The sequence below is a fragment of the Pimephales promelas genome, chromosome 4 (genome assembly GCF_988280905.1).
Source record: "Pimephales promelas chromosome 4, fPimPro1.hap1.1, whole genome shotgun sequence".
Taxonomy (NCBI): Eukaryota; Metazoa; Chordata; class Actinopteri; order Cypriniformes; family Leuciscidae; genus Pimephales; species Pimephales promelas.
In genome coordinates this window covers 4,365,831-4,437,919 of record NC_142772.1, presented here as the reverse complement: position 1 = coordinate 4,437,919, position 72,089 = coordinate 4,365,831, and the positions used below count along the sequence as shown (strand labels likewise).

General features: G+C 35.3%; 4 protein-coding genes across 9 annotated transcripts in view; 2 read left to right on the top strand and 2 right to left on the bottom strand.

Annotated features, from left to right (window-relative positions):
- Positions 1-7,039, bottom strand: part of mlxip (MLX interacting protein) — a 23,895-nt gene extending 16,856 nt beyond the window's left edge. For 2 of the 3 annotated variants that reach the window (XR_016168217.1, XM_039662085.2), the window contains exons 1-5: positions 6,507-7,038; positions 2,643-2,749; positions 2,461-2,546; positions 1,228-1,317; positions 1,045-1,086 (exon numbers count right to left, since the gene is read on the bottom strand). Coding sequence is in view for 2 of the 3 variants with exons in the window: in XM_039662085.2 (XP_039518019.2) it covers positions 1,045-1,086; positions 1,228-1,317; positions 2,461-2,546; positions 2,643-2,749; positions 6,507-6,811 (630 nt within the window). In the remaining variant the exon portion in view is untranslated. Of the gene's footprint in view, positions 1-1,044; positions 1,087-1,227; positions 1,318-2,460; positions 2,547-2,642; positions 2,750-6,506 lie in introns of all 3 variants that reach the window. The other variant, XM_039662086.2, reaches the window with a different exon arrangement.
- A 657-nt stretch (positions 7,040-7,696) lies between these two features.
- Positions 7,697-12,898, bottom strand: unga (uracil DNA glycosylase a). 3 transcript variants are annotated; one of them, XM_039661734.2, is made up of 7 exons: positions 12,706-12,898; positions 11,847-12,044; positions 11,670-11,765; positions 11,285-11,382; positions 8,783-8,871; positions 8,227-8,405; positions 7,697-8,110 (listed from the first exon to the last, which is right to left on the bottom strand). In XM_039661734.2, the coding sequence occupies exons 1-7, from the start codon at positions 12,790-12,792 to the stop codon at positions 7,970-7,972; spliced, it is 888 nt and encodes a 295-aa protein (XP_039517668.2). In that variant the 5' UTR covers positions 12,793-12,898; the 3' UTR covers positions 7,697-7,969. The 3 variants fall into 3 exon arrangements, with proteins under 3 accessions (XP_039517668.2, XP_039517669.2, XP_039517667.2); XM_039661735.2 differs by having other exon boundaries at positions 11,847-12,103; positions 12,738-12,889; XM_039661733.2 differs by lacking the exon at positions 12,706-12,898 and having other exon boundaries at positions 11,847-12,256.
- A 2,862-nt stretch (positions 12,899-15,760) lies between these two features.
- sebox (SEBOX homeobox) lies at positions 15,761-18,081 on the top strand. Its single transcript, XM_039662534.2, has 3 exons — positions 15,761-15,860; positions 17,006-17,208; positions 17,292-18,081. Exons 1-3 carry the CDS (start codon positions 15,761-15,763, stop codon positions 17,919-17,921), a joined length of 933 nt encoding a protein of 310 aa, XP_039518468.2. The 3' UTR covers positions 17,922-18,081.
- Positions 18,082-28,357: 10,276 nt separating this feature from the next.
- On the top strand, positions 28,358-66,945 carry ebf2 (EBF transcription factor 2). Of its 2 annotated transcripts, none has more exons than XM_039661717.2 (16): positions 28,358-28,941; positions 30,701-30,857; positions 31,743-31,806; positions 32,001-32,056; positions 32,150-32,223; positions 36,576-36,644; positions 52,386-52,467; positions 55,501-55,642; positions 55,776-55,906; positions 56,027-56,153; positions 59,918-60,006; positions 60,875-60,940; positions 63,473-63,650; positions 64,870-65,040; positions 65,144-65,311; positions 66,011-66,945. In XM_039661717.2, the coding sequence occupies exons 1-16, from the start codon at positions 28,808-28,810 to the stop codon at positions 66,040-66,042; spliced, it is 1,740 nt and encodes a 579-aa protein (XP_039517651.1). In that variant the 5' UTR covers positions 28,358-28,807; the 3' UTR covers positions 66,043-66,945. The 2 variants fall into 2 exon arrangements, with proteins under 2 accessions (XP_039517651.1, XP_039517652.1); XM_039661718.2 differs by having other exon boundaries at positions 28,362-28,941; positions 31,749-31,806; positions 66,011-66,944.
- Positions 66,946-72,089: the final 5,144 nt, after the last annotated feature.

Genomic DNA, 72,089 nt, shown 5'->3' with positions numbered 1-72,089 from the left:
CATTATATGGAGAAAAATCCTGGAATGTTTTCATCAAAAACCCCATCAAAAACTCGACTGAGGAAAGGAAGACGTGGACATCTTGGATTGATATGGGGCTGAGTAATTTATCAGCAAATTTTTTTTTTTAAAGTGAACTACTCCTGATAATATTTCAAGGTTTCATCCAGTTATTGGCAAATGTTAAGTTTTAAATGTTAAATGTTAAATGTTGACAGGCTTAAACAGATTTAGGTAACAGATAAAATGAAACCGACTTCATTCCAGTCATCAAAAGCCAGCCAACCCTCCATGTTCTTGCACTAAGACCTGAAGACACAGCCGACTTAACCAACTTTGCCTTCTCCCATATTATATACACATCTCCTCTCTAAATGTCTCTAAATACTACTATAAAACGTCTGTGCTCCACTGCTAAACTTCAGTCTTGACCACATTGACCACACTTGACCACAGGAATCCAACAAATTAACTTTGCTCACAAAACTTTTGTGATTGAAATAATATGACTTGGAAGCAAAACTGTTTTGCAAGACAATGCAAAGATTTTGTGAGTGAACACAAAAGCATTGAATTATAAATTTAGGCTCCCATCTCATATTTTATTTCAATCACCGTGTCCCATAAGTGGCTTCGGACTAAACTACACATATATATATATGTACATTCATATGTACATATACATTTATACAGTGTATATATATATATATATATATATATATATATATATATATATATATATATATATATATATATATACACACTGTATAAATGAATGTGAACTGCTGTGTTTCAACAAAAATGTATTTGATCTGTTTAAACCAAGATTCGTAACTGAAAATTAGTTTTAGCAAAAACTCTTAAAATGATGTTAAGACGGGCAGTGCTGATCTCTTTAGATCAATTAATTACAAATGAACGACAAAGTTTGTATAACAAATAACAGAAAACAACTGCATGCCACGTACACACTTTTTACTTGGATGCAAAATGACTTGAAAGCAAAGCTTTATCAAGAATAGTGGAGAACATTCAAGAAATTACCTTGAGAAGGCTGGACAGGTCTTCATCCTTGTGCTTCTGTAACTATAAACTCCAATGTGTGAGTGCTATTAAAGAAATCTTATTAATTGGTGTATTTATGTTGTAAATATAAGAGAATTATAAATAACATCCGAGTTACACAGTACTGTAAGTTAGACCAATGTAAGGGGGAAATAAACATACTCTTTTCTTAAAATATGTTCTCCATTTATGATATTCCCTGATGACGATTTCAATTCTCCTTTTCCAGTACTTGCCTTCTGTTGCTATTGCCTAGGAGGACAGAAGAACATGGTAACAAGAGAAAGTGATAAGGCAAGCCGTTTTAGCTTAAATTGTACCCAGCCTTACTCGTCGTAATTGCATTTTCACTAGTAACAATTGCAATTAGAGAGCTCTACAAATGAATTTTTACTAGTCATATGTCTCCATTGACTTCCATTCATTTTTAATTAGAGAGCTCTACAATTGAATTGTTACTAGTAATTACAATTAGAGAGCTCTACAATTGAATTGTTACTAGTAATTACAATTAGAGAGCTCTACATTGAATTGTTACTAGTAATTACAATTAGAGAGCTCTACAATTGAATTCTTACAAGTAATTACAATTAGAGAGCTCTACAACTGAATTGTTACTAGTAAGAATTACAATTAGAGAGCTCTCTAATCCAATTATTACTAGTAACAATTATAATTAGAGAGCTCTCTAATTCAGTTTTTACTAGTAAGAATGCAATTGCAGAGCTCTTTAATTGAATTTGTTACTAGTAAGAATTGAATTAGAGAGCTCTGAAATTGCATTTTCACTAGTACGAATTGAGTTAGAGAGCTCTCTAATTGTAACTGCTACTAGTAAGAATTGATTTGTAGAGCTCTCTAATTGAATTGTTACTGTAACAATTGCATTAAAGAGCTCTCTAAATCAGTTTTTACTAGTAATAATTGCATTAAAGAGCTCTCTAAATCAGTTTTTACTAGTAATAATTGCATTAAAGAGCTCTCTTAATGTAATTCTTACTAGTAAAAACTGATTTAGAGAGCTCTAATGTAATTCTTACTAGGAAGAATGCAATTGCAGAGCTCTGCAATTCAATTAAAGAGCTCTGCAATTACTAGTAAATATCGAATTAGAGAGCTCTCTAATCGTAATTGTTATTAGTAAGAATTTAATTAGAGAGCTCTATAATTGTACTTGCTACTAGTAGGCATTAAATTGTAAAGCTCTCTAATTGAATTCCTACTGGTAAAAATGCAATAATGACGAGTAAGGTTGGATACAATTTAAGCTAAAACGGCTTGCCATAAAGTGATCGAACTCAAGAAATGAACAGTGCAAATTCTTCAAGCGAAAAAAAAAAACAGGTTTTTAGGGTTTTTGTTTTTTTTTTAAAAAGACACTTCAAACATGCTCACCTCTGTTGGTCGATGTACTCCCGAATCCATATTGCCATCCAAAGGTGTGACAAAATGGCAAACAGGGTTCTGTCTCTTCTCTACATCTTCAGGAAAGACAAGCATTGCAGACAGAAATCAACAAACTCCTGTGTTTTCACAATTCTAAGCAGTATGCATGTTTAATTTATTATTAATCTTACATTGCATATACCAGGCTCTCCAGATAGCATTGTTGAGGCGAATCTTGTCCCTCCACAGCAGCTTGAGGCCTTTGAAGTTCTTCCATTTTGGTGACACCAACCTTCCACTGTGGACACAGAATAAATGTGTTTATTAGGACTATCAGATCATGACATTTTGGGTGGTGATTAATTGTGACACAAATAGTTGCAATGAACCATTTAATTGCCAGTTTTGTTCATGTCACTTACAGTCTAAGCTTGATATACATTGCACATTATAGATACCCAAATATTGCACGGTCAGGGATAGAATTAGACTAAATATTTAGCTTTTGTATCCACTTTACTCTACTATTCACACTTATTTCATTGGAACTATCACAGGGTTCCAGACTGACGCATATGCGACCATTTTTTGATAAAAAAATATGTGCGAGTGGACGCTCGCGAAACAGAACGCCGTCGTATCAGCGGCTGCAGTCCGTAACTTATGTTCAAAATGAACGAGTAGGCTACATCATGAATCCATTTTCCAAACCGTGTTTTTGACTTTTCCTGAATCACTGCGATACGCCTATAATAAGTGTTTATATTCGGACTATTTTATCCCTGGATCGACTCGGATGCGCAGTTGCCCAGTGCCTGCGTGACTCGCCATAGACAGTAATGGAGAGAAGTAGCTCCGGCTACAGTGTTCTTCCGCAAGATACGTACAGTTTATTTATTGACGAACGTAGACGTCACGCGCAATTACACACTGATGGTGGAACGCGCCAATTACGACTTCACAAATTAAAGGGTTAAAATTTAAAATTAAAATGTCTGACGAAACAGCATGCCCCTTCCTATGTCTTTTCAGCGGTTAGATGAATGATAATAGATAGATAGATAGATAGATACAGTCGAGTATTATTCAAATGTAAATAGATGGACTGTATACAATTCAAATGTAAAATGCTTAAAATTACAGATTAAAATTACTGTCCAAAATCCATCAAAATCCTGAAATTTGGCAATGATAATTAATATATTACAGGTATTTATGCTGCAACCCAGAAAGCCTTTGCTAGCTTTGGTCTATTAAAACCACTATTCATTGATTAATCCCATGGCATGTAGCAGCAAAAAAAATAAAAATAAAAGTGCGACCAACTGAGAAAGTTGGTAGCACCAGTTCAACCAGTGGAAAAGTTAGTCTGGAGCCCTGTCTCAACCTGAATTGTACAGTAATATTTATTATCAGGTGGCCTTAACTATTATTTACTAAGATTCAATGCCTTCAATACTATGAATTTACAGTGTAATTACATATTCTCAAAAAAATCCAATATTTTCTGCTAATGAGTCTGAGGTATGGTTAGGTTTAGGAGTAAAGGCAGGGTTGGGATGAGAGTTTGGGTTACGGTTAGGGGTAAAGTTAACTACAGATGTTAATCTGTACAGTACTTTAAATATCATTACAATGCACCAAAATATATGTACATAAGTAAATCGAGTCAAACGATATAAAGTGTGACCATTATTATATTGGTTGGTGTTGCTGTCATGCATACTACAATACTGTGGAAATATTAAAATATTTCTTCATGCAAAATGCCCAACATTTTGCCATTATGCTAATACATAAATAAAATAAATCCGGAGAGTTTTTCTCAATTTTCAATTGATTATCGTCATAATCAGCCTGTTGTATAGCTTCATTTCTTGTTGAGTATTTGTGCAAAGGCCTTTACATATAACTCGAATGTGACTAATCTGGTTAAAAGAAACACTTGCAGCTGGAGTAAATTTAAAGGTAATACCATAGACTGTAAAAAAAGGATAATACTCATGAGAGGATCGCATTGCATTGTGGTTATAATACCACCTAAGGGAGCTGTAATTTTAAATAATGAAATGATCTGTTGTCAATTATTCCTTATTAAACCAACAGATTACTTTGGAATATGGATGTACAGGCTAAATGTTTCATTCAAGTACATGTATAAAGCATTTAAAAGAAACTGATGATGGTTGTTTTGCCTTCTTTCTAGGCATAATTTATTCACAAGCACAATAATAATTATATATTCCATGCTTCCCATGTGAAGTTGTTTAGTCAATGTCTTGATTGAGCAATAAAGTCAATAAGGAAGTCTTGTTTTGGAAGTGTAGCATATAACCGGACCATGGTCCAGGGAACTACGCAAAGTAATTCAGACTAAACTAAACAAGAGCAAGATGTGAATAAGACAGCAGTGTCATATGATTTCCACAAAGCGGAACAAAATTGTGAAATACTTTGAAGACGGAAATCTGAAAAGATAACCACAGTTTAGGTCTCAATTTAAATGTGACCCTTTGACTTGTACGGATGCTAGTGAATGCAAAATTGAATGAAAACAAGCGTTTGTTGTTGGATTGAGATTGAACATGCCACTACCACAAATGCTAAAAAAAAAAGGGATATTTAGGACAGAACCATTCCTGAGGATTTGTAAAATGACTGTTAAAACTAGACTGTTTTTCTATCATACTAAATTCAATAGCACAACAAATACAGGCATGTCCACATAACATGAAAACCCCAAAAAGAAAAACAAGAACAAGTTTCCACTAACTTTCTAATCTTCAGTAGAAAGCATCATAAAACAGTGCTTTAATGTGTTTACTGTATTAAGCACATGTCAACTTTTTTGTTATTTTGTCTTGTGTATAAAACGTTTGTTATGTGAAAGGGCAGCACTAAAAAATGACAATGCAATGACATGCAATTTTTATGATTCCCCTGATAAAATAACAATCTGCAAGGTGTGTGTGTGTCTGTGCGTGTGCCAGCTAAAAATTACAATTCTGTAATCATTTACTCTCAACATTACTGTAGTACAATTCTTTGTTTATTATTTGAACACACGAAGGGATTTTGTCCAATTTTGCGATACAGTACCGGTCAAAAGTTTGGAAACATTACTATTTTTAATATATATATATATATATATATATATATATATATATTAAGGCTGTCAAACGATTAATCGCATCCAAAATAAAAGTTTAATATATTAGTTTAATACATATGTGGGTGCACTGTGTATAATTATTTGTGTGTGTGTATATATATTTATATATATATATAAATACACACACGTGCATGTATATTTAAGAAAAATATATTATTTATCTATAAAATATATATATATAATATAAATTATATATAAATCTAAATCTATTTATGGTGACATGAAAATATTTCTTAAATATAAACAAGCATGTGTGTATTTATATATATAAAATAATTACACAGGGTGCACCCACATATATGTAATCAAACTTTTATTTTGGATGCGATTAATCGTTTGACAGCTCTAATATATATATATATATATATATATATATATATATGTATATATATATATATATATATATATATATATGTGTGTGTGTGTGTGTGTGTGTATGTGTGTACCAAAAATAACACCAAAACACCAAAAATAATTTTAATTCAGAAATGAAGAACATGTTTATCTGTGTGTAGAAGGTTGCTAAGATTGGAAGGAGGAAAATATGCAACACTTCCTCACAAAAGTGGCGTCTAATTTTGTAAACAGGTTCACTTCTTAGAATTATAGTCTATATGTCATGCCTAAAGTCAATGTTGATGAGTTTTATCAAGACTAAAAGTACAGCCTAAACAGGCTAATACAATTTTCTTTGTGCCAGACAAAAAAGCTAGGAATTGTCGGTTGTTAAACACCCAGCTAAAACACAAAACAACACCTCGGGGAAATTAAATGTAAACTAGTTTCTCTACACAGGAATGATGGAATAACATTTAATGTGGCCCAACTAAAGTCTTCGCACAAACAGGTAGTAAATCGCTCTTTTGTTCACTAATAAACCCACCTGTATGCAAGGGTCATGCACTCGAAGAGCTTCGTCAGGGAGGCATCAATAGAGAGATGCGATGTGCTAGTCTTCCCGAAATGATACGTCTGGCAGGTTTGTTTATTCACAGTGTCGAAATCGTAACCTTTCTTTGGGGGGTGATCGGTATGAGGAGAAGACACCATAAAATGACCACTATGGATGATCTGTGACTCGCGTCCATCAGGTTTCTTTAAGGAAATAGTCGATTCCTCTGCGTCAGAGTCGTCGTCCTGCTCTTGCTTGGGAGCCCTCCGGTATTGCCGTGTATCTCGAGTAGCCATATTAAAATACTTTTTCTAGAATTGTTGCACTGGCGATAGTTCACATTATGTCACGGTTTTCGTCCATTGCTACTGTATTGCTTTAGCTATATAGTTGTAGAAGCTATTTAGATGCCCAAACTTTGTCGCCCGCCCCAAACATTAGCATATTAGCATGCATGCTATCACTTGTATCTTGAAAGGATTCGGTGGTGAACTGAACTCTACACGGTCGTTGCGTCGCGATTGGTTGACTAGAAAGCACACCCACTAACGGTGGGAAACACAATGCGGGCTGCAACTGTTCAAGTCAGTCAAAACATATTCCCTCGGTTTAAAGGGATAGTTCACTTTGAAATTAATTGTTTATATGTTTTAGCTTAACGTTACCTCAAGGGCATCCAAGATGTTGGTCTCTTTGTTTACACAGTATTTTCAATCTTTATATTTTTAGGTCAAACCGTTCTTGTCTGTCAGTCATATAATGGAGGTATATGGTCACCACCTCAAAGAGCATGCACAGAGAAGTCCAAATTAAACATGATTTAAGTACACATTGATGCCCTAAGAAATGAAACGAGCAGTTTGTGTGAGAAAACGAACAGTATTTATATCGTTTTTACCTCTTGTAATCACAGTCACGTCCAAGTGATCTGAAAGTTTCCCCAAGAACATATTAATATGCTAATTAGATATGGTATTGAATGGGAAAACCCATTTATGGCCATTTTACCCACACGATGCATGAAGTAAAATGGTATATCAGTTCTTTCCGTAATATATTTCAGAACACAGTTCTAAGAATCATCTTTACACAAAGTTTTGTTTTGAAACACCTGTATATACAGTAATCTATAGTCTATCCACACACACAGATTTAGACTGACAAAGCAAGTGCACGTAACATTCAGTAGAAAAATAGTTTATTGTATTAACAGGCATAAATGAAAACATTCACCATTGTTAGTGTTTTACATGACTACGTAAAAGGGATAAATGCAGAAAAGTAGATGAAAATGAACAATAATGAAGTAATTAAAATAAACTATATACATACTTTACGAGAAGGGGAAAAAAGAAACAAATATTCAGAACCAACACACTGACTTTAGCAGGAAATGAAAAATAAAGTAACTTTTAAAACAGGACAAACAGTATTCCACTTACACGAGGAAACCTTCACAAAGCGTTCCAGTCTATGGGCTTCTTTCCTGACTTCTTCAGCAGTTCATTGGTCTTTGAGAAATGTTTACATCCAAAGAAGCCACGGTGAGCAGACAGTGGCGAGGGGTGGACGGCTTGCAGAACATGGTGTCGATTCTACAAGTCAACAATCAGAAAACAGTGTACAACTGTCTGTAATATTTATCAGATCTACTGGCATCAGTTATGAACTGAAAGAATTACACACATCAAGTTCTAGGTTTCCAACATACCTTGTTAATGGCAGCCCCTTTCTTTTGAGCATACGAGCCCCAGAGAATAAAAACAAGACCCTGCATGTTAGTGCTGAGCCAGTGTACCACAGCATCTGTGAAAACCTCCCAGCCCTTGTCTTTATGAGAGTTGGCCTGGTGCGCGCGCACAGTCAGCACAGCATTCAGCAGCAGAACTCCTACAACAGACATTTAGAAACACATTTACATGTTCAAGGAAATTAGCTTACATGGCTATATGCAATATAATCACAGTAAACATGACTTTAGAATTAGCATAAAGGGGTCCCATTCTGCTCATTTCTTTACTTTCACCTTTCTGTAGTGTGTAATATTGCTGATCTATGCCTGTATCTATACAAATAGAGCTATTTAAATCATCTGGTGAAATTGTTTTCATAGCGCAATATACATATAGCAGAAAAACTAAATATTGCAATGTCAGTATTTTCCAATATCATCCAGCCCTACTCTTGACATGTCTTGTGGTGTCATCAGTTCTGTACTGAACCATTCAAGTGTATGCCATGAAAAGCAGAAAGCAGGGGAAACACACCTTGCGTTGCCCATCCTGTAAGATCTCCATGACCGGGTTGCTCAAAGCCTTCGATGTCTGAAGCCAGTTCTTTGAATATGTTCACCAAGCTGTGAACAGCAAAAGTGACATAATATAATTGCATCCAAAACAAAGAATCATATACAGCCCTCATAATAATAAAAATAACAGAGGTTGAAATTAAACATAAGCTGTCAGGATATAATTTAGCACAGTGTCTCGTTAAATTGTCTTTTACAGTTAAGAACCAACTGGAATTATGTTTGATTATTTTTTGATTGCCTTTCTTAACCTTGAGGTCGCTTATGAAGGGTCCGATTCTGGAATCCACTGCCATCCAATGTGCATATCTAATGAGTGATTTATAATCAATATTTATACTTCGAAATATTAAACGATTTGAATTACTTAATGCGTATGTTAAAGGATTTGTTATACTTTTTCTCTTCAATCTCTAGAGAATAATGATAAATACTGTCTGTCTGTACTGAGAGAAAGAACAAGCTATCAGGATGTTTTGGGAAAGTTTCCCATTTAGAGCAAGAGCTTGACCAACTCCAACCTTGAAGAAGCGGTGTATTGGTGTGTGTGCGCTAGTATTCTTTATCACAGGGGTCCTGTATTGGTGAGGTAAACATCTGGCACCCTGGGGAGATTGACTGACTTTAGAAACGCAGTTCTGCGACCTGGAAGGTCACAACGTGACTCAAATTAGGGTCCAGGCGTCAGCCTTTTTATACATTGTGATATGCTCCTGCATATCAGCCCATGTGTGGAAGATTTCTCTATTTCTTAGCCAATCAGAATCATCCAACCTGAAGTAATGACATAGTTGTGACCTTAGAGAAAGGTATAATTGCAATGAAATGTAAATGTATGGCAGAGCGGCCTAAGAATTCCTTGCTGAGTATTGAAGCTGAACAGTAACATACACTGCCATTTAAAAGCCTCTTATGCTCACCAAGGCTGCATTTATTTGATTTTAAAGAATACAAAAAAATATAATTTATTCCTGTGATCAAAGCTGAATTTTCAGCATCATTACTTCAGTCTCCAGTGTCACATTGATCCTTCAGAAATCACTCTAATATGCTGATTTGATGCTCAAAAAAATGTTGAAAACACTATGTACTATATTTTCCCAGGATTCTTTGATTAATAGAATTTTAAAAAGAACAGCATTTATCTGAAATAGAAGGCCATTTACACTTGGCCACATAAATATGTCTCCTCAAAACGTAATAAATCCGATCTTCAATTCCAGTGCTTTATGCAGATTTAAAGGGATACTCCACTTTTTTTTGGAAATAGGCTCATTTTACCACTCCCTCAGAATTAAAAAGTTGGGTTTTACCGTTTTCGAATGTATTCAGCCAATTTTTTTTTTTTATATTTAGAAGAATATCAGTAACCAGACAGTTTCTGGTCTCATTGACTTCCATAGTATATTTTTTGTCCTACTATGGAAGTCAATGAGACCAGAAACGGTCTGGTTACTGATATTCTTCTAAATATCAGAAAATCGGCTGAATGGATTTGAAAACGGTGAAACTCAACTGTTTAATTCTGCGAGAGTGGTAAAATGAGCCTATTTCCAAAAAAAAGTGGAGTATCCCTTTAACAGAGTTCACATCAACGAAAGCAACAGATATGAGCTGCGTTTTATTGATCATCAGCTAATTTCGAAATCAAAGCAGAGCAGCACTGGTACGATCATTTAGTTTCTTTACTTGTAATGAAGATGATTGTGTTTTTGAACGTCTGCGACTGACTTAGTTTTATTTGCGTTGGCTTGCTAAAGAGATACTTTACATACAGCCTATAACACACTCATTTATTTTTTAACATTTTGGGAGAAGTAAAATATATATGTGGTTTCACCCACCAGATGCATTTACACTTATTCAGTTTTGTCTGGTATGCGTCTCAGATCACCTCATGAAGTGGTTTGAGTGATCAGATTTAAATCTGTCTCGAATGCGTTTAGAGGGCATTTACCGGGTCTTTTCACGAGCGGATAGCTATCCGATCTGAGAAAACGCATGAAGTGACCAGGAGAAAACAGGCCCTTTGGTTAGAATAATTCAATCTAACATCATTAAATATTAAAGTGTCTGTATAATGTGTTATTTAATTCAATTATAGGGGTTGTTTTGTTTGTTTTATGGAGAGCTTAGATAATCAGGCCAATAAGAGGATTGTACACTTTTATTATACAGAAGTTTCATAAAAAAGGTCTACAAATTTATAGAGATCAGGTAAAACCATTTAGAAACTGGTTTATTGCTCACAGGAATTGCCCCCTAGCTGTAAACCATTAAAATGTTGAAATGGTTATGACAAAGCCATGTCACATGATCACGTGATGGAATCACTTGTTTAAAACAAATAGTTAAAAACAAATCAATTGCTAATTGATACATATCACATTATAGTAATCTGTAAAGCTGCTTTGAAATGATGTGTATTGCAGATAGTGTAATGACGACTGCCAGACAATACCTCGGTGGAGGTGGCACAGGTCTCTGTACGCTGAAGCAAAGCCCATGAGCCTGGTTCGGCCCGTGATAAGGGTCCTGGCCAAGTATCACAACTTTTACCTAGAATCACAAGAAAAATATCATTGTAAAGGTACCACACAGTGTTTTGTTTTTAGTTCTGCATGATGCCATTTCAAGCAACCCCTTTGGACCCTTTTAATTTCTTATACTTTCCATTCACCACCATAGAAGTTTATCTAAATTATTCATCAGGGCATATCTTTATATTATTATTATTATTATTATTAATGCGTCATTGCAATCTTTAATCTAAATACCTTCCCCTTCCTCGGGTCTATGACGGCTATTGCTTGCTGGGTACGAATATGACAATAAAAAAAACTCACATCTTGTATGTCACATGTTCGTGTCCAGGAGAAGACTTCATGTGCAGGTGGATAGATGGTGTGTTTTTTCCTCTCCTCAGCAACAAAAGACATCAACTGCGAAAGAGAAGCACTGCTGTATATTACTCTTCTTTTATTAAGGGTTAAAGTGAAAATTATTTTTTATGTTTTACTTACTGACTTAAAGTAGTTCTTCTCGAATTCTGCACTGAGAGCTTTCTTCCAGCTCTCTCCAATCCCGTCCGGAGCACTTTTGTGTTCAGAGAGCCTTTCCAGAGCCGCTTTTCTGCTTTTGTTGATCCGTTCAAGTTGCTCGGGACTCAGCGATGAAGATGAGCGCGTGACGTCATCGCCCTCCAACTTCAGCTTTTTCCCCTGAGGCGATATTTTAATGTATTTGGTTGACTTCCATGATCGTTTGGCAGCACGGTCGAGCATTTGTACATTTAAAAAACGAAGACAAGCTATACTTGAAAACATTGTCTAAGACTTAAGTTATTTGTTATGTCATAGAATGCCTTCTCAAAATGCATCATAGTTTTGATGCCAACACACAAATTATTTAACGTTAGTAAACATTTAACTTAGCGCACCACATTGTTTGCAGGCACGACCAGAATTCGTGAGTTTTGATTTATAAGCAACTAAATTATGTGCATGTAAGCTGTTTTGTTTAACATTTTCGAGCCAAGTGACTTCTTCTTCTGTATTATAACGGTGCATTACCGCCAACCACTGGACTGGAGTGTGGGCAGACAGAACCAAAATATTGAATAAATATACAATTATTATTTAATTCAATTATTTAATTATTGAATTAAATATTAAGTATCTTTCAGATAATTTATTAGGACGTAAAACTACTTCCGGAATTGAGTAAACTACATTTCGCAGGAAGGGGGTCGTGAATGACAATATGTTCAAAAGATAAATAAAGCACCACCACTTTCATTCACATTTCAAGCGAAACATGTCGACATATGGCTTCAAGTCCAGTCGCAGCAGACCAGAGTAAATAAAGTGTGTTTTTACTCACATCATCTTTTGCATCTCCTGAGCATGTAAGATTTCTTTTTTTGGAAGCTGGCGAAAAGAAGGACTTGATACTTTTCTGTCCAATCATTTCCGCAAATAAAATGAATATTTAAACGAAATAAACTTTAAAAGAGCAAAACTCGAGGTATGGATGCGTGCAGTTATAACTCCCGCCAGACGTCAGTGACGTGATATATGGCGTGATGACGTCACATGTCTGAGCGACAAAATAAGTTGAAGTTGTTACATTCATACTTTACACACGTTACCCATGTAAAAGCACAATTTATAAGTGTGTTATATTCAAAACTATCGGGAAAATGCTATTTTTGTTCCTTTTTTATTAGCTACAACACAAACTATTAAGGGTTGACATTGACAATATAGACAGTTCGTGTATATGGTCACAAAAAAAAATCTTTGAAATGTCAAAATTACTCTGTGTTTACTCTATAATAGCCTAAAACCTAAATGTTTTCTCTGTCTGTTTTGATTGTATTGATGTTGTTCTTGTAAGCTGCTTGGTATAATTTTCGCATGAATAAAAATCCTGTGTAGGCTATGCCATGGCTATAATGGTCTACATGTAACTCTGTTTTGCTCTGTAGTACTTAAAGCATTTTTTTTTTTACAATATAGGCTACGACTACTACGACGACTATAATAACCATACCCACTGTATGATAATAACTAGGGTTGAAAATAGACATGTCAATAAAACCACAACGACCCCGTGTGGTCACTGGTGAGGCAAACTGCAAATGATATTATTTCCAAAGTACATTTTCTCAACTGTGAATGATCATGATAGTAATATTTTGTGAAGATGACTGCACATAATGTGTTGCAATTTTGACAAAAAATAAGAAGCATTGTTATAATAAGTATTCTAGTTCTGTTCATACTCCTTATCTTTTGCCATGCACTGAAAGAAATAGTTTACCACTTAGAAGAAAGATTATACAAACAACCCTTCTCAAGCAAAACATTTCACAAAAAGTTAAAATGCTTCAAATTAAGATGAAAAGTATTCAGCAGTTCTGATTATCAAATATCATTGGAACGTAATATTCTATTGTTAATTTGATGACATAATTCTGAAAAATTAGATCAGCGTAATTTGATGTCAGATGTCACTTGGTTTGATACTATAGTAGAATGGGATTTGATGTTTACCGTAGGCTACATGATTTCAGGATACTATATATGATCTGAAATTTGTTTATCATTTTGAAGTGACGGCTTTGTCAAGTAAAAATTTATTTTCATGAATTGCAACCTTGTTTTCCTCGCTTTCTGTTAAGCTAAATTAAAAAATAAAAGACTAGGATAGGGAAAAAGAGAGATAATGCCTCGAGTTAATATGACGTATTAAACAATAACAACAACAATAGGCTGAAATTAACCACTTTGCATATTTTTTTTTAAATTATTCACTGATGCATTTCATTAGTGTTTTTTGTTTGTTTGTTTGTCATAACAACAAATCACTTTGTATTAATTAGCATATGGTGAGGTTCATTTTTTATGAATTAAACACGTAGGGCCTACAAGAAAATATTGTTGGTTTAAATTAAAAAATAAGTAACCTGTTGCTTTAAAATTTTAAGTTCAATGAAATGGAAAAATAAAATATTATGTTATCTGAACTACATAAATTCTCTAAATTGAATTGACAAAAGCGCAATGCGCAATCCAAGCGCATTTATCATCGTTGCAGGCAAAACCAGGAAAATACACATTTCCCCCCCATTATGCTGTTAGCGGTGAAAGATTTGGCTGGAGTGTTTGTGTTTCATCTCTTTAGCAGTTGATGTAGCCACTTGTCGCTATCAAGACCGTTCATATCAAAGCGCCTGCCCTGGAATGGCCTTTATGTGTATTCTAAGCACAATGTATTGGGATAAATGATGTCTAATACAACGGGTCAGTAAAAAAAAAGTCATTTTCACAAATCTATAGCCTATTAAATAGCGCAACACGACGCAAAGTCATCTTTTCCTAAAAGGTTGCACATATTCGGCTAAGTGTGCATTTGGTAAGACGGTAAAAAAGAAAGTTGTCATGATATTGACCTGAAAGAGATGGAGCCTCATGCCAACAAAGTTGAAAAACGCACAGATTACTGAAGTAATCTCGGGTTTAGATTACTGTTCATTCGTCGTACACCGCTCTTAATCCGTAATGTCATCCTTAGATAATAATATGTCCATGGATATTAGAAAAACGCATCCAGGGAATGGGTCTAAAATTATTACCTATAGGCATAACGGAACATGATGTTTAAATGCTGACTTGATTTTATTATTATTATTTTTTTACTTTGTGTATTGCACACGGATTGCTGTGACAAATCCTTTACAATTTTTCGATCATTTTGAATATAAGTTTTGATTTGATGAATACAATTTTAATGAATGAAACTCTCAAAACGCTTTTGTTTATTCCTCCTTTATCGTTTGGTCTCTTTATTGACTATTTATTTATTTGATAGCCTAGTAATTTATTTATAGCCTCTGTCTATATTGTTATCTAATAATTTATATTAATTGATTAAGGTTCATTTTATTTAATATAGTAGGCTTGATGATTTCGTAGAAAATTTGCATTGAAACATCTTAATCCAAATCCAACATTTTCTGTGGGGAAAACAAAAAGAGATGTTGCAGGCTACATCTGAGCCTTTGAGGAGAGCGTGTTTTGTGGTTATTTGCCTGATAAAGGATCTGACAGACACCAGACAGAAGCGGGATCTCTGCTTTCCTGTCGACACGGCAGTGCAGGACAGGAGATGGCCACGAAGTTGCCAGACATGCTATGGGATTACCTGTGGGGTGGGGTGGGGGGATCAAAGTTGAAAGCGTTTGTATCTCCTCTGATTCCGACTGTCGCTGTTCCTGCGACGACACCTCGAGGGCGATAGGAGTGTGTGGGTGTGAAAAGCAGCGAGTATAAAGGAGGTGGGTTCAAATGCGCTCGGACACATTTCGTCTTCGGACGCGAGCAGGACTGGAACCTCAGACCGAGAACTGAACTTTTACAGTGCAAACTGGACTATGGCATTGTTTTTTGACCAATCGTTCGATTTGGTTAAAAAAATAACCGTGGACACAGAAAGAGATTTTATTTTCAACACAAGCATGGTCCAGTTTACAGGTGAGCATGTTACTTTTGTTGGTTTACACACATTATTCTAAAGTGTCCTTGTTACATAGCTATATATGTTACATGTATATTTATAAAAACTGTAAAAAAAAATATTGTTGGTTTAACTTAAAAAAAAAGTAACCTGGTTGCCTTAAAATTTTAAGTTGATTCAAATGGAAAAAGTGAGTTAAGATAATGAAGGAGATTGATTTAATCATCAAAAACTCAAAATAATATGTTATCTGAACTAAATAAATTATTTAAGTTGATTTGACAAAAGAAAAAATGTTGTGATGACAAATCTTGAAAATATTTTTTTACAGTGAAGATTTATCACAACTTAAAATTCAACATTAAAATAAATAGTGAATGTGCTGTTTTAATTTAAAAAAGAACGTATTTTACTTAAAATATCAAGTTTTGTTAACTGTTTAGTTAATTTGCATATGTACATTTTTTTCTTTGTACATTCAATTCTGAATTGAATTGTACATTCAATTCTGCATAATTACATGCAACTGTAAAAAATGTATTGTTGGTATAACTTTAAAAAAATGAAGTAACCTGGTTGCCTTAAAATGTTAAGTTCATTGAAATGGAAAAATTGAGTTAATACAGTACAATGATGGAGATTAATTTAATCATCAGAAACTCTAAATATTATGTTATCTGAATCACATTAATTATTTAAGTTGATTTGACAAAAGAAAAAATGTTGTATTTACAAATCATGAACAATTTTTTACATGTTGTTAATTAATATTACTTATTACTTAAATATATAATTACATTGTCACAATGACATCTTAAAATAAATTTTAACCTTGGATTGTTAGAGACTACTTTGAGAAATTGAATAATCATTGTTCTTATTCTTTCTTTTGTGTTATTTTCGCTATAAATAGAAAGACCGTTGTTTATAAAAACATTTACTCTAAAAAAAACTTGTACCAGCACTCTTCGATTATTTATTTCCATTAATGGTTCCATGAAGAATCTTTAACATCCATTGAACTTTTCATTAGACAGGTTATTTGGATTATTAAAATGGTTCTTTCGTTATGAAACCCAGAAAGGGGGCATGCACTTTCCTTTAAGAATGAATCAAGATTCTTAGCCTACACTTTACTAAACAAGTGACTTTTGATTTTTAGATGTAACAACCAAGCATACGCTGTCTTCTCCTGAACTCGAAAGAGCTTACAGCGCTGATGGGCAGAGGAAAAGGAAGAGGACGATTTTCAGCCGCGCGCAATTGTCAGAATTGGAGCGCGCGTTCATGATTACGCCGTATCCAGACATCACTCTGCGCGAGAGACTGGCTGCGCTCACACTTCTTCCAGAGAGCAAAATTCAGGTAAGTGTAGTGGACGATGAATAGGCATATGATGTTATTTTGATTTCAGCGTCTTGATTTGACATTTTAATATCTATTTCCAGGTGTGGTTCCAGAACAGACGGGCTCGCAGTATGAAAAGCAAGAAGCTGACCACACCAGTAAGGAGGAGTCTAGGTGGGGAAATGAGCTCTGGATGTATACCTGTCACGACCTTTCAAGCAACCAGTCTTGATTTAAACCCAGAACTGAATTCTGGCGTCCAAGAACAAAGAGTGGTCAACGGAGGTCACCATCAGCAAAGCCTTAGACAAGCTCTGAGTCCCTGGTCTCAAAATCTCCCGCACCCAACGCCACCCCATCCCTCTATCTCCCCAGACCTGCCTGGATTCACACACTGGGGGAATACACACTCAGAAACAACCTTCTCCAATTGTCCATCAGACAGATTGGCTCAGTATCCGTTCCAAAACCAGTCGAACGGTCTCTGGCAGAACCACTGCTTCACAGCTCACCCTGAAGGGTTCTCTGGACACCAGCTGAAACCATACTGTCCCGCCAATCAGGCCACGTATTCCTCCATGTCTGTGGACCAAGTGATTCCCACACATCAAACCAGTTTAGAGGGAGCACTTCAGAGACAGGCTTTGACACACTATCCTCAGACCTCACTAGGAGATATTTCTGACCTCATATATAAAGCGGCCGCGGTCACCAATCTGGAAGACTGCTAAAGAGAATATTTGATTTATTGTTACATGATGGTGAACTTGTATTTGTCTCAAATGTGCTACTTATGTTTACAGTGATATGTGCAAATGGAACATGCTTTCTCCTCATCCTCCTTCTTTTTTGTTGTTGTTGTTGCTATTTAGCACAACTGCAAATGTGAAGAGCTAGGACTGTCCAACATCGAAAACGCTTTTATTGTTGCGATACAGTCAGCAAAAGAAGAGAAGAAAGCCTGCATGCGTTATAAAATGCTTTGAGCTGACCAGCTGTTTCCCTGTATTAATTCATACAAATGTTTTACAAATGTAAATAATGTTTTTAATGTGTTTCTGTGGGTTGTGATTGAAAAACTTCCCTCTGTATTCTCTTTGTAAATATGCTCACATTGTGTGTATTATTATTTATGTAAATAAATCGCTTGTATATTTATTTACATTCGCATATCTTTGCCATAAAAACAAGTAACATCTCATTTGTTTGCTTGTAACATATATTATTGTTGCATTATAATGCGCAAATCAATTTCGACCAATCTTTTATTCATAACATCAAAGGTATTGTGGTTTTATATAATCTTAAATATGACGACCACATGTGAAATGCAATGTGTTGCAATAACAAGAAACAGAAATGAAATCAAAATTCCACCTCACCAGAACAAAAACAAAACCAACAAATGTTAAAAACAAAAAACAAAATAAAAAACAATAAATGTAGATCACAATAAAAAAAAAATTAAAACCCCCCAGGGCTCATGTTTTATCAGCTTATGGGTCTTAGATTACATTTGGATTTGAAGATCCAAACAGTATATTACTGTCGAAGTAATTATGGAGAAAATAACAGGGATAACTGGACACTGATCTCTATGTATCATAATCATCTCCACACAAAATAATCTTCAAAGAAAATATAATAAATTCTCATAATCCTAGTGTCAAATCTACAGTCGTATTCTGTTTTGTGTGTCAGCTTGCATGTGTGTTCCTGATGCAGCTACATCCTTTAATCCAAAGGAAGATATTGAAGGGATATGTGCTTATTTTGTTAGAAGCAAAACAGGAAATATAATAATAATCATAGACAGGTTGATCGGTACACAATGTTAGGTGATCCGGTTTAATTCCTTTTCATTTTCCTTTTTGAGCCTCCAGATCATTCTTTCATTCAGCACAAGATGGCAGTAGAGCCAACTTTTAAGCTGTATGCATATAAAAAAATAATTATTATTGATATTGAGTATAACTATGTAAACAAAATGTTGTAAGTGTGAGGTGGAGATGTGAGTAAGGTATTTTATTGAACATATAAACTTAATTGTGAAGGGTCATTTCATGGTTGTTGTTGTAGCGCTGCCTGTGATGGAATTTATTTCAAGGAAATGCCATGTGGGTCAGTAGCCTAACTTATTCATCTATAGTCAGCTTGAGATCCTTTCCATCTAAAATGGTTGTATCTCTTAAAGGGATAGTTCACTTTGAAATAAATTTTTGGTATGAATCATTGAATTATGATTAATTTGGACTTCTCTGTGCATGCTCTTTGAGGTGGTGACCATGGACCTCCATTATATGACTGACAGACAAGAAATTGACCTAAAAATATCAAAATTGAAACTCCTGTGGAAACAAAGACACCTACATCTTGGATGCCCTTGAGGTAAGCTAAAACATACCAAAAATCAATTTCAAAGTGAACTATCCCTTTAAGACTAGTGGTGACTTGTGAGCAGTAGAATAATCCCTCTCTCTTATTTTCAGTTATGAGAAAGAATCACACACGTAGAGCCGTATCACAACCAAAGCAATGTTCTTACGCTAAATGCATGCCGTTTTGTCTTTTATCCTCTAGAGGGTAGACTAACTTTAAGCATGTGCCCGACAACTGCATTAAAGTTCAGAATGATTCTGCAAGACCGACCGAGCCGTTGCTCCTTCCCCTCATCCACATGCCTCGTCAAATAAACAACAACAACAGAGCATCTACATCTCCCTGCCTGACCTGCCTTCATCGGTGACAGACAGCCAGGTAACCATCGTGTTTGCCCTAAACTTCGCACTGTCACTGCCGTGAAATGAAACCAGCATCAAGCACACCTCCATTAAACCTAACAACAAGAAAGCTAATGTTAGTCTGGTGTGTTGGCGTAAAATAGCGTCGTGTACGGTTGGAAACGCCACTGAAATGACTTTACAATAGCCCATGAGTTGTTGTTTTTGTGTTTATAACATAAAGCGAAATTATTCGCTGAACAGTTCAATAAGCAGTAGCTAAGTTTTAGACACAGCATTGTTAAATTCGCCAACTAAAGTTTAGAGAAACAGAACAGTTCCGTCTTCAACACAGAGTGGTATTTTGCTCTTGAACGATTCAGCTTTCTTGAACGAATCGGCTGTAAATGATTCATAAATATCATTACAGTATTGCTGGTACATGTTTGTTTAAAAATTCACCTAGACAGCAAAATAACAAAGAAAGGCTTTGCTCTGTTCTGTGATGTACATTCGTGACTCTCCTGATCGAACTCGTTCATGGTTCATCAAAATGAACGAATCTTTTTTGAGTCATTTGGTTCATTCAACGAACGAAATTAACGAATTGACTCGAAAAAAGAGGAATTTGTTCATTTGGGTGAACGAGGACGAACAGGAGAATCACACAGATCAGCGCAAGGCGAGCATTTGAGCTTATAAAACTTAAACTTTGTTATTTATTTTTTAAATGAGCGATCGTTTCGCATGATAAGACCCTTATTCATCGTCTGTAATCGTTTAAAGCCCTTTGAATATTTTGCAGTTTGCACTGAAACATTATTTTTTGGACATTGAACTGGGACCTGGTATCCAGTAAAGTCCATTATATGGAGACAAATCCTGGACTGTTTTCATCAAAAACCTTAATTTCTTTTCGACTGAAGAAAGAAAGACGTGGACTTCTTGGATGACATACTACTCCGAACAACGTTGGCTACGTAGAGCTTCATATTGACCTCATCAATATGCACTACCTTTCTCCAGGCAGTATGTGATGGGAAGGGCAGGTTCCTTAACTTTTTTGTTCTCTCCATGATACAAAAGTCCTGAAAAACAGCAGGATATACAGAGAGGTCTGTATTCTCCTCAAGGATTCTTCATTGTGGGGGATGATGTTTACTCCTGCATCATCCATCATCTGGCCATCCACACCGGGAGCCAGTCCAAGGGAAGATACGGGTCCACTTCAACCCCATGCCAAGACACGTTGGTGGGGCCTGCTTTTAAAGTCTCTTTGGTGAACAGTCATCATCATTCTCCATTATATCGACGGCATCCGGAGATGTGAAGCCCCTGAAGTTGTTGATGACTTGTCATCCACATTGGCTGTAGGATAGAATGAGTGCACTCTATAATGTCCACTATGGTTTTGGACACCACTACAAATGGCTGTCCTCTCAAATACTGCCCTATTTGAGGGTGTAGGGGATGGTTTCAGACATCCGCCATCTTTGTATTCACATTTGTAGTTCTGAACTGATTCCTTCTCCAAAGTACAATGGTTTGTTGTGGGCAAGACTAACTGTTGGTATGTGCACAGATCCATATTTTTGGCAACCTACCAGAAATAGTAGACCATCAAGGGGACTTTTGGCATATTCTTTTTAACACACCATGATGTTCTTGTTCTAATCTCATGTAGACTACTAATTAGGATGGACTGAGGCACATTAGGATGCAGGGATAGATACATTACAGTTTCTTGTTAGTTTCCAGTGAAAAATGTTGGATTGTTTTAACCCAATTTTGGGTCAAATATGGACAAAGCCAGCCATTGGGTTACATTTTTAAATTACATTTTTAACCCAATGTCTGAGTTTGTCCATATTTGACCCAAAATTGGGTTAAAACAACCTAGCATTTTTTACAGTGTGCATGTTATATGCAGTAACATATACACATATTATTGAAAATGGAAAATAGAAACAAAAATAAATAAAGTTAGATAGTAGAAACAGTTTATTAGAAAAGTGCCAATTGGAAATTCCATCATTTCAGCCTTAAGGAAAAATTTACTATAAGATACATGTAAAATTTGCCATTTAATTAAGTATTGCGATTTGGCTGAAGTCTTTCCGGACCTATTTTGAATGCAAAGAACATTTTGGTATAGGCCTACGACTAATTTATTTTTTTTAGCATATTATGTAGACAAGAAACACTATGAATCCTATTTTTTTATAATGTAATGAGTGTCAAGAACTAAATAAAGTTCACAAGAGTAAAAAAAAAAAACAGAACTAAAAAAACACAAGAGTTCCATCTAGTGGCAAATTAATGTAAGGACATCACATGTTCCCCTATTAAATGAATTCTTTCTGTAGTCGAAAACTGTGCATGAAATAGAAATTATGAGCATCACATTTGTTATGAATAAACAATTTCACATGTAAATAATACACTAAACGGAATTGTGTTGACTCAATGGTCACAATATAATCATTATACTTGAATCTTTATGTGTGTGTGCTGTAAAACTCCACGTCAGTTCCTGTGGCTAGTGAACATATTAGCCAAACAGAATTGCTAGGAAATGAAATGTGAGGTTCCCATTAGCGGATAATCCATTATCTGGAAATGATCTGGTATACTGGTGCAAGACGTGATGCATGCCATTTCTTTTCATTATACAAAAGGTATAGCCTTGTAAGGGTCAACTTTTTTTTCCCTAATAGACCATAGTCAGTGGGCGTGACAATCTCAAACAGCAGTCTCAAAAGGGCACAACGTCTGTTGCCCATTTTAACAAGCTGCAGAAGGGAAACTAATGTGGCTGGAGAGGCACAGCAAACTGCTCTTTTCCAAAGAATGACATTGTGTGTGGTATGCAGTTATTCATCTGTTCTTACAACTGTGCAGTTATTTCGGGACCTTTCGGTAGACATTTAACTCGTGTTTTAGATTGTGCAGGAGTGTAACACAGGGTCCAATGCAGCAGAAGAGGCCATGCACCGTTTATATATCAGTGCAGAGAGTCAACAGAAAGATCATGGCCATCAAAGCAGTGGACAGGGAATATTCTCCAAACTTTGGTTAAGGTTCCCTGAATAAACATTCTTTTTTGAATATGATGGGTTTCAACTGGAGACACGACAACATTTTGGATGTCTCCTTTATCAGACTCATCTGGGTTTACTATATCAATCTGGTGAGTTGAATCAGTATTTTCAATTAGGTAGGGTTCAAAAATGTGTACTGCTGATATAGGGTTGGAAATTTGAAAACTGGTTTAGAGGGTTTCTTTTAAATGCCCCCTAAAAGGCGTCATATACTGACGCTTTTGACAATGACTCAGTATACATTCAACGCACATGGCACACTTTAGCGTCAATATAACACGCTTCGGTTATGGGTAGGTTTCTATAGCCTAGGTCTGGGGGGGTAGGGTTAGGGTTAGACCACTAGGAGGCGCCTTCTGGCTTATATATATCTGCGTCTCATATTGACACTAATTGGATGTATACGCATTGACGCCTTGGGATGAGACCGGGCTGATAGTTTCAGAAAACAAGGTTTGGCATGAGGCGCAGTCAGCGAAAGCTTGCAAACAGTTCTCTATAGGCTACTTTATGCATGACTTTTAGCTTACATGTATTTTTTTGTAGTTATTCGTCTCCTATTGATAAATGTAAAGGGTTTAGGGTGAAAGCGAAGAAAATAGTGGCCTATGAAACATCCCTCTCTCCTTAGGCTACCTGAAATTTCAACCCGATCTCACGATCTCACGGGAATTCGTACGAATTTTACGAGGTGGCTAATTCGTAACAATTTGTACGACCTCACTCGAATTAGTACGATTTAGCTAAATCGTACATATTTTACGAATTAGCCCAATCCTAAATACCAAATGCCCAATCCTAAATACCAAATTAATTTTCGACTTCGACTTTTGAGTTTTCGACTTATACTTTTAGTTTTCGTTTAAGACTTTTAGTTTTAGACTTTTGGTTTTCAATCTGACCCAATAATCCCTCCATAATTCGTATGAATTCGTACGAATGACCTACCCCTGACCCCGCCCCTAAACATAACCGTCACGTGGGTTTAGACAAATCGTACAAATTTGTACGAGTGAGGTCGTATGAATTAGTACGAATTAGCCACTTTTGAATCACTCGTACGAATTCGTACGAATTGGTCGTGAGCAGTGTTGGGAGTAACGCATTACAAAAGTAATACATTACAGTAACATATTACTTTTTGCTGTAACGCAGTAGTGTAAGGCATTACTAATCAATTTTCAGTAATATTTTACTCGTTACATGTTCAGTGAGGCTTGTATTACAGTTGTATTACAGTGTGTTGTCTGCTTTTACTTCTTAAAGGCAACAGACTATGTGAAAGTAAAGCAGTCTTTTAGTGCCAGTTCAGAGCGGTCGCGTCTGTGACATTGTTTTTTCCTCATAAACACGAACACGAAAACTAAAATAAAATGAATATTTTAAGTTCTATGGAGACTGGAGAGCCAACCCTTCCTCATCCGATTTACGCAGTGTAATTAACAGAATTACAAAAAATATATTTTGCCTCCTATTTTTTTGTCACGCATGAATGTGTCTTTTCCCTAATATCAAAAATAAAACATAGACTGATGTTTGTCTAATGTCTGGAGTCCTTTAAGGAAGTAGCCTATTTTCGTATTTTCTGAGAATTTTTATTTCAAGTTTTGACTGCAAATGTCATGTCCATAATGCTGGACTTCCCCAATTTTAAATAATTTATCCTCAACTAGTTTTGTGGTGTAGGTCTACGTATTTTATAATGTTAACTTCAAATAATACTAATAGCCTAATTTAAAGATAAGGCAGCATTGGATCTGGACGGTAAGGAGAATAACGCTGGAGTTGGAAGAGGTGTGTCGCGATTCTGTAGGTTCGTGGATCTGAGTCGTGTGGCGAATCGCGATTTCGGTTTCATATTGCATATCGTTACAGCCCCAAAGTTAAGTTCTACTTAGTTATTTTGGTGAAAGTAACTCAAAAGTAATACATGAGTAATGTAACGCATTACAATTCTGGGACAGTAATATTGTAAGGTAATGAATTACTTTTAAATAACAGTAACAAGTAATACCTAATGTATTACAGTTTGGAAGTAACTTGCACAACACTGGTCGTGAGATAGGGTAGGAAATTTGGTGCACGTTTTTTTTCCTTAGGACTGGCATGACAACATTTGATAGAAATTAAAATAAATTAAATAAACCCAACGAAAACGAATAAATAAAGCATATCCTTTAAAAATAGTTATTTTTATTAAAATAGATATTTATTCAACATCCATAGTTTTTATCCAAAGCTTTCAAATGAGAAACATCGATTCGTCTTATGCACTAAGACAAATTCCAGACGATGTTGGAAACTTGGGGTCAAGTTATAAAGTTTTTTGGAGGAGCGGGTGCACCGTGCAGTTAAGTGCTCACGGATGAGATGAGTTTGTTGCTTCTTTAATTGGCTTCTTTAAGTCAGATTTGGAAGTCCGGATAGGGTTTGGAAGATCATTCCATCACCAAGAAACAGTGAATGAAGACATTCTGGAAAGTGATTCTGTGTGATTGCACCACGAGGCGCCGCTCACACACCGGTCGCGGGCTTCTGGAGGAGACAGACTCGTATGAAGGGAGAGGAGCCTGTGGTTGTTTAATTTTCAGTTCTGACTGGTAGCCTACTTTTTCCTTAGGCCTAGCCTACTGCTGCGAGTCTTATCTATTGTCCAATATAAGTTCAAGGCTTCATAAAAACGATTGGTACAAAACAAAATTGTAAAAAAAAAAAAATGGATTTCGTTATTAGGAGAAGGACTCTATGGGCCGGTGCATGTCTCAATGCATTATCCCATATGGAAGATTAAAGTCCAATTAAAAAACTGTACAGTTGCTTTAAAATTCGGATTTCTTGAGAGCAGCAGTTGGATAGGCCCAGCCTGATTTTTCCATCTTCAGATCACGCCATTGTCGTGGTACGGGACATAAGGGTGTAGGCTATGTCTGACCAGAGTCTGAACTGCTTCCAGACACTTAGGCTACTCTTTAGTCTTAAAGTTCAACCAATAGGCTACTGTATAACTAAATATTTACATTATAGGCCCAGGGACGCATTTAGTGGGTTGATAAATATATGCAGGGGAGAACTGCCCGCTCGTTTTTACCCATATTTTTTTTTTCTCCTCCAGGATCAAATAGCCTATAGCCTATATAGGCTATTCTTTTCCACACTAGGGATGGGAACTAGATGTATTATGTAATTTAGGACTATGATGAGGCATAATGTAGGCCTACAAGTAGGATGCGACTTTCAATTAACTAATCGGTATAACATCACGATTTCGGAGAATCTCGGCCCGGAAAAATGAACACGGAAAGTGGATTTTGTCTGAATATTTGATCGTTCTTAAATTGGTTAATAAATAATCACCTTACCTAGCTATAGCTACATCGCCTCATTAATCAAGAAAAAACATTTCTGAATGGGTAATAACTGAATTTTGCAGCTGCCTGTAGGCTACAAAATTTTGGTATAGGCTATGACAATAGTCGGTCTATTTTTGTTCATCTCATGACATGACATTTGTTAACAAATTGTACCCCCTTATAGACTGGCTCAATTGCACAAAAATATCTTAAATCGAAGAGATCAGTTTATTTCAGTGACGTCTCAAGCATTTGACAGCCAACGATGGGACACTAAAACCATAAAAAATATGAATAGCCTGGCCTACTAACTTATTATTACTACATTATTATTGCACAAGAATAGACACGTTGAAATGTTTTAGAAGGGTATCTTGAATTGATTGGTTGCGCATTATTCTCGTCTTCAAATGCATGTTCTTCTCAGAAAATGTCTCACTGATCACATTGATAAGACCTTTATTAAACAAAAAGTTTGTATTGGTCTTAAACCAAGTTCCGTAAAATATTAGCCTAAGAATCTTGCTATTCTTGCGTCAATGCTCAGCTAAACACCTGCTGGCAGAACATTTGAGTCGTGTAAAATTGGCTTTATAATGATAAAGTAGGATTAGTAGCCTATCTAATGATAAAATAACCAATGTGGAAATGAAGGATTGTGTCTAAATCACGTCTTTTTAGAATGAAATTCACCTAGGCATATGGCCCAACATTTTTTCTTGATATGATAATGTGTTTTAATGTAAGCCAGTAAATGAACGGAGTTGCCTTGTTGCTGATTCGGCGGAATATATAGCCTAGATGCGCGTACTCACGCAAATTTTAATCTGTTACAAATTAATTTTCATTTCGTTTGTTTCGTATGCACGTTCTGCTGAGGGGTAATCTTGGTGTAGCTTTAGGGATAGAGATTCATATAGCCTACTTTTTACATACAAATCTTACATTTTCATACTAATCACATCGTAAGCCTAGCCTATAGCTTATTCGTCCGAAATTACGATTGGGGTGGTTAATCACATTCACGCGTAAAACATCTGCTATCTAGTGAGGCCGGTTTTTGTTTTTTGTTTTAAAGAAAAGAGTTACGAAATATTTATTATCGATTCCAAAACAAACAACTGTAAAATTTGATATAGGCTAACATATGAAATACAAGTGGTGTGGCTGGTGATTTAGGAAACGGTGAGTGGGCTATATTGCAGAGTGCGCGTGGATTCCGCAACAGGTCACATAATAGGCTGAACAGCTGACTCGAGGCGTGCTGGCAGATGGTTGATATAAGCCGGGTGGTGGTGGTGGTGGTGTGTGTGTGTGTGTGTGTGTGTGTGTGTGTGTGTTTGGTGTTGGGGGGGCTCACATTCATTGTTTAGTTATTTGAGCCCCACGCACAGACAATAACCCTATCCAGTAGCAAGAAAAGATGGAAAAGCTTCTTCTTACACAGAGGAAATGGTCTAAAAAAAGTTTCGAGAAATCTCATTGTTTTGCCCGTCTGCTGCTTTCTATCCGCAGATGTCAGTCGTTCAAACTCATTTGCGATTCGTTTTTTCTTTGTAACCGATAGGCTACATTTAGACTATAGGCTACTTGCATATTTTAAATAGGCTATAGCATAGCCTAAATAAATAAATAAATAATCATAACCACCAAACAAATAAAAAAGTCATATAGCCTATGCTAAGGCGGTTTAATAAATTATAGACCTGTAATTCTTGAAATCCATGAGAAAAAAAAAACATTAACTGAAATTTCTTGATATTTAATTGTCCAAAGATGCGATGTCTTTTCAACAAAGTCATTAACTGCAAGAAGTCTGAAATCAGACCCCCCAAAAATGACTTTTTAATTTGGTAAGCAATGTTCTTTGAATATAGTCAGACTGCAAAAAACGCCACAAAAAGGGGGACCTTTCAGTTCTCCAAGTAGCCTACGGATTTGCCCCTCCTCTTTTTCGAGCTCTGCAACCCATTCATACAATAGGTCCCAACAGACTCTCGCAGCATCATCACAGTCTTATGGTTTTAAACGGGCTCCATCCCCATCCTCATCCTCACCAATTACAGGGTACAGAGCTGAACACGGTACCTCTTCAGAGCATCTCGTGGATGTTTTAACTCGTACCCTGAGTGGGTTTATCCGTAGCAGCACATCTGCAGACATTGTTTGGGAAGTGAATGTTCTTCTCGTAGAACAGGTGAGCGAGTGGACGACTTTGAATGGGTCTCGAAAAAGGATAAACCTACAAAGAAAGTTTCCAAAAAAGAAAAAAGACCCACGGAGGACATCACGGGCAATCTCGGAGAATCTCGGTGTTCCAAAAAAAATCCTTCAATTGAGTCATCAGGAGAATCTTCCGATTATTTTTTATTGTTTGCTGTAGCTAAGCAAGTGCTTCTGCAGTTTTGCAAAAGAGGGTTACCTTGTCATTCCAATTTTGTGGTAAATGTTTGGGAGTCAAGATCACTCGACAAGAACCATCACCGAATTGAAAGTGACAACTTTTGAAGAAGAAATGGATTCTGTTCGTTCTTGGGTGCGGAATGTCGGAGTTATTGATTCAAACATAGCGGCACAGAGGTAGGCTTATTCTGCATTGGTGCACACTAAAATATTTTTATCAGTTCAAGTCTTTTACATAGCCTACAAAAACATCTAAAGAACATTTAACATCTAAAGAGTGAATTTAGCATAGGCTACTACACGTTAAACTATTTCCAAAAGAACAGAGCAAATGTAAGATTAAAATGATTAAACTAGCTATTAGCAAACAATTGCGTGAGTTGTCAAAATGTTTTTCCCTCACTTGCGGTTGTTGTGCTCTAAAAAAATGTTGGGTTGTTTCTACCCATATTTAAGCCAAATGTTGGGTTAAAAATGTCATTTACAATTTTAACCCAACTTTCACTTTCAACGGTACATTTTTTAATTACATTTTTAACCCACTTTTGGGTTTGTCCATATTTGACCCAAATTTGGGTTGAAACAACCCAGCATTTTTTAGAGTGTAGTGTAGCTATTATTGTTAGTAGTAATAGGTTAGTATTAGTAGACGTCAACCACGAACTATCAGTTAACTTTTGTTTTCTATAGGCTAACTAAAATAATCTACAGAAACAGGTCGGTCTGTTTTGTGGATGTAAAATGACACCGCGGAGATTAATAGCGCCAGAGCTCAGTCTTTAGTGCTGTTGTGTTTGAGGTGACAGAGTCACGAGCCGAATGAAAGAGGCAAACAAGATACAATGAAACCCTATTGTGTTGTAGACTTGAAGATGCTCGAGCACGTCACTTGAACGGCGATTGTTTGTGACGTTCTTGTTTGCTTTTCATTTCTTGCGCATTTGAAGAGTATATATTGTTTAAGAAAAGGCTATGTTTAATCCAGTATTTTTGAACGACTTGTCGAACTTTGATAAGCACAATTTTAATAATTTTACGAATTCAAAATCAAACAATTAAAAATCGGATGCAGTGGTAACTCCAATTAGGCTAATAGCCTAATCGATAGCCTATTAACGAAAACACACAAATCTACTGATCGCCTCTGTATGTTTTGATCTGATTTCATTCAAGAGCTAAATGTACTAATGTGTTTCCCCCAAAACATCAAGTCTGCTTCTTGAAATGCAGCTGTTGTCAGGTCTATCTAAATAATTTTGTGGTAAAGTAAGCTTTTTGCTTTCTTTACTTAAGGTATATTGCGCTTTTTATTTGACCTAAATTACTCTAAGAAATGCTTTTTGAGTTGTTTTAACTCAAATTTGGGTCAAATATGAACAAACCCTCCCATTGGGTTACCTTTTTTATTACATTTTTAACCCAATGTCTGAGTTTGCCTATATTTGACCCAAAATTGAGTTAAAATAACCCAGCTTTTTTTTTAGTGGAGAGAAGTCTGTGTGCATTAGTTAAATCTTCCAATGGTACATTATTAAAACAATCATAATAATACAAGTAGCCTAAAAATGGGTACATTTGGGTTGTTCATTAAGTACACACTGTGACTTTTGATATAGCCTATCTGATATTGCTGCAAACACACATGAAGAAAAAAGAAACAAACATTTTAGAAATTAGGCTTTTATAACACTTTTTTTAATCCTGACAACAGTGTTCGGAATATGTTATAAAGATTCTGACACAAGCAGACATTTTTAATAGGTGGAATCAGTGAAATGTAGTAATTTTTGATTTTGTCCGGGACATTATGAGTTGTACTGAGCTTATGTTGAATGTGGTATTATATCAGTAAATAGTCAGTTATATGAATTGTGAAGAAAAAAAAATGATGAAATAAACTGTTTTTTTTTTACTCTCCGAAACCCTACATCCACAGTGGAGTGGCCGTATCCCGTGCTCACTTTGAAAAACAGCCTCCCTCCAATCTCAGAAAGTCCAACTTCTTCCATTTTGTTCTGGCGCTCTATGATCGCAGTGGGCAGCCTGTGGAAGTGGAGAGGACTGCATTTGTGGACTTTGTGGAGCAGGACAAGGTATATTCTAAAACATTGTTTCACATGACTGAACATTTCTGGATTTTTGACGATGTAGAGTTAAAGCTTGAGCTTCAAGAGAGAAAACAAAACCTTATAAAACACACAGGATGGAATATTTAAAAATACAGAAAAACTAGAGAAGACTGACACTTATTTTACAACATCAACTCCTACTTACAAATCTTCCTTCCGTTTTCCTTATTTTTCATTCATCCTTGTTAGGCAAGACAGCCTAATGCAGGCTCTCAAACTCAAAAAATGAGTACCTATTTCAGTTTTTTTTTTTCTTGCTTTAGCATTATTTTCACAAGTGGTAATTTTAAAACTCAAACTGATCTCACTTGCAAAACACAATCTCAAAACATAATCTCATGCTTTCATTTAGCCTACATAGTTTCTTTCCAAGTAATCATTGTTTCACAATGTAATATTTTAACATAATGAGAGCACAGATCTTCTTTTAATTTAGTTTTAACAGCTAATGCAGTGCAACAATGCAAGATACAGTGTTTCTTTAGTTGTCACACTAGAAAAGGCACTTGCATTATACTTTATATAAAATCTGTAACGTTTGTAATTGCATCTCTTCATCAAAAGTTGTAATAAATATATGATACAGCCATGAGCTTTACAAAATAAGTTTGCAACCAGTAGTAAATGTTTTCACTTTATACCCAATGACTGAATGTAAACAGTTAACAGTAATTTAGCAGTCTCTACCATTTGAGTTTTGGAAATATACCACTTGTTTGTGATAATTAAATATATATATTGTCATGTAGACAATACTCAGTCATGAACTCCCATATTTAAATGTTCATTTTGTGTGGCTTAATCAAAATTCTTTGTCCTCCCCTTGCCTTTGCCTGCTGTTCTTCTAAGGAGCAGACGGGAGAAAAGACCAACAATGGGACTCACTACAAACTCCAGCTTCTCTATAGTAATGGTATGCTCATCATTTCTCTTCTCATATAGACCTTTATGTCCATGGAAATAAAAGAAAGCCATCAGCGTGTGATTATATTATACATGTACATTATATATTATATATAAGAAACAACTGATTGTAATAAAGTCTCTCGTACGATTTGATCCAAATTTGTGACATCAACAAGACTGGTTTGTTGTTTTTGTTCACAGGTGTTCGCACAGAACAAGACCTTTATGCACGTCTCATTGATTCGGTCACTAAACAGGTAAAGCACCAGCTTCTTTGTTTTAGAAACATAGTTCTTAGTTTTGCTGTGTGTGTTGATGACCTCTTTTAAACTCTGTTTTACATGGTTCAGCCCATCTCATATGAAGGACAGAACAAGAATCCAGAAATGTGTCGTGTTCTGCTAACTCATGAGGTCATGTGCAGGTGAGTAAAAAAACACAATCAAACCAATATAGCAGCAATGTGCTATTGGAAAGGGCTGACTGTTGGGAAAAATGCTAAAAGAGTGCAGCAAATTTGCTCTACAGTGATCCATACTCCAGCCACTTCTTAAAGGGATACTACACCCAAAAATGACAAATCTGTCATCATTTACTCAGCAAACCTGTGTGAGTTTCTTTCTTCTGATGAACACAAAGGAAGATATTTTGAACAACGATTGGAACCAAACAGTTGTTTGGAAAAAAATTAAGAATTTTTTTTTAAAAAATACTATGGAGTGCCGAAGTCACTCTGTAGGCCAAAATGCGGAAGTGAGTTAGCATTTTAGGACTCCCGGTTCCCTCGCTCTAAAGTCTATGGGATTTTTGAATGGGTTTTTGCAACACATTCTCATCCCAAAAAGTCATATAACTGATTTTGGGACGTCTTTTGACCATAGTCAATATTCGCCTTTTTAGGGTACCCTTAAACGTCGGTAGATGGCGATCCCGGGCCGTCATACAACTGACGCTTTACCTTTAACGTCAGTTAGGTGACGGGTTAGGTTTAGGGTTAGGTTTAGGTCTGGGGTAGAGTTAGGATCCCATAACCTCATCTACCGACGTTTAAGGAGGCCCTAAAAAGGCGAATATTGATGTATGGTCAAAAGACGTCCCAAAACGTCAGTTATATGACTTTTTGGGGTGAGACTGCACTGGTTTTTTCTAAATCGCCTGAAATAAGGTCTGTGGTGAACAAAGCCTCTACATATTTTCACGTTTTGATCTATAACATAAAACACACAGTTATAACCTGCTTGTGGTTTTTTAAACTTTATTGTGTCTGCTTGTGTTTTGTAAAAACTTTATATAGGCTTCAAAATGTACATTTTGGATTAACTTGTAAAGATGATCTTGATAGACAAAACAACTCTTTGTTAAACACAGATCTTATTTTTTTTGCGATTTTCCAAAAGTCTGTGGGGAAAATGCATTGCTTTTCGATCGAGGGAACCCATGCGCCGCTAGCTTCCGAGTTGTCCTACAAAGTGACGTCATCACTTCGGCACTCTATGATGCCAATCGTTCTTCAAAATATCTTCCTTTGTGTTCATCAGAAGAAAGAAACTCGTACAGGTTTGCAACAACTTGAGAGTGAGTAAATGATGACCGAATTTTCATTTTTGGGTGGACTATCTCTTTAAGAATATAGGTTCTGGCATTGATGGTTTCTCGATGAATCCATTTGCACTGTGCAAAAGGTTCTTTATAGTAGAAAAACGGTTCTTTAGATTATTAAAAAGTTACAAAAATGTATCTTTTATGAACCACTTTGTCTTTAATAGCAGTAGTAGCTTCTGTGTTTGAATCCCTTGTAACGCATCTTCAGGAAACATGCTGAATTTCCAGTCTTCTAACAACCAAAAACATTTCTCGAGTCAGTTTCACTTTTAAAAAAAGCTTTTGCTGATAATTTACTCACCCCCATGTCATCCAAGATGTCCATGTCTTTCTTTCTTCACTCGAAAAGAAATTAAGGTTTTGGATGAAAACATTCCAGGATTTTCTCCATATAATGGACTTCAATGGGAACCAAACGGTTCAAGGTCCAAATGAGAGTTTCAGTGCAGCTTCAAAGGACTTTAAACGATTTCAGATGATGAATAAGGGTCTTATCTAGGACCCTTCGAGTCATGACTCGAAAAGAGATTCGTTTATTTTGATGAACGAATTTGAACTGGAGAGTCACGAACGCTCATCACAGAACAGAGCAAGGTGACCATTTGAGCTTATAAAACTTAAAGTTTTTTATTTATGTTTTAAATGACCGATTGTTTCGCTAGATGAGACCCTTATTCATCGTCTGGTGTCGTTTAAAGACCTTTGAAGCTGCACTGAAACTCTCATTTGGACCTTGAACCGTTTGTCCAAGTCCATTATATGGAGAAAATTCCTGGAATATTTTCATCAAAAACCTTAATTTCTTTTCGACTGAAGAAAGAAAGACATGGACATCTTGGATGACATGGGGGCGAGTAAATTATCAGCAAAAGTTTTTTTTAAAAGTGAACTACTCCTTTAAGTGTGTTCACAGAAGATACTAACATCTTTTTTTCTACATCTTGGCCTTCCGTCCACAATGAAATGCTGTTTTTGTCCTGATGCAAAAACTGAGCTTTTTGAAGATGCTCTCAGAAGTGGATAGATTTGAAAGTGGCGGTTTCACATTGTAGTGCGGTCTGTGAAAACAGAGGTATTTGAATAAGATTCACATTGTACCGATCTAGTTAAATGGCAAGTGACTGCTATGTGCTATTCTCTCTCATAGTTTTGCTTAGTTTTACAATCATTAATGCAAAGATGACAGAACATTCACTCACAACCATATTTTTGCAGAACTCAAAGCTCTTACCAATACATACACATCACTGCAGGTTGTATCTGAAACGAACACCAGAGGCAGTAACACCGCAACAACTTTTATTTCTTTTCACACACAAAGTTACAGGAGCAGATTGTGATTGATTAAAACTTATTTTCGCACAATTCCTTGCACAATACAATGTCATGACCTCAAAACAATTTTAAAGTGCATCATTTATAAACAAATGCATTTTGAGATCTGCATCACTGCATTGCACTTGCAAAGTACGAGTCCAGTACATACCTGTCAACGCTCCCGTTTTTTAGCCCTATCTCTCGGTTTGTTATTTCTCCCGGGAAACTCACGTAATTTGCATGTCCCAAACTCCTTTATGAATAATCGGACCAATATGTTTGTCTAATGTTGACCAGTTGCCAGATCTTGTATTAAATGCATTATATATTCACACACCACATACAATTACAACCCGTTTGTCATCTCAACCTGGCAACCTATACCTCAGAGGAAAGCTCAACCCAAAAGCGAGCAAACCTTTTTGATGAAATCTGAGAATTTTCTGTCCCTCCATTGACAGCTACGCAACTACCGCTTTGACGCTTCAAAAATTTTGTAAAGAGATCGTAAAACTAATCCATATGAATTGCACGGCTTAGTCAAAATATTCTGAAGATAAACTAGCTTTATATGATTAATTTTAATTTTTTTTTTAACTATCCACTATGTTTAGGGTTTAGTGTTGGTGGTACGTTGTTTTCAAACGCAGTAGAGCGTTAACCTCCCTTGCGAACTGATGTGATACGTACAATATCCAACATAATAAAACCATGCATTAAAACATATTATAAAACGGTTAGTTCAAGTCCTTGATTCTGATTGGTCAATAGCTGTGCTTTAATCATGATTTTATTCACCCAACGGTTCTGTGTATCACTGCGCAACACTGCGGTTCCTATGTTGTTTTTATTTGAGCTTTCATGCATATCACACATTGGAACGTTGTTGCTGGTCACGGTCAGGGACTATTTATTTCTAGCGGAAAGAAGGCTTTAGTGATTTTACTTCATGAAAGTTGCACTAATACATATTTTTTTTACTTTAATATGTTTATTGTGTGGTAACCGTTTTATAAAACCAATAAGGTACTCGCGGCAAGTGCTGTATCGTACAGTAAATAAGTAACAGCTCCGCTTCGCGTCGAGCCTAACAACGACTTTCAGCCGTTACTTAATCAAGATACAGCACAGCATCTCGTACCTTATTGCTTACATAAAAGATTCACGTTAATCTGTTTCAGATAAAACTGAAAACTCGTTTAGCGTCACTTGACGATTCACTTTTAAAAAAGTGTTGCGAAACATGCACGACGCAACGTAATGTCAACGTAATGTTTCCTCAATGAGTCTGGGTTGGGACAAGCACAAGCACAATGACCAAGAGAGTATATGGTAGCTGGACTGAGAGAATAAGGAACAGCAAGTGTCACAGGAGACAGAAGAGACAGGGGGTGTGCAGTGACCTCAGGCTTCAGGACAGCATTAGGGAGGGCAGAAGGGGACTCAGAATTGGCTCTGCCCCCATTGTGTAGCCAGCAGATGCCCGAGTGGGCGCTCACAGCTGGTTAATAACAGAGCTGATGGGGAAGGGGGTGCAGAGGGCAGGCCACACAGCTGGGGAGTGACTCTGTCTGACGGGGGGGGGACTGTGAGGAGAAAGCATATAGGCAGATGGCCAGGGGTGGGGGGCACTTTTGTTATGCTGGTGGCGTGGTGGATGGGGTGGGGGGATTGTGTGTGTGTGTGTGTCTGACAGGGTCGGGTTTGTGTGTGTATGCTTTAGAAGCAGGGATTGAGCTTGATCATTCACAATCAATGTGACAGATTGCTGGCCTGCCTTTTTTCTGAGTCTTAATTGTACTGGTCTTATGGAGCAAGTTTTAATAATTCATTATGTTCTCCTTTTCCCGTACAAAGTCGCTGCTGCGAGAAAAAAAGCTGCGGAAATCGCAACGAGACACCATCCGATCCTGTCATCATTGACAGGTAAGTCCAGACCAGTTTTTCTAGTTCCCTACACACAAGTTTAAGTGATTTATTTAAGCGAGTTCATACAGTATGTTTTGCTTAGATTTTGTGCAGGCTGTGGAAAACATGAGAACATTAAAAATTGTTTTAACCCAACTTTGGGTCAAAAAAGGACAAACCCAAACGTTGGGTTAAAAGCGTAATTAAAAATGTAACCCAATGGCTGGGTTTTTTTGTATTTGACCCAAAGTTGGGTTAAAACAACCCAGCAATTTTAGAGTGAAAATAATAATTGAGGAAACTCAACTCAAGGGTCCTAAGACTAGCGAACCATAAACTAGGGCCAAACTGACCAATAAAGTCTCTTTGGGACAAGTAAAGAATATAAGTCATTTGAAATTTAGCCATACGCTCTCTCTAAATTATAAATACTGTTGTTGTTTCAGCCCATGTTAGGTCAAATATGGACCCAACCAGTGGTTAACACTTTTAAATTCAATTTTGAAACCCAACGGTTGGTTTGTACATATTTGACCCAAACATGGTTTGAAACAACCCAGCATTTATTATTTACAGTAGAGTGATTTGGGGTTTAAGAATGAACAAATCTGTCCTTCTTTATTCATTGCCTCATTGCACAGAAAGGAACAGTTTCTTACATATTTTCTCCCTTCTCTCAGTTTCAAAAATGTTGGGTTGTTTCAACCCAAATTTGGGTCAAATATGGACAAACTCAAATGTTGTGTTAAAAATGTAATAAACAAATTTGTAGTTGAAAGTGAAAGTTGAAGTTGGGTTAACATTTGAGTTTTAACCCAAATTTGGGTTAAAACAACCCAGCATTGTTTACAACACTCTAAACAATGCTGGGTTGTTTGGACCCAAATTTGGGTAAAATATGGACAAACCCAAATGTTGGGTTAAAAATGTAATTTCAAATTTCTTCAACTTTCACTTTCAACTGTAAATTTTTAAATTACATTTTTACCCAACATTTGGGTTTGTCCATATTTGACCCAAATTTGGGTTGAAACAACCCAGCATTTTTTAGAGTGTACATAAATACAACACTTAAATGCTAGTTGTGTTGCTCTCTTACACATACTAAATCACTCTTTAAGCTATCTTTAAAAGATATATGGATAATATGGTTTCCCTTATTTCAGAATACCCCTCTTTACCTCTCTCTCCCTTTTCAAGCTAGCAATGTTTATAAAGCGTCTCTGAGGATCTGCTCTGTCTTTCTCACGTCAAGAGTGGAAAGTTGTCTCATAGAGTTTCCCAGAATTCCTTAGCACCACAGCTGTTTTTATAGTTTTCTCTGTGCCCCCCCCCCTCTCTCTCTGTGTCATATCTGTCCCTTCTATCTCTTTAATTCTCCAAACAAGGTCAGACTAACCCAAATGAAGGGTTTAGACAGCCATGTTTGGTATTGACAGCTTTTTTTTTTTTAAAGCTGTAGCTTATATATTGCCTCATTAGTGCATTATGATACTTCTCATATATGCCAGCTTTTTTATGTATTGTGTACCATTTTGAAAATCATGAATGTGTAAAAAAAGTTGCCTGTTGTGGATATACACTCTTTGGGTCAAATATTGACAAACTCAAACATTGGGTTAAAAATGTAATTTAAAAATGTAAACCAATGGCTGGGCTTGTCCATATTTGACCCAAAATTGGGTTGAAACAACCCAGCATTTTTTTGAGTGTAAGAAGTGCAACATCACTGATAGATTTGTACTTTGCAAGACCAAGAGAAATTTGAATATGAGCAACCCGATCACAATAAATGCGTCTTTATAGCACGCATGTGTATTGTCGTGTAATTTATACGCGAAAGTGAGTTTTTACGTGCATAAGATACGCATTGGTTGGTTAGGGTAGGTTTAGGTGTGGGGTGGGGTGCTTGTGTATTATACGTTTGGGTAGACACTAAAAAATGCTGGGTTGCTTTAACCCAATTTTGGGTCAAATATGGACAAACCCAGTCAGTGGGTTAAAAATATAAATTCAAAATGTAACCCAATGGCTGGGTTTGTCCATATTTTACCCAAAATTGGGTTAAAACAACCCAGCATTGTTTAGAGTGTAGAATTAGTGGTGTGTGGTGCGTGTGTATTACACACAAATGAACTGCGTATCAAATGCACACGAAAAACTGCATCTCATATACTCTCTACTCTAAAAAATGCTGGGTTGTTTTAACCCAATTTTGGGTCAAATATGGACAAACCCAGCCATTGGGTTACATTTTTAAATTACATTTTGAGCCCAATGTTTGAGTATGTCCATATTTTACCCAAAATTGGGCTAAAACAACCCAGCATTTTTTAGAGTGTGAGAACAGGCTGATACGAGAGTTGACAAAGATATTTATTATATTCATAGTCAAGTATTTTTCGATAGCAGATTTTTCACTCTAAAAAATGCTGGGTTGTTTTAACCCAATTTTGGGTCAAATATGGACAAACCCAGCCATTGGGTTACATTTTTAAATTACATTTTGAGCCCAGTGTTTGAGTTTGTCCATTTTTGACCCAAAATTGGTTTAAAACAACCCAGCATTTTTTAGAGTATATACGTAAAAACTCATTTTCGCGTATAAATTACACGACAATACACGATGAATACATGATGCTTGTTATAGAGACGCATTTACGTGAGAACAGGCTGATACGAGAGTTGACAAAGATATTTAATATATTCATAGTCAAGTATTTTTCGATAGCAGATTTTTAACTCTAAAAAAATGCTGGGTTATTTCAACCCAAATTTGGGTCAAATATGGACAAACCCAAATTTGGGTTAAAAAATGCCATTTAAAAATGTACAGTAGAAAGTAAAAGTGGAATTGGGTTAAAATTTTAAGTTACATTTTTAAACCCAACTTTTGGGTTTGTCCATATTTTACCCAATTTTGAGTTAAAACAACCCAGCATTGTTTAGAGTGTGGAATTAGTGGTGTGTGGTGCGTGTGTATTACACACAAATGAACTGCGTATCAAATGCACGCGAAAAACTGCGTCTCATATACACGTAAAAACTCATTTTCGCTAATTTTTGCGTATAAATTACACGATGAATACATGATGCGTGTTATAGAGACACATTTAAGTGAGAACAGGCTCATACGAGAATTGACAAAGATATTTAATATATTCATTGTCAAGTATTTTTCGATAGCAGATTTTTCACTCTAAAAAATGCTGGGTTATTTCAACCCAAATTTGGCTCAAATATGGACAAACCCAAATTTGGGTTAAAAATGTCATTTAAAAATGTACAGTAGAAAGTTAAAGTTGAAATTGGGTTAAAATTTTAAGTTAAATGTTTTTAACCCAACATTTGGATTTGTCCATATTTTACCCAATTTTGGGTTAAAACAACCCAGCATTGTTTAGAATGTTCTAGTTTTAATACCCTTTTTCGCTCTCTCGTTTTCTATGCCACCTACAACCTTTCCCCTAATATTGATATAATTAGTCGGCTCGTCAGGACACCTCCCCGATGCATGTGGGAATTGGGATCCCAAAGCACCTTCACCCCCCTGGTTTTTTAATCTGTGTCCGTTTTGTTTGGACCTGCTGCTCAGTCTGTCTGTCTCTCCACCCCCTTTCTCCCTGCACAACTAATCCAGTTATTAGCAGACGGGGAGAGAATAGCTCTCAGCTGATGCTGAAGGAGGCTTTTGTCACATTATGATCCCCACATCTTCCCTTGGCTCGTCTTGCTGCCAGAGATCATGGCCTAGCTTTTAATCTTAACCTGTCCATTTCTTATATTAAACAGGAGTAGTTTTTGCACATTGAAACCTTCATTAGTTTGTTTGTGTAATTGTAAATCTTATCATTGTGCAAATTGATTGAAAGACCAGCTTAGTCAATCACGACTGATCAATACACACATGTGCTTTGGACACATACTTTAATCTTGTGGATGAAAGCCACTGTTTTAAAAAATTCTCTCATGCAAATTGGTAATAGTGATAATATGTTAATTAACATTTTGGTTGGCATATGTTGACCATGAGGTGTGTGTGCGTGTTCATTTACATATACGTCCATCAGGGACATCTGGTGCTATCATCGTCTATAAAAACAAAGTACTTTAGTAGTTTAGGTATGGGTTTAAGTTCAGAGTATTAATGATTAGCTGTATGGAAATGAGGACTTCGGTATTTAATTCAAGTTTATGTGTTTGTGTGTGTGTTGGCTGGCTGGTAGACCCTACATTATGGGGACACAGATTGCAATATCCTAAATCCTTGACATTTTTTGGTCCCCATGAGGAAAATGGCTTACATAAGTGATGTTTTTTGAACATATAAAAATGCTTGTGCCTATGTAAAGTGTTTGTGTGTACCTACTTAACCATATTTCTGGGACAAATTTGCACCCAGAATTGAGCTAAACATGACAAAATCCCACAAAACCAGTTGTCCTCGTTTGTAAAAACAGTAGAGGAAATCACATTGTTGATTTTTTTTGTAAAAATGCAGAAAGTTTTCAGTTAGGGTTAGGATAATGGTGTGGGTTAGGTTTTAAAACTGTATATTAAAACAACATAAGTCTATGCAATGTCCCCATTTAGATAGCTAAGTAAAGGTGTGTGTGTGTCAGTTGTTTTTAGTGTTGTTCATAACATGCCTTAATTGGATTAGATAAAGTTTGGCAAAGTGGAAGCACTAATTATGTTTGGCTTCATAAGAACAGAAAGATTCCTGAAAGTCCTGGTATATATCCTGCTATATATTTTAAGCTTTGTAGTAAATGTACAGCTGGAGTAACAGCTTGAGACTCAGCAAGTCACTACCACACAGGTTCAATAAATGGACGCATACGATTAGTGAGGGATGAAAAGAACTGTTGTAAAGAAGGAGAGGGTTGAATAGGGATCAATCCCATTGTGGGTTTTCAATCTATATAGGTTAAAACAAACAAAATAATCAATATGGTATAATTGTATCGATGTAATAAGGCTACCAAATAAGGCTGATGAATTGGTATGCGTGCTTATTTGTTTGTCTTTTATTATAGTTTCCAAATGTTGTCTTGGTAATTGCTGAAAAAGTTAGAAGTGTGTAAAATCTATCTTGGATGTAGTTATATATATATATATATTCTCAGCTGCCTGATGTTACCTTTGATAAAATGGTTATTGTATTCTCAAATTTAAAGGGATAGTTCACTTTCAAATTAATTTTTGGTATGTTTTAGCTTACCTAATCCAAGATGTAGGTGTCTTTGTTTCCAATTTTGATATTTTTAAGTCAAACCGTTCTTGTCTGTCAGTCATATAATGGAGGTCTATGGTCACCACCTCAAAGAGCATGCACAGAGAAGTCCAAATTAAACATGATTTAATGACTCATAAATGTATGTACACATCGATAGCCTAAGACACGAAACGAGCGATTTGTGTGAGAAAACGAACAGTATTTATATCGTTTTACCTCTTTTAGCCACGTCCAAGTGATCTGAGGGTGCAGGCGCTTTGTGGCTGTGGTTACAAGAGGTAAAAACGATATAATACTGTTCGTTTTCTCACACAAACCGCTCGTTTCGTGTCTTAGGCCATCAATGTGTGCTTATATTTACGAGTCATTAAATCATGTTTAATTTGGACTTCTCTGTGCATGCTCTCTGAGGTGGTGACCATAGACCTCCATTATATGACTGACAGACGAGAACAAAACAAAGGAAACAAAGACACCTACATTTGGATGCCCTTGAGGTAAGCTAAAACATACCAAAAATTAATTTCAAAGTGAACTATCCCTTTAAGAGCCTTAGAAGCAATCCGAGGACGTGCACTTGAATACAAACGTGAAGCTGTTGTTTTAAAGACTGGTTTGACATAGCGTTTGATTCGCTTCCTTAGGTCTATATACAATGAGTGCTCTGGGAGAAAAAAAAGAAAAAGAGAAAAAAATCACAGTAATAGGAATGGTACCATCTGTCCTCTCTTACTTTGCTAATCAAACCCAGGGGAGTGCAAAACTATTGGATCAATATAGAAAGACAATTATCTGTTCCTGAAGGGAAAATGTTCTGCAACAGCACCAACAAAGAGTGAAGGGACGGAAGAACAAAAATAATAGAGTATAACACAACTTTCATCATTTATACCACTATATGCACTCTAAAAAATGCTGGGATGTTTTAACCCAAATGTGGGTCAAATATGGACAAACCCAAATGTTGGGTTAAAAATTTCATTCAACCATTTAACCCAATGTCTGAGTTTGTCCATATTTGACCCAAAGATGGGTTAAAACAATCCAGCTTTTTTACAGTGTGGACCAATATTTTGGAATCTGAGTGGCGAGATAAAATTAACAATCAAACGAGAATATTATAAAATACTTTTAATGTCATTTTTAATTTTAATAATTATAAGTGTTTCTGCTTTGAAACATATACAGTGCCTTGCAAAAGTATTCAAGCCCCTTCATTTTTTTTCATATTTTGTTATGCACTCTAAACAATGCTGGGTTGTTTTAACCCAAAATTGGGTAAAATATGGACAAACTCAAATGTTGGGTTAAAATTTTTTAACCCAACTTCAACTTTCACTTTCAACTGCACATTTTAAATTCCATTTTTAACTCAAATTTGGGTTTGTCCATATTTGACCCAATTTTGGGTTGAAATAACCCAGCATTTTTTAGAGTGTGTTAAAATGCTCTCGATTATTTATTTTTGTGACTCCTTTTTTATTATATTTAAAAATTATAACTCTATACAAAGGCCAAGACCTACCCAGGATCATAACCATCAACAAAACAAGCAACGGACAAAATAATACCCATAAAAACCAAAATAATAGAGGTCTAACCACAACACTTTAAATCATTTTTAACGATTTTCTGAATCATCTTTGAAATTTGAGGTTTCTAAGTCCATCTGCTTTCAATTGAATTGATCAGGCATGATTTGGAAAGGTGATTCCTGTCACCGCTGTGAGGAACAGTGCTGCTGAAATATAACGTCCATAACTAATCCATAGCAAATGTGTACACATGCAGACAGGAGTAACTGTGTTGGCGGAGGAGAAGAGACTGACAGGGCTCACAGCAGGCCTGCTGGGAAGCTGTCAATGGCCCTATCAACCCTGACCCGAGTCCTGACAGATTCATCACACACTACATAGTCCACGGTGCCTGATCTCTCACAAATGCACGTCTATGAGATCAGCACTGGAAACTAATTCGGGCCATCCGTCCTTATGAATTTATCCTTAATCCTCCATATACAAAAGGCAGGAATGCATTACTGTGGAGGAAGTGGGATTATGTTGAGGCATATGGGATTTACCATGGAGGATGAGATGCTCTGGATCTCCTCCAGATTACACACACACAAACAAACAAACAAACAAACAGAGGGGCCAGACTAGCACCAGGGGGCATCATTAACTCATTAGTGAAATTTAAAACCTCACAAACACACACACACACACTCATTATGACTCGGTGGCAAGGCTGCTGATTAAGCGTCGTCGCTAATATCTGAATACAGTATTCATTTTTTCAAGCATTCATATTTCGGTTTGTTTCTTCCCTCTGAAAACTCACATCAAGCTGTTCTGTTTGAGACATTCGGTAAAGTGAGTGCTGGCATTCTCCATTCTACCCCCTCCCAAACACACACACACACACACACTCCCAATTTGGAAACAGATGTTGTTTGTCAGATCCCATCATTACTGGCTAATTAAGCAGACATCTTTCCCTTCTCTTCTCCTATCTGCCACTCTTGTATTCATGCGGATTATCCTGCCTTTGTTTCCCCACAAAGATGAAGGCTTGTGCAGAAATGTATTTTTTTTGTTTCCGCATTGGTTAAATAAATTTGTGCTTAAAAAGGAAGCGCTGAGCATTATAACACACACACGTTTTGTTTTTATGTTTTATGGGGACTTACATGTAATTGTATTTGTGTGTGAGCAGACTTTCTCTGAGTATGTCTATGTAAGCGCAGACAGAAACAAAAACATGTAAGTCGACTAATTAGGTGGTCAGTGAAAGAGTAACTAGAGCGTAGGACCATAATGTCTAATAAACAAACAGCTGTTATAATGTTATATGAATTAAAAATATAGTGTAGTTTCTATGTCACTTAAAAAATAAGCAAATTTGTGACATGACTACATACTCTGTTGCAGAGGTGGAAGTAACGAATTACAACTACTCAGATTACTGTAATTAAGTAGTTTTTTCGTGTAGGCCTACTTGTACTTTTATGAGTACATTTTTTAGTCTGTAATTTTCCTTGTACTTAAGTACAAATTAAGTTAAGTAATGTACTTCACTACTTTAAAAATCCCATTAATTACAAAGTACTTGTACAATTTGAATTCAACAATTATTCAAATCTTTGACCAGCATTTGGGTATCCAATGGAAATAACTGATCGTGGGCGGGCCAATAAAAACCCTTGTATTTGGAGCGGGAAAAAAGCCCGGTTCCTGGAGAGCTACTATATTCGTCCTCACACGTCCTTCAGTTTGTATTTTAGTGTTATCAAAGAACTTTGCCCTAATGGACATGGACATTAGAGACACTGAATTCATTGAAAATTCGGAAGAAATACCAGATGACGAGTACCCATGACCCCACATGGAGGAGTTGTTTTTATACAGAGGAAGGAAAGGAGACGTTTTATAGAAACTTTGTTTCTGCAGTGATATGTGATAGTTCAGTTGTTTTTGTTTTTAAAGTTGGGTAGACCTCACGATAATTTGACTAAAAACATCACTTGAAACATGAGCTTCAGCGTTACTCAGGTGACAAGCACATACCGTAATAAAGATTTAGCATTGTAAGCTTATTTATTTTGCATTATAATTCATTAATAATAATAATCATATTAGACCATTTTTATAACTTGGTTTCCATAAAAGTAAATAAATATCACAGGCTAAAAGTAATTAGTAATTAGTACTTGAGTAGTTTTTGAGAGGGGTACTTTGTACTTTTACTTAAGTACATTTTTAGCACCAGTACTTTTGCTTGTAATCGAGTATTATTTTAGCAACTACTTGTACTTGTACTTGAGTACAAATTTTCAGTACTCTTTCCACCTCTGCTCTGTTGTGTAAAAAGTCATATTTCCTACACAAAAAATCCTCTTTGTATGGGAGAACATGAATCAACAGGATTTGAGCATCTTGCTATCATTAAAGGAGAAGAGATAGCAAATATGAAATGCGTGTCTCAATTGTTATTACTTAAATTGTCATGCTTGTATATATAACTTATAAGTGAAAAATACACTTTTTACACTGGCTAAACTTTAGTCATTCTACTAACTATATGTAACTACATGTCAACTAGCAGTCATTAGTAGACTCTCTGCTTAGAGGGGTAGCAAATTATGTTGTTTACTCACCCTCAAATCTGTGAGTGTCTTTCTTCTACTGAACACAAAAGAATATATTTTGAAGAGTGTTGATGACAGTAGCCATTGACTAGTAGGTGTTACCAAAAAATAATATTATGCTTACCAATATTCTTTAAAATATCTTCTAAATGATGACAAAATTATTATTTATTCATTTTTTCATATCCGTAAGTAAAGCTGACAGTGTTTCTCATCAAAAGTGATCTTGAGAAGATAGATCTAGTCTGTTCCCCTGGACAATTCAGCTGCAGTCATCAGGATAGTGAAAGAAACTTGTGAATGATACTTTATAGTTATACTTTTACGTCACAACGCAGAATTATTCATTTAAGCACGGACTATTTGTAATTTTACAAGTATCTCAGAATTACGAGATCATTTTTCATGAAAAACGTTTTTGCTCCATTTTTCTGAATTAACGAGTTAATTATCTCAGAATTATGAGACCATTTTTCATGGAAAAAGTTTTTGCTCGGTTTTTCTGAATTAACGAGTTAATTATCTCAGAATTATGAGATAATTTTTCATGAAAAAGTTTTTGCTTCATTTTTTCTGAGTTAACGAGTTAATTATCTCAGAATTACAAGATATTTTTTCATGAAAATAATTTTTGCTCTTTTTTTCTGAATTAATGAATTAATTATCTCAGAATTATGAGAAGTTTTCATGAAAAGTTTTTGCTCTGTTTTTCTGTATTAACGAGTCAATTATCTCAGAATTACGAGATAATTTTTCATGGAAATAATTTTTGCTCTGTTTTTCTGAATTAACGAGTCAATTATCTCAGAATTACGAAATCATTTTTCATGGAAAAAAGTTTTTGCTCTGTTTTTCTGAATTAACAAGTCAATTATCTCAGAATTACGAGATAATTTTTCATGGAAAAAAAGTTTTTGCTCTCTTTTTCTGAATTAACGAGTCAATTATCTCAGAATTGCGAAAGAATTTTTTCCGAAAAAAATCTACTGTTTTCCTGAATTAACAAGTTAATTATCTCAGAATTGCGAAAGAATTTTTTCTTGAAAAACATTTTTTTCACTCTGTTTTTATGAATTAATGAGTTACTCATATTTAATTCAGAAAAACAGAGCAAAAACTTTTTTCCATGAAAAATTAACTCGTAATTCTGAGATAATTGACTCGTTAATTCAGAAAAACAGTAGATTTGTTTTCCTCAAGTGAATGCAATACGCATCCTTACATTATACTTACTCAAATAAGTTCTAAGTAATACTAATTAACTACATGTACTTACTATAGAGTTACTGTACTGGTAGGGTTTGGTTTAGGGTTAGTTACTTGTAATTATGCATACTTCACTGTTTAGTAATGTACACGCCACCTTCAATTAAAGCGTTGCCGAAAGTGAACCATCAAAATAAAGTGTTATTGAAGACTTTATCATATTTAGAGCAGTTGGTAACTGACTGAAAGAAAAAAAAAATTGGAAAGGCAAGAGTCCTGAAACAAGATGTTGGTTGAAACTTTTATTTTCCTTAGTTGTGGGAGCAAGTGTGAAAGGTCCCGGTGTGGTATGTGGTGATGGAGGTATTGATTTTTAGAGCCTCTATGTGTGCCCTGTTAGTGGGGTCAGAGGTTGGGAACGTGCCCTGTTAACCCCACGACCAGTCTGGCCCCAAAGTCTGCCAAGGGATTCTGGGAGCCCAGAGTATTTATGACCAGCCCTAGCTAACCCCTGCTCCCCTAAACCCCTCAGAGGCTTCCCCCACAATCTTAACTGGGATTTCTGTTGTTGTTTTGTTTGCTGGTGATGTATATAATACGTAGGATATCAGTACGTCAATCTCTAATGAACAAGAGGTTCATTTAAAATAATTTGGGTTTGATATAATGTTGTTGTGATATAAAACTCGAGTGGCTGCACTCACTCACACACACATGTGGCATACAGTCGTTGATGTATTGACGGCGAAACTTTTCAGCATGTCAGTGTTTCGATGCAGCACATCTGGTTTCCTAATTCTCCTTCCCCCACTCCCTCGATGTCATGACACTGTTTTGTTTTTCTAAGAGGGAATGGGAGGGAGGTGAGATGGACAAGAGGAAATACTGATGAGTGACGGTTCTGCATCTAACATATCAAGTCTCTTTCCCATCCTTTGTTTTGTGTAATGTAATGGGCATTAGTGCTATTCAAAGTATAAATATAAGTTATATTCTTTTATTCTGATAATACCAACTTACAACCATCAAGAAAGCTATTGTTTGAGTTAATATCTTATCAAGAAGTTTCAAAATGGTGAGAATTTAACATTTGTAAATACCCACTTATCTTTAATGTTACTTTTTTCTACATTTTAGGATTATAGTGATAGTAAAATAACAATAACTTCCACCAATTAAGTATGAAATTACTGAACGTACAGGTGGCCAAAATGTTAATAAAATCGAAACAATATTTTAGCATTTTCTGGACATTAATTCGACCCACTTAACATAGTCATTTAAAATCTTAAAACTTCTTCAGATTATTAATAAAAATTATTAGGTCACACTATTCACACAATCATTAAGACTATCATTAAGATTCTTTGTTTTTTAAATAAGTATCTTATGCTCACCATGGCTGCATTTATTTAACCTGTTAAGTGTCACCCTCTTTTTTTTAATAGACATGGAAATGCACATTTCGAACTTAAATGGTTGTAATTCAAGAATGCTTTGGAATATGTAAAATTAAGATTGTAAGATGAAGATTAAGATGTAAAATTGGTCTCATTTTAAAGAAGACATTTGGCAGATTTTTGTCGAAGTGAAATAAATTAAGAAAGTGACACAGAAAAAAAAAAGTAAATAGAAGTTTTAGTGTATGGCAATGTACAATGTAAAAATAATGAATTATTCATATTTTATATAAAATATATATTTTCAAAAAAAAAGCCAGAAATCTGAACAAGTTGTGTTTCAAATTTTAAGTTAATATCTCAAAAAATGAGCTTTCAGTAAGATTTTGTTTGGGCGCAGTACCGAACGCTTCCACTAGGGCACAACCAGACTCCATAACCCATAACAGCGCCTCCATTTTCATACGTGTCATACGAGTTTTCATACGAGTGATATGAACCATCATTTACACAATTTTCATACAATTTATGAAGTAAAGATCCTATTCAGAAGTAGTATGGGAAGTTTGGCAGATTTTGATATGAACTCAACCTCTAAGAAAAATAACACTCATGAGCTTCCTGCCACATCACAAATTGTGAATTTATAATTTTTTTCTTAATATTTAAAACATTTTCAGACCTTTTTTCTAAAATAATTGAATGGATGCAATCTTTTGAACTTTTGGCATGAAAACAAACTTTCTACCTTTTTTTTCATTTCATTCATGTTCATGCTATTTCAAAATAAAGGTCTGAACACGCTTTATGAGTATTAAAATATTCTTGTTGCAAATTGATAAATTACAGCTCCTCTGTAATTTATTTTGAAAATCAGTCACCAAATATGGAAACTAGAGATTGTAAGCCTTCAAATGATATTACTTATTAACTTAATTTAATTAATTACTTATTATATTACTTAAGATGTTATTGTTTTAAAATATAATGGCAGACATACTACCTGTGGGTCAGTGACAGTTAAGGTTAATCCAGTGTAAACAGTAATATTGCAAAATATTATTAACATTTAAAATAATTGCTTTCTGTTTGAATATATTGTCAAATATAATTTATTCCTGTGATCAAAGCTGAATTTTCAGCATCATTTCTCCAGTCTCCAGTGTCACATGAACCTTCAGAAATCATTCTAATATGATTTGCAAAAATATTTCTGATTTTTTATCAATGTTGAAAACAGCTTAATATATTTTTGTGGAAACTAAAACGTTTTGGGCACGAAATTATTTTAATGTTCGCTGTGATCATAGGCTACCCGTCAAAGGTTTAATAGACATAGCCAAATCGCTTTAGGAAGGAGATCGCGCGGATGCTTGAATCGAGACCGTGAACTTTTAACGATTAATCTTGCTGCTCTATAGTGGCGTACGAATTGAATTGCACAAATTTTTCAAAAAAAAGTCACCAGGAAGGACCAGTACCACCCCTAACCCCGCCCCTAAATTTACCTATCCCTGCGGTCTAAACAAATCTTACACAAAAGTGAGGAAGGCCTAGTACACATTTGCATAGTCACCTCGTAAAAAATACTTACGAATTGCTTTGGTGAAGAAGACCTTACTCCAGTAAATCTAAACATCACAGCTGTGCAAAACGTGATTATTAAACTTTTCCCTATGACACAACAGAGACGGATGGATGTTGTGCTGAAGTTGCAAGGTTTTCCAGGAGTCCTAATTAATTATGCAAGATGAGTCTAATTATGATGCAGTGAATGGATACATGGCAGAAGGTGCAAGGCAGCGAGGCTTAGAGATTTGCATGCTAAGTGGGTGGGGGAGTGACTAATGCATGTTAATGTGTGCCTGGCCGATGTGCTTTCATTTGCCTGCTTGCAGCTGTGCTCTATGATTTCATGAAGGACTAAAAAGTTTATCATGGTTAAAGTGAAAAGAATAGTACGCTAGGCACGAAACAGCACGCAAGACCTTAACAAGTGTGTTGTAACTGTAAGATAAGAAAGAGAGGACAGTGGATCAGATGCAGTGTTTATAGTGAAAAAGTCTGGATCAAATGGTAAACTAGTTGGTCAGTCTTAGTTTAACTGTATCCACATGTTTTTTTGGGGTTCATGCACCAAAAACTGCTGTTTTTTGTAGCCCTCTATCGGGTCATGGGTCTATACGACCCCAATCGACTTTTACTTCATAAAAATATTCTCAATGGAATAAGATTTTGTGAAGTTTCATACATTATCTATCTATACACACACACAAATCTGTGCTTGATTCGGTTGTTCTGAAGGTATGTAAAAAAATTTTTACACTTCTGGTCTTGGGGGTCAATATGACCCCACATTGAAATGAATGGGAAATGTGAAAAAAAAAACTAAATATATTTTTTTCATGTGTCAAAAAAAAAAAAAAAATCCGGCATAAATCTGAAAATTTTTACACAGAAATGAAGGCCTTGTGCACTAGAGCATAAATGCAATGTATCATAAAAAATAATATTTATGCAAGCTAATGGTGTAGGTGAGGAATTGTGTGGTATATGGATACAAAAGTACTTTATATCTCCAAAAACACAGCATTAATGAATAGATGAGAAGTAAACAAAAAAAAAGGATATATTATTTTAAAAATGTATAATTTTTTGTTCAATTTTTGGGGTCCCCGAAGCCCACAAGTGTACACAGGAAACGAAGACCATTTGAAGGTTAAGTTGTTATTGGTTAGCCTTGCCAAATCATTATGGAATTAACATTTTACATACATACATGGGCATAAAAGTATTATTTAGTATTATTAGGAAATTATATTTAAGGGAAAGATGGGTTCTGTGTCAACTTTTTCCACATCAATTGGATCTGCTTCATGATGACCTGTGAAATATGTACTTTGAAGGTCTTAATAAGTTAGTAATGAAGTGCAATTAGTAATTTACACCTCTGGACACATGTTCATCATCTCACAAATAACTAATGTGCTACTTGTTTTGGATTTTGGGTTTTTTTGGGCATTTAATCATCATTTTCCAGTCATTTTTACAAAGAGATGATTTTCTTTTTCCTGAAAATGCTAGTTTATGTTATTGCATTGAACTAAAACGTTCTGTATATATATATATATATATATATATACAGTATATATATAATATAGTACTTGTGATGTTCCAGGTCAAAAATGACCACCCTAAAAGTAATTGCGGATGCATATTAATACCAAATATTAGACTCACACTAGCACAGGTTGTGTATTTCTTTTGGGAACTGATTGATCGTAGGCATCACTGATCTGAACTTATACACCCAAAATTTTGAATGAAATAAATTCACCTCAAAAAGACTGCGATCAATGAGGCCTACGATCAATCCGTTCCAAAAAGAAATACAAAACCTGTATTTGTTTGTATTTCGAACACTAAAATATGATCCCGAACCCTAACTATTTATTATTCAGAGAGATAGAGAATTACTTTTGCTTGTGGACTTTATGTTGACTTTGCATTGGAGTACAAAATATGCATCATAGATACAGTAAGTAAACAAAAAATGTCTTTAAAAATAAAACACTGAAATACTGCATAGGACCAACATAAAATGCTCCCTTTTAAAAGTGGATATACCTATTTTTATTTATTTTACAAGAAAGCTACAAATAGAAAACAGGCCACACAATTCACTTCCAGGATTGAAGTCTCTCCATCTACAGTAATCCTCTTCGCCTAGTTTGGTTTACAGCTTGGTTGTTGTTTGTTTCCCACAGATTTTTCTTGAAGTTTTTCCTGAAGTGCAATCAAAACTGTCTGAAAACCGCAGGGAACCCCCGAGACATGAGGAGATTTCAGGTATGGATCATTTATATGTATTTGCAAAATGCTAAAATGTTCTGTTGTTCTGTTTGCAGAGTTTATTCTTTTAAAATCACAGCATCTTTCTTTTATATCCAGTAAAAATATCCAAACATCCTTAGAGCAAGATATATACATTACAAGGAAATTTGCACAAGATAAAGTAAGAATTTGACAGAAAATGTATGTTGAATGTAAGATTGTAAGGAAGCAATTGACAAAAGTCCGCAAATTGAAGAACGCATTACTCTAAAAAAAAAAAAAATGCTGTGTTGTTTTAACCCAATTTTGGGTCAAATATGGACAAACCCAGCCATTGGGTTACATTTTTAAATTACATTTTTAACCCAATGGCTGGGTTTGTCCATATTTGACCCAAAATTGGGTTAAAACAACCCAGCATTTTTTAGAGTGTATGTATGCCATATGTCTCTTAGGCACATTTATCTTGTTTTAAAGATATATAAACTGGAAAATAAGACAAATATACCGATGTAAGAATAGGTTTTGTTTGCAGTGGTGGATAAACTGAGATTGTGAGTTTAATATCTCATGAGAAAAATCCGGAAAGTATAGAAGCAGGGATCATCAGGAAGGTGCTTCAGGAAGTTGTCAGGATTTGAGTGATGGGCTCCAGATGGAGGAGGTCAGGTTATGTGACCCAGGAAGTGTTCACTGGGGACCTTCTGCTTTACTTCCTCACACTTGTCTTTCACTACTGGAGCTGCGTTCTGACATTTCATCCCTCACTCTTCATTTCCCTGCTGTCCCTCCTTATTCGTTTTCTTTGGAGCATCCCTCTCATGTGTTGCCACGCTGTTTTATTGTCTTCTTCAACTCTACAATTGAACCATATTTTGAAATTAAAGGGATCCTTCAGGATTTAGCATTAAGCTTTGTATTAGTAGAAAACCTGTAGTATTTTCGAATTACCGTGCTTTCCACCCTCATATCCCCCTGAAACAAGAGATTTATGTTTTTTTTTTTTTTTTTTGGTCTGGAAAAATCCTCCGATGAAGCAAAAATTGTCATTTTGTGTCATCGAAAGATTTTTTGTCCATAGTCTAAAGACTACTGTACAGTCAGTAGTCGGGTCTGTCCCGCATCTCCTCAACCCTCCCACAGAGGGCGATCTCACTCACAGAATGAACACATAGTGTCGGCCATCTTTGTTTGGAAGCTAAGCTAGCAGGCTTTTGTTCTGTGGAGAAAGCTGAAAGCAATCCGCTTTTCACGGACATGTCCGGCCGTCGATGTCCGGGATTCAGCTTTTGCTTTCTGCAGTCGCCATTCATTGTTTACATGCACAGCTTTTGTTTCAATCTAACCGAATTCGTTCCGATTGGTGAATTTGAATGTAGTGTTTACATGAACGCTAAACAAGTGATCGGTTGATGTGCGTTTTAACATTGCTAAGAAAATTCGTGAGAGATACGAGACCGGTGCGTCTCACAGGTGTCGCTCATCGGTAATCAACACCTCGCGCCGTTCTCCCGCGGATCTCACTCGTCCCGCTCGCCACAGTAAACATGATGAACGCCGACTGTAGAACGCAAAAGCCGAATCCCGGACATTTTGGGCAATCTGGAAACACATTTTCGGGCAGACTCATCACGGAGACTCACTAGTTGCCTAGACTTGTTGTTTAACTACTGCGCTCTGTTACCGGTAGGCGTGGCCTCCTAGGGCAGCGAAGCAAATGCATTCTGGGAGTTGTGGTCTTTCATCCACATAAGCCAAAAATACATGTTCTGGCTTTTCTCAGTGTAGAAAGCTTCAAATTCAAAACTAATTTCACATTTCTTCTACATAAATGACCCATTTTAAATACAGACTCATCTTTAAATCAACTTTAAATCAACATCGCAATATGGCTTAGTGCGACAGGGTGCTAATTAATTAAAAATATATAGGGGCTACCGGTTTTAAAGTGAAGCGATGCATAAATACACCTGATATCGTGAGATGCGTGGAAATGAACACAGTGCTGAGCTTTAATCTGAAACCAGCAGCACATGTTTTTATTTGCCAGCAACTCGTATAAATAAAAGCACGATGGGTTACTGTTTGGAAATGAAGAAATTAAGATGTAAATTAGGGTTGTCAAACGATTAATCGCGATTAATCGCATCCAAAATAAAAGTTTGTGTTTGCATAATATATGTGGGTGCACTGTGTATAATTATTTTGTATATATATGAATACACACATGCATGTTTATTTAAGAAAAAAATATTAATTATATATAAAATATTTATATTTATACATAATATAAATCTATACAGTATATACATGAAAATATTTCTTAAATATATACAAGCATGTGTGTGTATTTAAATATATATAAAAATTATAAACAGTGCACACACGTATATTATGTCAACACAAACTTTTATTTTGGATGCGATTAATCGAGATTGACGGCCCTAGTGTAAATATAAGTATTGTAATTTTACATACACAGATGCAGTTCCCACTCAAAGAACAATTAATTTTTTTTTTTTCTCAAATATAGCTCAAGTCATCTGGTGAATATTTCTGTATCTTTTTGAAACCACATTAGTATGTGGTTTGAAACCTATTTTAAAATTGGATTTTGGGATTTCTGGCTCAGTTTGAATGGTTGCACATAGGATTCACTCTATTGTTTAATGGTAAGATTTGAATTCTGTTTTCTAGAGATGAAGACAAGAACAGTGAAGGGAAAAAACATGGGGTAAAAGAGTAAGAATGTAGATTATAGGGAGAAGAATACAAAAGGAAGAAAAGATAAATGATTTCAACAATAAAGAGATGGATGTGAGAGGACTGCAATATTCTGTAATCATCACAGTTGCTGTTATTTGTTTAGTGCTCTTTTTTACAAACGATTCGACAAGTGCTAAAACTATAGATTTTAAATCAAGAGTTGTAGCCGTTTCTAAAGATAACGTCACTGATCGTATTTTGAGATGAATCAAACGGAATTGACAGGAAGGTTTTTTTAATCAATATATATATATATATATATATATTTTTTATTCCAAACAGGTGGTTCTGTCCACGACGGTCAACGTGGATGGTCCCGTACTAGCCATTTCTGATAATATGTTTGTGCACAACAACTCCAAACACGGACGTCGCGCTCGCAGAATGGATTCAAATGAGACAATGGAGACTAGCATGGAATACGGTGAGATTTAGAAGAAATGCCATTGAGAAAAAGCTAATTCTGTTGCAAGACAGTATCTATATGGCCGTTCATCAGTCCTTGCGTGATCATTTCTTGCATTTTTAATCACTTTTTCATTCTCTCTCCACTTCAGCTACTCCCTGTATCAAAGCCATCAGTCCCAGTGAAGGTTGGACTACAGGCGGGGCTATGGTAATTGTGATTGGGGAAAATTTCTTTGACGGTCTGCAAGTGGTGTTCGGGAGCATGTTAGTGTGGAGCGAGGTGTGTATCCAAGCCAGCTTTGACTTCTAATGAGGGAAGCTTTAGTAATATTTGAATAATTGGCTCAATGATTGAGTGCCAAGAATCTCTAACCAAACTTTTCTGTCATTATTCATGCAGCTTATCACTCCTCATGCAATCCGAGTTCAAACTCCTCCTCGACACATCCCAGGGGTTGTAGAAGTTACGCTGTCCTACAAATCTAAGCAGTTCTGTAAAGGAGCTCCAGGGCGCTTCATTTATACAGGTAATATAGAATAATAATAATACATTAAATATACATTGATGCTGGTTGTAAAACACACATTGACATGGAGAATTGTACGGAGGCGTATTGCATTCACTTGAAGAAAAAAAAAAACTACTCTGTTTTTCTGAATTAGCGAGTTAATTATCTCTGAATTACGAGATAATTTTTCACGGATAAAAGTCTTTGCTGTGTTTTTCTGAATTAACGAGTTAATTTTTCATGAGAAAAAAAGTTTTTGCTCTGTTTTTCTGAATTAACGAGTTAATTGTTCATGAAAAAATTTTTTTTTTGCTGTTTTTTTGAATTCACGAGTTAATTTTTCATGGAATTTTTTTTTTTTTTTGCTGTTTTCCTAAATTAACCCGTTTATTCAGAAAAACAGAGCAAAAACTTTTTTTCTCATGAAACATTAACTTGTTAATTCAGAAAAACAGAGCAAAACTTTTGTTTTTCATAAAAAATTAACTTGTCAATTCAGAAAAACAGAGCAAACATTTTTTTCTCATGAAAAATTAACTCGTTAATTCAGAAAAACAGAGCAAAAACTGTTTTCCATTATAATTTTTCATGGAAAAAAGTTTTTGCTCTGTTTTTTCTGAATTAACAAGTTAATTTTTCATGAGAAAAAAAAATTTTGCTCTGTTTTTCTGAATTAACAAGTTAATTTTTCGTGGAAATTTTTTAATTATCTCAGAATTACGAGATATTTTTTCATGGAAAAAAGTTTTTGCTCTGTTTTTTCTGAATTAACAAGTTAATTTTTCATGGAAATTTTTGAATTATCTCAGAATTACGAGATAATTTTTCATGGAAAAAAGTTTTTGCTCTGTTTTTCTGAATTAACAAGTTAATTTTTCATGAGAAAAAAAGTTTTTGCTCTGTTTTTCTGAATTAACGAGTTAATTTTTCATGGATTTTTTTTTTTGCTCTGTTTTTCTGAATTAACGAGTTAATTTTTCATGAGAAAAAAAGTTTTTGCTCTGTTTTTCTGAATTAACGAGTTAATTTTTCATGGAAATTTTTTTTTCTGTTTTTCTAAATTAACTTGTTAATTCAGAAAAATAGAGCAAAAAAAAAAATCCATGAAAAATTAACTCGTTAATTCAGAAATTCAGAGCAAAAACTTTTTTCCATGAAAAATTATCTCGTAATTCTGAGATAATTAACTTGTTAATTCAGAAAAACTGAGTAGATTTTTTTTTCTTCAAGTGAATGCAATACGCCTCCGTAGAATTGCATATTTAAAGACAAGTATGTTACTGTATGTTAAACCAGTGGTTCACAACCCTGTACCTGGAACCGCCACAACACTGCACTTTTTTAATGTTTCCGCCCGTTTCAGTCTTGGAGTCTCTACTAATGAGCTGATGAGCTGAATCAGATGTGTTTGGTACAAGTGCTACGTCCCAATTCGCCTACTTATACAATGTCTAAAAAAATATGCTTTTTTGTGAAGAAACAATATGAGTGTGTAGGCAAGATTTTGGACATATTGCGTCTATAACGGGCAGCTCTGTCGCTTAGTTACGCGCATCTGTCACCGCTTAAATGCCCTGTCAATCATCTCGTCACAGTTAAACCCCCCCAAATTTGATTTAATTTAATTTTCTACCGAATCTGAGAGATATGTAGTAGCACGTTGATCTGCCAGTCGTGGGTCTTTTATATGCGGGAGGCTCTCCTCATGTGTATGCATAATGATGCATTTAAAATTTAATGTATCATTATAAAAGTTGAAAAATACAATCTGGATAACATTGAACAAATTTTTCATCAGGTCTCATGAAGATGCGTATCTATACCACAAATGTAATTTCTCGTGGCATTTATATGCCAAAAAGTGCGTATTATATGCATGCAAAAAACGTGTATCATATACGCAAAAACTGTTTTTGGCGTATAAACGCCACGAGAAATGACATGCGTGCTATAGATACGAACTTTCATGAGATTGGGCTCTAGATACTAATACTGAATCACTTTTCCTTTTATCTAAACCTCTCAACTAAGCCGTCACTCTGTAATCTGCCATGTTTGTAGTTTTTTCCACACTTTTTATTTGTGTTTGTAGTTCTTATCGAATCCTTATCCAGCACTTTGGATTCTAACCGAAAAAAGACCATCCGGGTATATTGGGAATACCTACTAATTTCAGCATAATACTATTTGGGACACACTAATTCTAATTTCGCATACTATTTAGGATGGACAGTATGCGAATCGGGATGTGGGCCAGGAACCACTGTGTTAAACTACTTTCTTTCTATGTTTGAAGTGCAGAGATAACTAGAAGTCATTTGTAAGTTGACTTCCCCAAGATTGGCACTTTCAGAAAACCAATACATTGGCAGGTTTATTTGAGTGACATGTCAAATCCAACACTATCTCACGACCAATTCGTACGAATTCGACGCATGATTAAAAAGTGGCTAATTCGTACTAATTCGTACGATTTGTCTAAACCCACGTGATGGTTAGGTTTAGGGGCGGGGTAAGGGGTAGGTCATTCGTACGAATTCATACGAATTGGCCAATTCGTAAAATATGTACGATTTAGCAAAATCATATTAATTCGTACGAGTGAGGTCGTATGAATTGTTACGAATTAGCCACTTTTTAATCATTCGTCGAATTCGTACGACTTGGTCGTGAGATCGGGTTGGTCAAATCCTGTCTTATCCAATTAAAGTTTTGTGTGAAACTACATATTTAAATGTGGTATAATGCGGGTTGGCGTATTTGGGAAACCTGGTTGGAAACAATCTTGTTAATACTAGTTCTTTTAGACATTCTACAATCTATAAGTAACTTTATTTTGATGCTCCAACAACAGACATTATATACTGACTTTGCAAGTACATGAATCCTAACCTAAAAGTCTACTAATACTCTAATGAGAGACATAGAGATATAGTTAATAGAATGTCTAAAGTGGACTATCAAAATAAAGTGCGGTAACACTTTATTTTAAGGGGTGTGCATAAGACTGACATGACACGGTCATAAACACGAAGGAGTCTTTATGAATGCTTATGACTGTTGTCATTAAGTGTCATTCGGTAAATGATGACACTTTTAATGCAAAGTTGACATTGTTTAAAATGTCTTTGTTATGACAAATTGACATTAACCAAGAAATTGTAACCTGTCACAAATATGTCATAAAAGGTCTAATTATCAAACTTAAAGAAGTTATTTAGCTTTGCATTAACATTACATTACTGTCATATGTGGTTGGTTTTGACTTTGGCCACCAACTGTGTCATGAATATTTTACTTGTCCTCAAGTAAAGTGGAACACATTGTACTAGTTATAAAGATGTCATTAAGGGTTATTACACTGTCAAATGCTTTAACAACATTGTCATTAATATTTCCCCTTACCTCAAGTAAAGTGGAACACGTTGAACTAGTTATGATTTCTTGGTTAATGTCAATTTGTCATAACAAAGACATTTTAAACAATGTCAACTTTGCATTAAAAGTGTCATAATTTACCGAATGACACTTAATGACAACGGTCATAAACATTCATAAAGACTCCTTCATGTTTATGACAGTGTCATGTCAGTCTTATGAACACCCCTTCAAATAAAGTGTTACCCAAAGTGCAACCACAGTCACTGAGGAAAAGACTGATACCATCAGGATTCATACATAAATCCCTTACCTGATTCCTCTTCATTAACAAAGGGATTTGTTCAGATTTTCAGGCATTTTAAAGGAAATAATGGATTCTCACTAAGTATTGTTATCTCTAGCACTGAACGAGCCAACTATTGACTACGGCTTCCAGAGACTTCAAAAGCTGATCCCTCGCCATCCTGGTGATCCCGACAGATTGGCAAAGGTTGGTAAATACTGACAAACATGGTAACACTTTACAATACGGGTGCACTAATATACATTAATTTATGCCTAACTAATGCACAGATAATACTGAGTTAATGTATAACTAATGAAGAATTAATGTATAACCATTAATTAATGATTACTGCATCAGCAACTAATAAAGAGTCTATATGATTAATAGATTAAGTATTACATGAATTGCTATTAATTCAATGTGTCATTGTGTATTAATTCCTTAATAACATATTTTATGAACTAATAGTGTAAATGAATGTGTTAATTACCACATTTAGTCAACTTCCAGTTGTCTGCTTTAATTAATCATTAGCTAATGATTTGCAAAGGTATCATTATGTTATGACTTTACTTGTAGGGGCACATCATTATTAACTAGTCATTTAGTAATTTGCACATGAATTTGCACTAACAATGAAGTAGTTAATGCATATTAGTGTGCCTGTCATATTATCTGGAAGTTGAAATACAAGGCTTTGGCTCATTCTGGTAATTAACATATTAATTAACACTATTACTTAAAAAATGAGTTATTGTGGAATTAATCCACAATTACATATTTAATTAATAACAATTCATGTATGAACTAATACATTAAACCTACAGACTCTTAATCCGTTCCTAATGTGGTAATCATTAATGAATAGCTTAGATAATCATTAGTTACACATTAATTCAGTGTTATTTGTGCATTAGTAAAGAATGAATTAATGCTTATTAGTGCACCCATATTGTAAAGTGTTACCACAAACATATATAACCGTTAACTCAAACACAGAAGTACACACCAACAGACCCACAGATATGTCATATTTATCTACTCTCTCTGGAACTGATTTTCTATATTTTAGGAAATGTTACTTAAAAGAGCAGCAGATGTTGTTGAGTCACTCTATGGAAATTCCACCAGCAATCAGGTAACCGCTGAATTGCAGTAAATATAAGAATACTGTCTGTGGCATGGAAACAAACACTGAGTGCTTTGAACACATACATTGGGGTCCAAATGCTTAGATCACTAGTGAAACTGCTTTCAAATCACATTATCAGCATAACGATCTGGGTAAAAATGGAACGGAAATTTCAGAAATCCATCAATATTGTGTCAAGATCCATAGTATCTAGCATGGTTTGATGTGTACTTCAATGGAAGTATGGAAATCTGGTTAATGTAACAAATCAGCTTATTTAAATTGCGAAGATTTGAATCCAATGTGGCTTTTCCAACATTCATAATACGCATATCAACAACAACAAATTAACGTTTTTACAAAATCCTTTTTCAACTCATACAAACATCATTTTGTCCTCTTTTCTTCAGTATTTCAAGTGGGTACCATCAGGGTATAAATACAAAGGAACATTAACCCTTGTGCTGCATTAGATTTTTAACACCGTTGAGTGCATTAAGGACCAAAAATGGCCACATATTAAACATTGCCTAAAATATTATATATTATTATTATTTTCCACTTTTACCAAGTTAAATCTTTTAACCAGCATCAGTCCTCATCATAACTACCAAAAATGTATTCAATTTCAGGATTTTAACCCTTTAATTACCAGTTTTGTTTGCGAAACCATCGATTTGTATAAGAGGAAAAAACCCCAAAAATTCAATTATTTATAATAAACTAAATGCAAAGAGAAAACTTTAGATTTGGATTATCACAGTCCCACTTTGCAAAAAATCCCACTTAGCGCGTTAGAGACCAAAAATGGCCACTTATTAAACATTGCCTATTGCCTAAAATAAGGTGCATTTCCACCCATAGGGAATAAATATGTAGTGACGTCATCTGGTGGAATACACTATATAATGCAAATATAATGCTTTTGCTTCAAAATGAAAGGATGTTTGTGCAAAAATCATGTTTCATGTATTACTGACAGCCTCAGATTTAAACAACGTTTTAATGGGTTTCAATGGGCCATTTTTGGTCTTTATGGTGCTGAGTGTTACTATTTGATCTACACAGTGTGTGTTATACATATTTTGCAAAATGGGATCACATTTTTTACATGTATCCAAAAAGTCACAATTTTGCCAAATTTCATACCATTTGCATTAAAACAGCCAAAATGGTCAAAGAAATTAAACTGCAAAAGACCAAAAATGTCCCTAATGCAGCATAAGGGTTAAATATAAAACCTCCACAATTAAAAATAAAATACATTTTTTTTTAAATCCAACAGCATTTCCACTCCATCTGTCTTTAGTGATTAACAAAAAAAAAAAAAAAATCACACAAAAATGGTTTTGTATCATAATCCAACCTAGTGGGGTCAGTGTTTGCAGAATAGAAATATAATACAAATATAGTAAGTCTTTATACAACCGAAATTTTTACAAAGATGTAAATATAATAACAGAATTAGTGATTACAGTAGTTAAAATTCTGCAGCTGTAGCAATATCAGTGTCATTATTCAACTCAATTCAGTAACTGTGTACAATGAAACATGAGATGTTTATGATGTTCCCTCTCTAACATGATGTGTGAAGACACAGAATCATTTACTTCCTTAAAATATGCAGTAACAAGGCCGTGTTGGTCCAGATTTGTAATGCAGCCTCTGTGCTGAGCAATCTTTGTTTTTAAAGAGCTTTGGGGGCAGGTTTTAATCAAATAAATATTTTATTTGTGTTTGTTTGACCTGATGAAGACCCTTTTCCGGTCGGTTAATTGGAACTGTTGGCAGTCTTAGACCACACTGTATGTGGTCACTGAATGCATGCTGAATTGATTTGTCTGTCTCCTGTTCATATCAAGAGAAATTAAAGGGATAGTTCACATTGAAATTAATTTTAGCTTACCTCAAGGGCATCCAAGATGTAGGTGTCAGTAGTTTAAATTTTGATATTTTTAGGTCAAACCGGTCATATAATGGAGGTCTATGGTCACCACCTCAAAGAGCATGCACAGAGAAGTCCAAATTAAACATGATTTAATGACTCGTAAATGTAAGTACACATCGATGGCCTAAGACACGAAACGAGCGGTTTGTGTGAGAAAACGAACAGTATTTATATCGTTAATATCACAGACAAAGCGCCCGCGCCCTCAGATCACTGGGATGTGGCTGTGATTACAAGACGTAAAAACAATATAAATACTGTTCGTTTTCTCACACAAACCGCCCGTTTCGTGTCTTAGGCCATCAATGTGTACTTACATTTACGAGTCATTAAATCATGTTTAATTAGGACTTCTCTGTGCCTGCTCTTTGAGGTGGTGACCATAGACCTCCATTATATGACTGACAGACAAGAACGGTTTGACCAAAAAATATCAAAATTGAAACAAAGACACCTACATCTTGGATGCCCTTAAGGTAAGCTAAAACATGCCAAAAATTAATTTCAAAGTGAACTATCCCTTTAAGTGATGTCATCCTGTCGTGTATTGGCGTCAGTCAAAACTTGTCTTTGATATTGTGCTGTTGCAGGACATGTTGCTGAAACGGGCTGCAGATATAGCCGAGGCTCTTTACAGCGTGCCTCGACCTCACAGTCAGCTGCAGGCCATGCCGAGCTCCCCTGTCCACGGCAGTGTCATGGGGCTCAACTCTTATCCCACACAGCTGGGTGTAAGCATTGGGGAACACGGGCAAACCAGTAGCCAAGGTAAGGATCTGAAGACATTTAGTGTTATAGAGGACCTAGATGTCAATAACCCTCATCTCAGCACATTTATAGAGCACTGACATGTTTTTGTTGGCCAACCCAGAAGTTAGGATCACACTGGATAGCTCAACAAAAACCCAATAGGATTTGTCTCGTTAACCCTCAGGTGCTCTTTGTTTCGGAGTCACACTTGTTATCTTCCCGGTCAAAAGTGACCGGACACCTAAAAATTACATTTCCTCCATCCCAGTAAAACCAATGCAATTTATATTTGTTCTATAATATTTATTCTTTGTAATTTAGTATTTTGAGACAATTTGATTGAATTTATTAATATTTATGGTCAATTTTTTTTTGCCATGGAAAAATGTGTATATATATATATATATATATATATTTATTTATTTATTTATTTATTATTATTTTTTTTTTCAAAAAAATATTAATGCAGTATTTTAGTTTAATATAGAGTCTAGGCCTCTAGGCCTATCTCAAAAAAATCCATGAGAATTTGTTTATGCGCAGTACCAAACATCTCCACTAGATGAAATTAGCTTCACATTCATTTACAAAGTGACCACAAACAAATAAGTGTGACTTTTTTTAAGGCCCATTTAAACTTTTGGAGTCATGTCTGATTTGTGTGTGTGTGTGTGTTCACATAGAATCTTATATGATTCGTACCATTCCGATGAAGTAAAATATATATATATATATATATATTAGGGCTGTGCAAAAGTTAATTGCGATTAATCGCATCCAAAATAAAAGTCTGTGTTTACATAGTATATTTGTGTGTGCTGTATATAATTATTTTGTATATATAAATACACACACATGCATGTATATGTTTAAGAAAATGTGTTATTCCTATATAAAATATTTATATTTATATAATATAGATTATGTATTTATATATATATGCAGAATTTAAGCGCAAATAATTCTTAAATATATACATGCATGCATAGGTATTTATATATACAAAATAATTATATACAGCACACTCAAATATATTATGTAAAACAGACTTTTATTTTGTATGCGATTAATCGCAATTAACTTTTGCACAGCCCTAATATATATATATATATATATATATATTTATAAAAATGTAAAAGCGCACCAAAGGTTTAAAAGCATTTTGTAAGAGCTTGATTATTGTTTTGTTGCTGATTAATTGAGTAAAGTATTATGATTTCTCTCTCTTTTATTCAAGGATACAGTCGCAGTTTGTCTCCACGTGGCTACCCATCAGCCTCGACCCCTCAGCAGTCAGGTTATGGGTCCAACGGGGGCATGAGTTACGGGGCAGTGCCCATGAGCAGTCTGGGTGTTTCAGGGTCACCTGGCTTTAACAGTGCCTCCCCAAACAGCTCTCCTTATGCTAGTAAGTTTCAGCTTCCTTCTTTTTAATCATTTTTACTTGAAATACAGTGAATTTAGACCGTCAGATGAAATGTTGGTATAATTGAAGCATCTTTTTTTTCCAGTAATGCCATCTAGCCCCACTGTACCCGGCTCCAGTTCCTCATCGTCCCTCTTGCCCTTCTCATCTTTCCCGTCGTCTACCAAACAAAAAAGTGCCTTTGCTCCAGTCCTGAGACCGCAGGGTTCACCGTCACCCGTTTGCCAAACTTCAGGAGGCACCAGCTTTAGAGGTAAACTGTAACTACTACAGCTGTGAAACCAAATGAACAGATCTGCTTTTAGCTTTTAAATATTTTTTTTTCCCCCAAGATACACTCTTAAAAATAAAGGTTATACTCTGTACCCCTCTCTGAAGTAGGAGTTAATTTAGCCCCTCCAAAAGGAGTAAAATAGTTCCCAGTTTCTCACCCCCATGTCATCCAAGATGTCCACGTCTTTCTTTCTTCAGTCGAAAAGAAATGAAAGGTTTTTGATGTAAACATTCCAGGATTTTTCTCCATATAATGGACTTCATTGGGAACCAAACGGTTCAAGGTCCAAAAGACAGTCTTATAAAGTGAAACGATCTCTCATTTAAGAATAAATAACAAAGTTTAAGTTTTATAAGCTTAAATGCTCGCCTTGCTCTGTTCATTTGTGACTCTCCTGTTCGAACTTGTTCATCAAAATGAACATATCTTTTTTTCTTGTCATTTGGTTCATTCAACGAACGAAATGAACGAATTGACTCGGGAAAAGATTGAACGCTGGAGCAAGCTGTTAGTAAATCTGGCCCTAAATGTCATATATAAGTTTAAAATGCTATCTTTCAAAAGTAACGTATTTCTTGCTACCACTACCAGTGTACAGGAACTGTGCAGGCATAGCATGCATGTCACTGCCATATGGAATAACTTCTTCTTCTTTTTTTTTCTTTTTTTAATTTCCAGCAATGACAGGCCTCGTGGTTCCTCCGATGTAGAGGACGAGTCTCTTCCAGTCCTACGCTTTACAGCCAGTGGCCAGAACTAAACCGACACCGATGTTGTCTCCTTCAAGCCACACTGAACAACAGCTGTCATGAGGAAGTAAAGACAACAAGGACGTATTTAAAACACTTTTCGGGAACCTTCTTGAGAGATATCCACTCTATGCACACGTTTTGCCTCTGATTGTGAAGGGGTGGTGTTACTTAAAAGGTTCTTCCAGCCACAAAATGCCAAAAGAGCTATAATCTGAGAACACGAGACTACACATTTCTAGCCGTGTGCGACACACCGGTCAGTAGACTTCCACCGCAGTAGATGTCAGTACGGGATGCCAATTGTGTCATTTTTTGAATATACTGATAGATACACATCCCTAAGCTGAAATTGTGTTTTTAAAAGTATATATATTTATCAGGATTTTCATTTAGAGAAACTGAAAGTGTTTATTTAGGTTTAGGTTTATGAACTGATTACCTCATATATTGACTTATTTAATGACAAAAACTATATAAGTTATATTTTTTAGGTTAAGTACTAATATAAGGAACCATGATTGTATTTGTTATTATTTGGTATTGTTATTTTGTGAACATTTGAATAGGTTGTCATATTAAAATAGTGACTGTAGATTTTTACATGTAAATGTTTTGTTGTTAAATATATAGATGATATTTTAATTCTTTTCCAATTTATTTATAAACGTGTTTTCACATTTGTATCCCTTTCAAAATATTTCTGACGTGCACTAAAATAACAAATTTACTCATGGCATTTCTCTTCCACACGACCAGTCGCTCCTTTCTATTTATTCCTTTTAGTAATCATTAAAGATTTTATTTTTTCAATTTTTATGTTTTTCCAAACAAACCAAAGGCAGGGTTGTAATTATGGATGTTTTTTTTAAAATAGACATATTAATCTGTGTTGTCAGGTGAAATATTTTATGTTGCTGCCTACACTCTCAGAAAAAAAGTATGAAAGCTGTCACTGGGGCTGTACCTTTTCAAAAGGTATATTTTTGTCAATTTTAGGTGCTAATATGTACATTTTAGGTGTTAATATGTCCATTTTAGGTCTTAATATGTACATTCTAGGTGTTAATATGTACATTTTAGGTGCTAATATTTATATTTCAGGTGCTAATATGTACATTTTAGGTCCTAATATGTACATTCTGGGTGCTGATATGTACATTTTAGGTGCTAATATGTACATTTTAGGGGTTAATGTGTACATTCTGGGTGCTAATATGTACATTTTAAGTGCTAATATGTATATTTTAGGTACTAGTATGTACCATTAGGATACAAAAGTGTACCTTTTGAAAATCTAATATGTACATTCTAGGTGTTAATATGTACATTTTAGGTGTTAATATGTACATGTTAGGTCCTAATATTTACATTTACATGTGCTAATATGTACATTTTATGTGTTAATATGTACATTCTAGGTGATAATATGTACATTTTAGGTGCTAATATGTACATTTTAGGTGTTAATATGTACATGTTAGGGCCTAATATTTACATTCTATGTGTTAATATGTACATTGTGGGTGTTATTTATATACATTCTAGGTGCTAATATGTACATTTTAGGAACTAATATGGACATTCTAGGTTCTAATATGTACATTTTAGGTGTTAATATGTACATGTTAGGTCCTAATATGTACATTCTGGGTGCTGATATGTACATTTTAGGTGCTGATATGTACATTTTAGGGGTTAATGTGTACATTCTGGGTGCTAATATGTACATTTTAAGTGCTAATATGTATATTTTAGGTACTAGTATGTACCATTAAGGTACAAAAGTGTACCTTTTGAAAAGGTACATCCCCAGTGACAGCTTTTGTACCTTATTTTCTGAGAGTGTATAAAAATGATACATTGCTCTTCTCTTTTCCTTCATTCTTTCTCAATGAGTTTTGTCATTAGCATTGGTAAACAGGATCATTTTGACCACCAAATTAATGTTATGCATGAAAAGATCATCTGTTTAATTAGTGCAATGAACAGATTAGTATGTGCGCTTATATTCTACCCGAATTCACATTTTTGATAAAAAATAGTCACCAAACAGTGAATATGATCCAATTATTTGAGATGCAAAAAGTACATTTGTAATGCTTTTTTAAATTCTTATCAACAGTGAGTAAAAATGGCGATTTGAATAAATACAGATATGTTGAGTTAATCTCAGTAATTCATGGCCAACATCCTGCATAAATACATAATATGTAAAATGCATGTATGCATTCGTTAAGTTCTTCTGTGATACTGAGCTTTAGGACAAAGAGGGTTAAATGGGGGTAAAGGTTTGGGCCATGGATTTGGAGGATAAAGCTTCTTTTTTTTTTTTTTTTTTTTTTTTTTTTTAGCTCAAGGCCGTTTGCCACATTTTGACAAATCCTTTTTGAGGTACATTATAACTCTTCCAGATTCACGCCTCCTCTCGGAGTCCCCTGGGTGTCAATGGCAGATGGAATACACAGAAAGAGTCCCTTGTGTGTTTCTCCAAACATAACTGAACGTCTCTCTCACGCACACGTGCATTCAGTACATCTAAGCCACATGTCCACTTTCACATAGATTTGTTGTGCATGCACTGCGCATAAGATATTTCATATACTCGCATGCTTCCAAAGACTGTCTGAACTTGTGACATCAAGAAACCAATCATTTATAATAGCCTATACCAAAACGTTTTTGTTTGTTTGTTTGTTTTTTTAGCCCTACTTGCTATATGTAGGCCTATTACTGAAAAAAAAAAAAAAACTGGTCACCATGATCAAATATCAAGTGAATAGTGCACTGTAAAAAATATTGTTGGTTTAACTTTAAAAAAAAGTAAGTAACCTTGTTGCCTTAAAATTTTAAGTTCATTTAAATGGAAAAATTGAGTTAATACAATGAAGAAGATTGATTTAATCATCAGAAACTCAAAATATTATGTTATCATAACTACATAAATTACTCAAGTTGATTTGACAAAAGAAAAAATATTGTGATTACAAATCATGAACACATTTTTACAGTGTATGATAGGATTTAACTAATGATCATTTTCTTAACAGTATCTCAATTTTCTCTACTATCTTTTATCTACTATCCACCTTATTTTTCACAGCCGTTTGTAGATTGACCTGTTTCCGCTGTCATCTGCTTCTATAGGTTTAACAAAATAGCTGTTAAAAAAAGTTGTGTTCATGATTTGTAATCACAAAATTTTTTCTTTTGTCAAATCAATTTCAGATAGCATCATATTTGGAGTTTCTGATGATTAAATTAATCTCCTTCATTGCATTAACTTATTTTTTCCATTTCAATGAATTTAAAATTTTAAGGCAACCAGGTTACTTTATTTTTTAAGTTAAACCAACAATATTTTTTAAAGTGCATTTCATTCTTACCATATTATTTGAAGGTATTGTTTTAATTATAACACGCTGGTTTGTGGCGCAAATAGTTTAGCTTCCGAAATTAAAAAAAATAAGGCGAGACTGTAGCCTACACAATTAAATAAATAATTAGGCCTACCATACACTGTAAAAAATACTGTTAGTTTAAGTTAAAAAAGTAACCAGGTTGCCTTAAAATGTAGGAGAAGAATTTAATCATCAGAAACTCAAAATTATATGTTATCTGAACTAAATAAATTATTATTAGTTGATTTGACAAAAATGTTGTGGTCACTGTGGTCAAAAAAAAATAATTTTTTCATGATTACAACATTTTTTCTTTTGTCAAATCAACTTAAATAATTTATTTAGTTCAGATAACATAATATTTTTAGTTTCTGATTATGAAATCAATCTCCTTCATTGTATTAACTCACTTTTTCCATTTTAATGAACTTAAAATTTGAAGGCAACCAGGTTACTTATTTTTTTAAGTTAAACCAACAATGTTTTTACAGTGTATAGCAGTTAAAATATAATATCTGTCAAAACCCAAAACATAACACAACCATAACCACAACATGCAGTATAGCCTATAACTGCTGTCAACAAACTGTAAACTCTAGTCTATAGTGAAAGAAGATGGAGACAGAAACAAACACATACACACACAGAAAGCTAGGAATTATGTCTGAATAATAGGATACAAAAAATTTAAATAAATAGTGCACAATGTCAGATATCTGAAATATAAGACAAGTTTAAAGAGTTCAATTTAGGTGAATGTCTTAATTATGCTGAGACGGTTGCTGGTTGAATGACAAATTAAACAAATCTGACAGATGGACAGCACACAATACCCAGCAGTGGGGTGGGGGGCTAATTGTGTTGGAGTCAGTTGGGTCATCAATCACCCTGCGCTGTAAAGCAGCCTTCAGTCTATGGCACTGATGTAAAAGCATGCTTGATGTCATGTAATATCATTAGCTATATGTTTAATTCACCATTCACAACCTTTGCGTGACAGAAGAGGAAGATGGCACTTTGAAAGTGATTGTTGGTCTCAGATTTGAAAATAGCTGCCTAAAAGGTCTAGCGCTGGACATCAGTGGCTCATGCTTAGGTAATCTCATATCTGTCATTCATGTTTTCCATTTATATCACTGAAAATATTGTAGAGGATTCCATCAATAAAAACCAAACCTGCTATAGTTTAAATGTATGTGTGATTAAATATGCAAAGCCATATAGGCTATGATGGTTATTCATTAATGAATAGGGGTTGCGGATGTTCTCTCTCATGCATTAATTACATCTGCATTAGCATATCAATTAGATGAATCAGAGATCATGTAATTAAAGCCCAAGTAGGAGCACCTGCTGCCTCTGTTTATGTTTGTGATATCATGCTTTTGGCTGAGCGTACACTTGTCAATCAATTGCCTTCTTTATTCTGTTTGCCTCTGATGGAATGTTTCACATTTAGATATTTCACGAACATTTCCTTTTTTTATTTTTTAAGTAAGAAATCAATTAAATCACATTAAGATAAATAGCCTAATAATAAATAGCCATAATTTTGTTCATTTACACAGTTTGCAACATCGTTTCACAAAAGAACACATCTTAATTAGAGGAAGTGTTTTCCACACAAATAGCCTAGGCCTATCTAATAAAACCTAAAACACATGTTAGCTCTTGAACAGCAGTCCTCTTGCTCAAACTACTCATGGCTTTTGAGATGGGTCCATCTGCTGGCCACATGATTGCTTGCAGTTTCAGTTACATAACAACTTCAGAACTACATTTTATACTCCATGAATCTTTAAACATTAATGTGTCAACGAATCCCTCATTAACAGACACATATCTCATGTTTGATGCTCAACATGATACAGTCAAAATTTACAACTATTTACACACACTAAATATAGTGTAGCCTATAAAATTTTTCGAAATTTTGTCCGACTTGATGCAGCGCTGACTCCACGTGACTGTGTGATGTAAGCCATCAAAGTACCGCGAGAGCGATACGAGAGTAGCCGGAGGACTCAGCCAGCGCAGCTTCTCAAGAGCGGCTGCACGAGCTCTGATGATGTCACAGCTGTTCCACAATTCGCCGGATTCACCGCATGTCGTGTTTATTCTCACACCTTTAGTTCCACTAAAGCTCACAAATCAGTATTTTATAACAGTAAACACTCTTTTCATGTAGTCGCAATTTTATTGTGTCATGTTTATCATGTTTATCAAAATAAAACTGATTAAAAAACGTTGACTCCACTTCATATAGGCTTATTTTGAACTTTATTCTAGTTCAAAAGTATTGAATGAAAATGTGTCTGAAATATCTGTTTATTTGGCAAATGTTGCATTTATTTCACTTCAGCTGTGGTAAAGAATGCTGAGTGGTCACTACGGGAACCAGAAATTTGTCCGACTTCACGTCTCCGTTTGCAGCTCCTCCCCGCCTGCACGCGGCTGTTCTCGCCGATCGGTTACATCCAGCCGCAGGCGATGTCGAACACATCTATTGCCTTGGCGCTAATTGAAATACATCATGCCGAAGAGTTGCTGTGTCGTTTTCTGTACCACCAATAAACTAACAAATTATAAATTGAAGTTCTACATCCT

Excerpts from the sequence above, each read along its gene's own strand:
- ebf2 (XM_039661717.2), top strand. The coding sequence starts at position 28,808 with ATGTTTGGGAGTCAAGATCACTCGACAAGAACCATCACCGAATTGAAA. Across the intron at positions 52,468-55,500 it reads GAGACATGAGGAGATTTCAG|GTGGTTCTGTCCACGACGGT; the intron begins GTATGGATCATT and ends TATTCCAAACAG. Across the intron at positions 55,907-56,026 it reads GCATGTTAGTGTGGAGCGAG|CTTATCACTCCTCATGCAAT; the intron begins GTGTGTATCCAA and ends TTATTCATGCAG.
- sebox (XM_039662534.2), top strand. The coding sequence starts at position 15,761 with ATGGCATTGTTTTTTGACCAATCGTTCGATTTGGTTAAAAAAATAACC. Across the intron at positions 15,861-17,005 it reads AAGCATGGTCCAGTTTACAG|ATGTAACAACCAAGCATACG; the intron begins GTGAGCATGTTA and ends TTTGATTTTTAG. Across the intron at positions 17,209-17,291 it reads TTCCAGAGAGCAAAATTCAG|GTGTGGTTCCAGAACAGACG; the intron begins GTAAGTGTAGTG and ends ATCTATTTCCAG.
- unga (XM_039661735.2), bottom strand. The coding sequence starts at position 12,792 with ATGATTGGACAGAAAAGTATCAAGTCCTTCTTTTCGCCAGCTTCCAAA. Across the intron at positions 11,383-11,669 it reads GAACATGTGACATACAAGAT|GTAAAAGTTGTGATACTTGG; the intron begins GTGAGTTTTTTT and ends TTGTGATTCTAG. Across the intron at positions 8,406-8,782 it reads TACAGGATGGGCAACGCAAG|GAGTTCTGCTGCTGAATGCT; the intron begins GTGTGTTTCCCC and ends TGTCTGTTGTAG.